Source organism: Ictalurus punctatus, chromosome 14, assembly GCF_001660625.3.
Source record: "Ictalurus punctatus breed USDA103 chromosome 14, Coco_2.0, whole genome shotgun sequence".
Lineage (NCBI taxonomy): Eukaryota > Metazoa > Chordata > Actinopteri > Siluriformes > Ictaluridae > Ictalurus > Ictalurus punctatus.
Window position 1 is genome coordinate 19641342 of NC_030429.2, and position 72089 is coordinate 19713430.

At 37.7% G+C, this 72089-nt stretch overlaps 2 protein-coding genes across 6 annotated transcripts; both read left to right on the forward strand.

The window, feature by feature from the left end:
- The first annotated feature begins 9618 nt into the window (after window positions 1-9618).
- Window positions 9619-16785, forward strand: yaf2 (YY1 associated factor 2). Of its 2 annotated transcripts, XM_017485412.3 has the most exons (4): window positions 9622-9751; window positions 10012-10137; window positions 13682-13834; window positions 14218-16785. In XM_017485412.3, exons 1-4 carry the CDS (start codon window positions 9726-9728, stop codon window positions 14471-14473), a joined length of 561 nt encoding a protein of 186 aa, XP_017340901.1. In that variant the 5' UTR covers window positions 9622-9725; the 3' UTR covers window positions 14474-16785. The 2 variants fall into 2 exon arrangements, with proteins under 2 accessions (XP_053541557.1, XP_017340901.1); XM_053685582.1 differs by lacking the exon at window positions 10012-10137 and having other exon boundaries at window positions 9619-9751.
- Window positions 16786-16838: 53 nt separating this feature from the next.
- gxylt1a (glucoside xylosyltransferase 1a) lies at window positions 16839-44493 on the forward strand. Of its 4 annotated transcripts, XM_053685581.1 has the most exons (9): window positions 16839-17133; window positions 17912-18028; window positions 18272-18458; window positions 19768-19899; window positions 20715-20966; window positions 21446-21569; window positions 22556-22728; window positions 29361-29542; window positions 43369-44493. In XM_053685581.1, exons 1-8 carry the CDS (start codon window positions 16994-16996, stop codon window positions 29520-29522), a joined length of 1287 nt encoding a protein of 428 aa, XP_053541556.1. In that variant the 5' UTR covers window positions 16839-16993; the 3' UTR covers window positions 29523-29542; window positions 43369-44493. The 4 variants fall into 4 exon arrangements, with proteins under 4 accessions (XP_053541556.1, XP_017340898.1, XP_017340899.1 ...); XM_017485409.3 differs by lacking the exon at window positions 43369-44493 and having other exon boundaries at window positions 29361-32655; XM_017485410.3 differs by lacking the exon at window positions 43369-44493 and having other exon boundaries at window positions 17936-18028; window positions 29361-32655.
- The last annotated feature ends 27596 nt before the right edge of the window (window positions 44494-72089 follow it).

Genomic DNA, 72089 nt, shown 5'->3' on the forward strand with positions numbered 1-72089 from the left:
TATATGTTGCTGTTATAATTTAATAACCCATTCCTGTTATCATCATTAATGTAGGAGAATGACCATACCATGATAATGGGGATTGATAATGCATCTTTGTCAGTTTTTGTGCCCACTGTTTAAACCATCATTCCCAGCTAGACCACCACTGTATATGTACAGATTTGGTTGGTTTAGCTAAAAATGGTCAGATTTATAATCATTAAAATATTGTGATTCACCTGAGCGGTCCTTTCACAGGCCGTCTGTAGTACAAATGTGGACCCATCTGCATTACAAAACAGAAATGGTGTACACAGGGTATAACAATTCATTACAACTGTAGAAATTAATTTATGATTAATATTTATTACAAATGTAGTACAACCCCAATTCTGAAAAAAGTTGGAACAGTATGGAAAATGCTAATAGAAACAAAGAGGAGTGATTTGTAAATGTACTTTGACTTGTATTTAAACAAGAAACGTACAAAGACAAGGTATTTGATGTTTAACCTAATCAACTGCATAGTTTTTTGAAGGTAAACATTTATTTTGAAATTGATGCATGCAACATGTTGCAGAAAAGTTGGGACAGGGGCAATTTAGGACTAATAGCAATGTGACAAGTTGAAATAAGAAGGTGATGTGAAACAGGTGAGGCAATCATCTAATCATAGAATAAAAGGAGCCTCCAAAAAAGGACTAGTCCTTCAAGAGTAAGGATGGGTCGAGGCTCGCCAATCTGCCAACAGATGCGTCAGCGAATAATCCAACACTTTGAGAACAACATTCCCCAAAGACAAATCGGTAGGATTTGGGCATTTCACCTTCTACAGTGCACAATATAATTAAAAGATTCAAGGAATCCGGTCAAATCTCGGTGCATAAAGGGCAAGGCCGAAAACCACTTCTGAATGCGAGCGAGTGATCTCCGATCCCTCAGATGCCACTGTCTTAAAAACCGTCATGAGTCTGTAATGGAGATCCTGATATGGGCTCGGGAATACTTTGGTAAACCTTTGTCAGTCAACACCATTCGCCTCTGCAAGTTAAGGCTTTACTATGCAAAGCAGAAATCATACATCAACACTGTCCAGAAGCACCGCCGACTTCTCTGAGCTCGGTCTCATCTGAGATGGACAGTAGCACAGTGGAATCGTGTTTTGTGGTCCAACGAGTCGACATTTCAAATAGTTTTTGGACAAAACAGCCACCGTGCTCTCCGGGCCAAAGAGGAAAAGGACCATCCAAGCTGTTATCAGCATCAGGTCCAAAAGCCAGCGTCTGTCATGGTATGGGGGTGTGTCAGTGCCCATGGCATGGGTAACTTGCACATCTCTGAGGGCATCATTAATGCAGAAAGATATGTACATATTTTAGAGTAACACATGCTGCGATCCAGAGCAGGACAACGCCAAACCACATTCTGCCCGGATTATGCATGGTTGAATAAGCAGAGAGTGCGGGTACTAGCATGGCCTGCCTGCAGACCTGACCTGTCTCCTATTGAGAATGTGTGGCGCATTATGAAGCGCAAAATAAGGCATTGAAGGCCCTGTACAATTGCCCAGCTGAAGAAATGCATAATGAATGAAATGGAGAAAATTCCGCTTGCTAAACTTAACCAACTGGTGTCTTCACTCAGCGCCAAAACGCTTAATAAGTGTTATTAAAAGAAAAGGTGATGTTACACGGTAGTAAACAGTCGACTGTCCCAACTTTTTTGGAGTGTGTTGCAGTCATCAGATATAAAATGAGTGTATATTTTCAAAAATAAATTAAATTCACAAAGTAAAACATCAAATAATGTGTTAATAATGTGTTTTCAATATAATACAGGGTGAACTGAATTTTCAAATGACTCTTTCTTGGATTTTTTTTTTTTTGCATTTTCCATACTGTCCCAACTTTACGGAATTAGGCTTGTAGAATAACAGGGGGTCCCAAAAGTCTCCATACATAGGAAAAATGTACACTGTTTATCAAAATGTCTTCCAAAATTGTTCATCTACAGTGCATCTGGAAAGTATTCACAGCGCTTCACTTTCCCCACATTTTGTTATGTTACAGCCTTATTCCAAAATGGATTAAATTCATTATTTTCCTCAAAATTCTACAAACAATACCCCATAATGACAACGTGAAAGAAGTTTGTTTGAAATCTTTGCAAATTTATTAAAAATAAAAAACAACAAAAAAAGCACCGTGCTTAATTTGTAAATCTGCAGGTCCCGGAAAAATAGTTGGGAAGTGATCCAGCAGGTCAGGAGGCACGTGAAAGGTCACGGCCCTTGAACTTAGACATTTAAAAGTACTTCCAGTATCTCATGTAGGCAACGATATTCAATGCTGATAGGTAGGCCTATGTAATTGATCACACTGGTACATCGATGTAAAGCATAACGAACATAACAGTGAGTACTCTCAGTACAAATGGAAACATTTATGGATTGCACATTCTATCAGCTTATGTGCCGTGACCTCAGTTAGCTACAAAACACATTTGCCCAAAGACAAAGTACGTTTCATACAGTAAGCGTACTTACAATAAACATTACCTGCCCAACATAATCAAGAAAAAAATCGTCTTGCCTTAGACAAAATATTCCATAAAGCCATCATGTCAGTGTCTCACTACTCTTCCCTGTGTCCCTTACGTATCCATGAGCACACAAATGGCTCCGTATTGAACTCTATAAGCAGTGGACGCATGATGTTCAAAAACATCACAGACAAGATGGTGAGGATGAGAAGGGATACACGCTGCGAGCTACAAATGAGATTAATTTTGGAGAAACCCTGCTCGCACGCCACTTGAGATCGATATGGTGTTCACAGTAGCCAACAATTGCTTCAGTCCTTCTGGAACTTTTTGTCTATTTGAGTCCTCCCATAGATCCCGAACGACTGTACGTGGGCTGTTAACTGTATATAATTCAGGGCAGTTGATCTCACTTTCAAAGCCATGTGCAGGTTGACAACATTTAGCCTCATAAGCGGTTCTAAAACCTTCCACAATCAGGCTAGCGTTATCAGCGCTAGTCGTGGGAACAGTCACGACGAACCTGCTGCCACTTGCTCTCTAGGACTCTTGCCTTTTTGGTATGTTGTTTGTATTCTTAAAAAATTCTGGTAATGATAACTGCCTTCTTTTCGCACTCTATAAACACATGCTACGTAACAGTAGGCTTTGCTTCGTGACAACGGATTCAGGTGTACTTTGAACTTGAAATGATTACATTATGTGAAAGAGGCTATTGATTGGCTGTTAGCAATATTTGACCATTTCTATTGCCGTTTTTATTGATCTGTTTAACTTTTGGTGAATTAAAAACTAAAACTATTTGTTTTGTTAATATTGCTGAGGGGAGACTTTGTCCAGCTGCAGAGGTGCCGGATCCACATAAAAACGTTCCGGAACGCAGGTGTGCTATATTTTAGAGGTGCAGATTTTAGTCTAAAGAGGTAAATATTGGAGTGTGTTAGAAGGGGAAAATCTTGGTAGGGTTGTGGCTGTTCAAGACCTGAGACATTCCTGCTGTGCACAACATTCCAGTTATTGAGAATAATCCATCAACGGAATTAACCTAATCCTATTCATGAGTCATAGCTTGCATTAAAATGTTATGAAAGATGTCTTGCTGTTTTGTAAGTCGCTTCACTTCTTTCTCCACCACAGAAAACCCTCTCTCTATGATATGCTCTCTGATCTGCACCATATCCATGTCTACCATGAATGTGGTCGTAGTCACTCCCTCGATTATGGTCTTTATCTGGAGAGTCAGAGACAGGTCTTCACTCCATTGTATACATCAGTCTCTGATATAAAAAAAAACCCGACAACAACAACAACAACAACAACAACAAACAAAAGAACAACAACAACAACAACAACAACAACAGAGAGTGGCACTGTATTAAAATCTAAATGGCAGCTCAGAAGTAAATTACAGCTAAGGAGAGTATATTGTCAAGTGTATTTATTTATTAATTTAATGTACTTGTAATTCTTTTTGAACAAAATGGAACAGACGTGACTGTGATACAAAAACAATAATCAAATCATATGACTAACCATAAAATGAGTGCTATAATTCATCAAATCAGGATAGGTTCAAACATCCAGCATTGCCTTAACTTGGCAAAAAACTCACTATGGCTGAAAGAAAAACCTCTGTCCTGACCTGGTTATAGTCCATAGTAGGGATGCATCAATACCAGAACTGATATCAGGTACTGGTTCAATTTCATGCTCATTTATTAATACTCATTACTGTGTTCTGTGAAAATATCAGGAGAGGTCAATCCAGCATCCTGCTACAATACAAATAACCTGATAAAACCTCTTATGGTGCTTAAACAATATATTTAATAGACGGCAGCCAACCTGAGTGCTCAGAGCATTAATAAGTGTGGTCATTAAACATGAATGCAAGGTATGCACACAAAGCTATTTTAGAGCATGCAGAGAAACTGTCTCGAGTGAGAGCACTTCAGTTCTGCAAGCTTGGCAGGGTCTAGACATTGCCTGTGAGTCGAGATGCAATTCCCACCACCATCATTTTTAATGACCACATACTGTTTTGAAAGCTCAGGTTGACTGCCCTCACACTCTCTATTAAAGATTTAAACACTGCTTAAATGCCATAACATAAAAAGACAAGTTCATTGCTAGTAACCTTTTGCACCAACAAACACCCAACCATCCATCCATTTTCCATACTGCTTATCCTACACAGGGTCGTGGAGGAGCCTATCTCTGGGAACTCATGGGACACCCTGGACGGGGTGCCATCCCATTGCATGGCACAATCGCACACACAGACAAAGTGTAAATGTCAATCAGCCTACAGTGCATGTCTTTGGGCTGGGGCGAGGCGGGGTGCCTGGAGGAGAGGAGATCATGCAAGCTCTGCGCACACAAGGTGGAGGCAGGATTCGAGCCCCCAGCCCCAGAGGTGGGAGGCAAATGTGCTAACCACTAAGCCACCATGCATCCCTAGTCTATACAGTCAATATATAACTATTCATCTTGGGATACCTTGAGATAAACCAAGACAATTAAAGTCCCCATGAAGTGCCTTGAAATGCACAGCGTTTTTCCATGTGTTGATGTAATGTAACACCAATAGCGTTTAGCTTACCTCACAGCCGGGGCTGACAGTTAACAACATGGACATGAGCCCAAGCAATAAAGTGAATGAATTCAAGCCATTTCCTTCTTAAACAACGTACAGATGGAAAACTGAATAAAACGTGCGTTCTAACCGCCAAACATACATTTACGACCCATGCTTGCTGACATGTTTTCCCTTGCTCACCAACGGCAAATTCAGCCAGGTGATTTTTTTTTATGACACTTCAGATTCTAGAGAGCATTTGATTGGACAGAAAATCTGATAAAAACCTAACGTGCAGAATGATGTCATTAAAATTGTTGATCCGTATTGGTGGTAGAGAGTGGCTGTACATTTTGAATGCATATATCTTCTAAAGGCGAGCACACTAGCTAATAAATAACCTTAAAGCTAACATATTCATACTAAAAGCCACAAAACGTACATTTTGATTTCATGGGGACTTTAAGACTGATGACAGAACACCTTAAGCCTTACAATAAAGTGGTCACGTATTGCATGAAAGCCCCAGAGACTTTCATTTGTGTATGGTTAGACAATAGGTGCATGCTCGAAGCCAAACTTCATTTGATTATCATTAGCACATCTTCAGCACAATTTAAATGATGATAAGCATGTGTTAATTACTAAATTTAATAGGCATGCACCAATTCTATTCCTATACAGTACCAAATCTCTGAGAATTAGCTGAAACCTGATACATGATCCAATACTTTCTTCTGTAAAGTAACTGAGCCAACTCTCTTAAAGCATCCACTGGTAAATTATGCAAAGCTATTTACGGCTACCATCACCTCTGATACTGATTCCCAGTATTTGATTTGTACATACTTAATACTTGGTTTTACAATACACCACAAATTAATATACTAAAAGCATTGCTTGCTGGTGTAACTTACAGCTCTTTTCATAAATTGTTCTTCATGAAGATCCACGGTGGTGTAATCTTGTTTGTCTGCCACTGCAAACAAATAAAGTGTTTTTCATTTACAACATGTTGGAGTGAACTACCTAATAAATAAGTATAGATATTTATAGCTAAAGAAAAACTAAACTGCAGTATGTATAAGTTCTAATGTTATTACTTGAGTCATAGAACTTTGAAGGCTGTTTGTTTACATAATTCACATAACTGTGTGTATTAATAGGAGAAAGCAATATTAATATTTAATAACTACAAATGCATTAATAATTACACACATTGATCACTCCAGTCATATTTCAGACAAAAACTTCTGTAAATAGTGGAAACACTAGTTTCCAACCTGGACATGCAAAGTAGTTCAACCATGTCTTAGAATAGTGGATTAGTACATAAATTTGCTCTGCGTTTTCATTATTTCTGGAAAAGGTAGCAGTTGTAGTATACCTACTGTACTTGATGTGACAGGGGAACATTGCTAATGAAGCTACAATGACATTTAACAGGAGATATAACTTTCAGATTTTGCTGCTCCTAAAAACAAAAGAGTAAGGGCCTCTTTCCAAATCATTTTTCGGAAATGTTCAATGTCGTATTATTGAGAAAGCCAACATAGAAGTAGTGGAGACAACAAGGTTATTGAACTCAGAAAGCCATGCAACTATACAGCAGAGACTCAGCACAGCTAGTTAGTGATTGACAAGATAAAAAGCACAGAGGCGTTTTCGGCGGTATTTACTGTAGCTTGAAAGTTGAAGTTTTGGAACTTGATCTGTTTGACGCAGAGTATTCAGATGAAAAGGTGAGAGAGCTGGGCAGACTAAAAGACTAAAGCGCTGCTGCATCACTCTTTTTAGGTAGAGATGAGGCAAGGGCTAAAAGACAAAGTTCATTAAAATAAAGTTCTTGGGCATCAAGATCAAATGCATTGCACAAACATTAGGAATAACCAATGCAAAAAAAAAAAAAAAAAAAAAAAGCAAGATACCACTGGTGTACTGAGCAGCACCGAATGGGACGGCCAAGTAAAAACAATCACCAACAACCTCTACAGGGAAGGGGTGATGGTATCAGAATCTACCGTTCATACAATAATACAGAGATGAGCCATAAATGTTCTGGAACCAAGATTAACATTTTAATTTCATGGCAAGTTATATACTTTGTAGAATTGTGTATCTGACAAATAAAAATCTTGAATCTTAACCTCTACCAAAGTAATGGAAAGGCCTAAGTGTGGAGAAAGAAAGGATCTGCTCATGATCCAAAAGCTTATCTGTGAAACATGGTGGCGGTAGTGTCATGGCTGCTTCTGGAACAGGCTCACTAATCTGTGAACTGGGTGGCTGTGGTTCAGGCAGTAGAGCGGGTTGTCAACTAGTTGTAGGGTTAGCGGTTTGATTTCCGGCCCACGTCTCCACATGCCAAAGTGTCCTTGGGCAAGACGCTGAAACCCGAGTTGCTCCCGATGGCAGGCTACTACCTTGCATGACGCCACTGGTGTGTGTGTATGTGTGTGTGAGAATGGGTGGATGAGTAACAGCGTAAAGTGCTTTGTAGAAATGCTAAGGTTAAAAATAGTGCTATACAAGTGCAGACCATTTACCATTTAATCTTTATTGATGACGTAACTAATGATTGTAGAAGGAGATTGCAATTCAGAAGTTTACAGGAACATTTTCTCTGTTCCTTTTGTTTGTTTTAGAGGTTTTACACTGGTCAAGTCAATCTGCAGACCTTAACCCAATTGAGCATTCATTTCAGCTGAAGAGGAGACATGCCATTCCAATAGTTTCGGAAGGGGACTGTAGATGTGGATGTAAGTAATTTAGGGTGGATTTATCCTTGAAATGTTTGTATGTGACATATCAAGATTTATATTGAATAATGTCCTAATAACCCTGATATTATTTCTTAACATGTAATGAGCATTAGATAGTGTTATGATTTGCAAGCAAAATTTACAATTGAGAAAAAAATAGAGCAGGGCTTCTTGACAGTGATCTGTCATACATCACTACATGACTTTGTTGAAATATCTTTGTGTATAAGAGGATATTGAAGTGTTACACAGGTGATATGGGTGAAATGGAACCCAAAAAAACTCACCTTGCATTAAGCAACTGAGCTGAGCTTCTGATAGCAGATGATCTAAAGGGCGAGTAATACAGAGCAGATTTCACAACTGCACCTGACTTATCATTGGCAAGTAAAACACTAATAGTTTGAGGTTTTAATTAAAAAAAATAAATAAAAATAATAATAATAATAATAAAAAAAAGCATTTTGTGTAATTTTTTTCTTCACGTGCACACTGTCGCCATCTATAGGACAAAAGAAGTGCCTATTTTCTAAACTTGGGCTTTTTTTTTTTTTTTTTCCAATGTTGCCAAATATGAACAAATATGACTGCAAGATCACTCACAGCAACACAGTGGACAGAAAAAACCGTAGCAACGTCATGTATAAACTCAACTATTTACGTGCCACGTGTTTACACTTTGTGACAGTCAACTTGCTCAAATCAAATGACCCATTTAATTTTGTTTAAATCATAATTTACTTCTTTGGCCTCATGATATGTTTAAGACAATACACTACACATACAAATGACTATTCTTTTCACGTCAGTCTTTTTCTTTTTTCCCCCTTTTTCTTTCTTTCTTTTTTTGATAAATTTCCTCTAACATAACATGTCTTTTCTTAAAGTGTAGTAATAAAATCTCAAATCAGTGTTTATTTCACTGTTTTCCCCCCACTCACTACCACTGCTTTATCTGAAAATTATTTATACTGAATGCCACTTTAATAGGAGCACGTGTACCCCTGCTCATTCATGCAATTATCCAATCTGCACAATGCATAAAAAAATACAGATACAAGTCAAGAGCTTCTGTTAAAGATCACAACAAATATCAGAATAGGAACATGCGATCTCAATGACTTTGACCATGGCATGGTTGTTGCCTCAAGGTTGGATGGTTTGTGCATTCTGACATGCTTTTCTGCTCACCATGTATGTAAAGAGTGTTTATTTACATTACCATAGCCTTCCTGTCAGCATGAACATGGTAGGCAGATTGGCATGTCCAAAGTGTCTGTAGTGTATGAATGGGTGTGGTACTGTGTATGTGAGTGTGTACCCTACAATGGACTGGCACCCTGTCCAGGGTGTATCCCGCCTTGTGCCCCATGCTCCCTGGGATAGGCTCCAGGTTTCCCCGCGACCCTGGGAAAGGATAAGCAGTATAGAAGCTGGATGGATGGACATAGGCATATTTAATTACCTGAAGGCTACTTTGCTTAAATACATTTAAATGTAGATAGATAGATAGAATCAGCAATCACCTGGAAACATTCAACGTTAGCATTTTAAACACAAACATTTTCTGCTCCAAACAACTTTGCACACTTTTAAACACATCAACTATACACAATTAATATCATATACTGAGTACTTATATATGACAGCAGGATTGTGGATCTCACATATTTCTACAGTTTCCATTATTTCACTCGCCACTCTTTCCCTAACTAACCGCAGCCTGCCTCCTGATTGGCTCGTGCTCACACCACGTGACCGACTTCCGCCTGGAGTTTTCGCGACAGCTGGAGAGCGGTTGTGCCGCGGGAGTATCAGGGTCGGATTTCTGTACACTTTAATTATTGCTACATCCTTTTAAAATGGGCGATAAGAAGAGTCCGACCAGGTAAACGAGCAGCCCGTGAGCAGCGCTGTGAAAACCAGGGCCCTGTAGCTTGTTTGTAACTCAGCGTTAGACGCGGGGCGCTCACACATAATCGTACATGGCGGATAGCTTGTTTTGTTTCAACAACCATTAGCGGCATAAACAGGCGATGTTGCTCCGCGGGTTGCGCAGCTGTGGCGGGTACTGGCCTGACACATGTCTCTGTTGTGTGTGAATCTGTGAAAACCGTATTCCCTTGTGTCTTTGTGTTTTGTTTGAAGGCCAAAGAGGCACTGCAAGCCGCCGTCAGACGAAGGCTGCTGGGACTGTAGCGTCTGCACTTTCAGGAACACCGCCGAGGCGTTCAAGTGCATGATGTGCGACGTTAGGAAGGGCACATCCACACGGTAAGAGCCCCACCGTCCAGCTCGCATCACGACTCCGTTTTATGTAGATTTATATCATTATAAAGCGATCTCGAGTGCGCTAAAGTCTTTATATATTACTATAGTGAATACTATTAGGTTAAACGGCGGTGCAGCGGGTAGCGTCGTCGTCTAACCGGTTGTCCTCGAGTCCTCGTGCGTTTCCTCCCGGTTTTCCCCCAAAAACATTCCGGTAGCTGCACCGGATACTTTTAAACTGACCCTAGTTGTGTGCGCGCACGCGCGCTGTGCCTTGTGATAAGACTTGCGCCCCATCCAAGATGTATGGCGTTCCCAGCTCGCGCGCCCAGAATTCCTAGAACTTCAGTGTTACCAACTCTTTTCAGAGGAAAGAGGCTAGAGCACGCGCAGCAAGGGAAAAAAAAGGCTCCAGGTGGCTGACGTCACGCCGACTAATTTGCATACCGACTTATTCGTCCTGATGGTTGGCCTATCAAATCAAATTTTCACATCTGATAATGCAGTTAGGATAGAATAAAGTCTTATCTGAATAGAAAGTGATGGAGGATAATTTTATTTAGGTTAGGGGTTTGAATCTCGTCTTCACGCTGCGTGCACGGAGTTTGCATGTTCTCTCTGTGCTTTGGTGGTTTCCTGCAGGTACTCCGGGTTCGTCCCCTAGTCCATGCGTTGTGGTCTGTAGTGTGTCAGTGTGTGTGTGCGCGATTGTGCCCTGCGATAGGTTGATACCCCGTGCAGGCATTGTGCCCTGAGTTCCCTGAGATAGGCTCCAGGCTCCCGCGCCACTCTGTGTAGGATAAGCGGTATGGAAAACGGATGGATGGATGGAATAGCTGGATAAATATAATGTATTCCTTATAGAAAGAAGTCATCTTTGGTCATGGCACCACAAACTGAACTGTTACGCGTTTACAAACGATTACGCTTTCTGTCAAGACAAAAAAATTAAGCAGTGGTAGTGAGTAGTCGTGAAAGCCGAGTAGTCACGAAGAAAACGTGGGTATAGATGGAATAATTTGCTTTTATTACTTGTAAATATCACCAATGATTAAATGAAGTGTGAGAGTGGGACAAACAATGGTAATCAAGGATTGGTTGTTGGGAATTAGTGGTGATTAGTGATTGGTCATTGTGGACCATGGTGATCAGTGATTGGTCGACAAGCGCAACTCGTAGTCAACTCACAGTCTTTACATACTGGTGGTGAGTGAATTGAACCTGTGAGCTGGAGAGCCATATCGAGTGCAGAACAGTCACTAACATGCTCAAAAATTTGTCACTAGACTCTTTATTTTATATATATATATATATATATATATATATATATATATATATATATATATATATATATATATATATATATATATCATATATATATATATATATATATATATATATATCATATATATATATATATATATATATCATATATATCTTTACTTATTTATTTAATGAAAGTTGTTAAATAGGTCAATGAAGTCACCAAATGTAGCAACACGGTGTCTAAGTTGGCAACACTGCTCTGGGTTCATCAGGATAAAGCAGTTACAGAAGAGGAAAGACTGAAGGAAGGAATATTAGCATTAGATGTCAAAAAAACCTTGTCAGGACTGGATGTATAGGAGGAAGCTGTATAAGTAATATGAATGAATAATAATAATAATAGAAATACCACACCAAGCCACAACAAATTGTCACTAGGCTACTTTCAGATTACAAGCTTTTTTGCACTTTTCATAATTTTTTTTTGCTCAGATTAGATCTATCTTGACTGATAACATTCATAACCGCAAGTGACCCATATCTGTCTTTAATATGTTTATGATCATTGGCTTAACGTAACTGTAGACGCTGAATACTGAACAGTCTGGTTGAAGGCTACACTGACAGATTGTGTTTGATGCCTGTCCTATGAAAATTGTTTAAAACTTTACTTTAACTTTTACTATGTCTAAATGTTACATTGACTAAGTTTACATGTGCATCAAATTCCGTTTAAGGTCTACATTCGGGTTGTAGCCATATACGATGCTAATATGCGTACGGGCATCTGATTATTCCTGTATACATGGTTGTTGTAAGTACAGCATGCCTGAGTTTCCATTCTTAAACACCTAGCCTACAGATAAGCATCTGTTAGCACCCACAATTCCTTGTGGTCTGAGCATGTGCATATATCTCCTTTCAGTGGATTTTCTGAATAAGGTGTTTACATGGAACAAATTTCCAATGAAAACCAGCATATTCCATCGGTGGGAGTCAGAATTGTGGGAATCAGAATATTGTCTTAATCTCAATTGAGAAATTGTATTGTGGCGTTTACACAGATTATCGTAATATTGATGTACATGTAAACGTAGTCATTGTTCAACGGTATCTGTCACCTAGGTACCAACTTAATCCATGCAGATTTTCCCTCGTTAGCTTTATCTTTTGAATAACATGCACTGGAATGCTGGTTTTATGGCATAAAAGTGACTTAGGATCATTATGCAATATTACTTGTATAGTGGAGAAAAAACAACAACAAATAAAACATGATCTGAATAGTGCATTAGCATGTAGGTTTCAGATATGGTGCCATATTCACAAAAATCTTCTCTTACCACTCTGATCTCTAAGTGGCAGCTCATAACTGCACTAACTTTCCTCACAAAGTGTTTGGGTGGTTTATTCAATTAGTTTGGATGACTGTAGGTATCATTGAATTTCATGATAAATGATCATTTTATATGCGAAAACAAATACCTACTCCCTGTAAAGTATACATGCTTGCTTTACTGCCACCTTAAAAATGCTTGGCATGTTTTGAATGAATTACAGTACAAGAGCATTTACATTATATTTAAATTACACTATGTAATTAGATATAAAGTAAAGCAAGTCTACAGTAACCATGTCTTTGTAGTTAGTGAACACCTAAAAGACACCGATTGAATTAAGGCAGTGTATGGTCTGAAAAGAGCTTTTACTGAGCATTTAATTACATTAGTCTCAGCACATCTACACTGTATAACTGCATTTTACTTTGGCTAAGTAGCAGCGAGTTGTAAAAACTCTACTGCATAGCTTCTAACTGCATCCGCCCTCATAACGTCACAATCGTTGTAGTCCACTGGCCACCGAAAGGGCACCGTTTTGAAAGCCTATTGCCATGGAATACTTAAAATATTTTGAACCATGATAACTCGACTCACGTGTTGCCAGCATCAGCCATTTCATAAAGTGCTCTGTAGTATCTTCAGTTGTCGTAGCTTTAAGATCCGTTTCTAGCACTAAAATGCTTTGTGAACTCCTTTAAAAGTAGGACACACACCCATTTTAAAAGAAGTTTTCCCAAATCAGCCAGTTAATAGTTACTTTTTGGACCTTGGCCTTTTGTATTACCGGTAGCAGAGATCAGCTTAGTAAGATCCCAGCATTTGAGGTTTCGGGATTTGGAATACAACCCCTTGCTTAGTGCTGACCACTAATGACCCCATTAGTCCTGACTTTACACTCTCCATGATGTCATCATCATTATTCATCCAACACCCTCTTCCAGGAAACCTCGTGCCGTTTCACAGCTTGTGGCTCAGCAAGTACCTCCGCAGTTTGCTTCACCCACACAACCGAAAAAAGAGAAGAAGGAAAAGACAGAGAAGGACAAAAACGACAGGGAGCCAGCAATGAAAAAGAACAGCCACAAAAAGATGAGGTAGGGGATTACGATTGGGCCCAGGCCCTGCAGTGTTTGAAATATAGCATGGAATCAGTATACGATTGTTTTGTTCAGAGAATGATGTAGAAAATGTTTAATCTTGTATTTAATATGAATGCCAAAATGTTAAATCATACTAGATTCGATCACACAACTTCATTCCTTTTTCCAGCAGTCAGTTTACAGGAATTTTCAGGAGTACTTTGATTTTAATTAATTGTAATGGAAAATGGCTTCAAGTTTTCCATCTTATTAAAATATCCTCCACGATTGCAAAACTTGACTGGTTTAGAACTTTGTATTGCTTTCCATCCCCTGTTTGATTAATTTATATAATATAATATAATATAATATATAATTTTTTTTTTTGCTGTCAACAGGCCAAGGTTAAAAAATGTTGACCGAAGCAGTGCACAGCACTTGGAAGTCACAGTGGGAGACCTGACAGTCATCATCACAGACTTTAAGGAGAAAGCAAAGCCCTTATCCTCCTCCACAAGCTCATCCTCCTCCACAGCCACGTCAGCAGACCTGCGTAGCCAAAGTGGATCCAGCTCGGATAACACTGAGAGAGCAGTCTCCAGGTCGTCATCTCCTCGGGGTGAAGGCTCATCAGTCAACGGAGAAGCACACTAGCCTCTGATAAGCCCATTGTTTTACTGAAGGTCAAAGATTTTCCCGCACATATCCCCACTCCTTTTTTGACTGGATTGGATGGGGCTTGGAGCACCCCCACCCCCCCCCTCCCCACAAACAGTCACTGCACTAAGATCATTGGAAGGTCTCGATTGAGTAGCAAGAAGTTATAATACTGCCCATGTAAAGCATCCATCAGTGTGATTTAGGAATATATTGTTTTTAGCGACTGTTTGTTCTTATTAACAGCTCGTCCTTTCTAAACTCATGGAACAACTTGCTGGCTCAAAGACAGTTACCAATGTGTGTTCTGGAAGAAGAGAACGTACCAAGTGGTACTTTCCAAGTTCTATCTCACCTGACTGCTATTTTAAAAAAAAAAAAAAAAAGAAAGAAACTTGATGAGATGGAGGGTCAGTGGTCTTAGATCCAGGAAAACACAAACATGGGGACTGAGTTTGAGATCCACAAATAGAGTATATGGGCATAATATTGTGATGTTCAAAATTGTTGGTATTGTTCATTCTTTAATGAGGAATATTTTGGTATGAGTATTTGGTAAGTTTACAGTACATAAATGTGAAGAGATTTAAGTAGGGATGCATCAACACTGATGCTGGTATTGTGGAACGATTCGATACCATGCTCATTTACTCAGACGCCATTAAAAAATGCTCCAATATCAGCATTCAGTACTATGTGATACTATATGATGGAAGCCTAGAGTACCTTGCCATGCTAATGAACAGACAATACGAAAAGAATGTTATCTGGACTTATTTCATGATTGATGCTCAACACAAATGGTGGTGGTGTGCAAAAATATCAAACCAGCATCTTCCTTCAGTAACCTGATAAAACGTTGCGTCGTTTAAGCAGGGTGCAAGCGTACCCGACTTTTGTGCACAGAGCAGTATCAGCAAGTGTGATCATTAATAATAACTACAAGGAACAATGGATTACACGCACACAAAGATACTCGCACGCCTGGAGCAGTGACGCGAGCATGCAGAGGAACTGATACACATGAGAGCACTTCAGTTCTGCGAGCACTGAGACATGAACACTTTCTTTCCCCTCGCTCGACGGGTTTTACACTTTGCTCGCGAGTCAAGGCACAACTCAGGGCAACGTGCCTTTATTTTTAATGCTCACTCTGGCTGATACCAGTCTGCGTGCTCAGGTTGGGGCCCCCTCTATACTTAAGATACTTAAACATAAAACTCGGCACAATAAGTTAATTTCCGGCAGCAACTAATATGAACAGAACTAACAATCCGTGATGTCTCTGATTGATTAATACCAAGTAGGTTACTCATTTTGATTTTGATATCGGTATCACCACGGGTACCAAAAATACGTATATTATCCGGGGGAGGAAAAAAATAAATGGTATTGATGCATCCCTAGTTTTAAAATAATGGCCTGTGGTTAGAAATGATTGAACACAGTACCTGGAGTTGTTTCCATGTTTTGAGAAAGTTCTTCGCTAGTTACTTTATCGGATATTACAGTCAGAGTTTTTGTTTATATATATATATATATATATATATATATATATATATATATATATATATATATATATATATATATATATATATATATATATAGTGTTATACCGCTTCTCACTTTACTACACTGCACATGTGTGGTCTGTGTTCAGTCATATAAAAGGTCCTAATATAAACCGAGAACTCCTACACAGGGGTTACTGTTGTTGATCAGCTTGTAAACCTTAAAGCAGTAAGGGGTTTTCCACGATTGTGTTCTGTGTGTCAGTCATCAGCATGTGTCTTTTTAAACTACAGTTATAAATAGATCTATAAACCAGGTGTGCATCCTAGCATTCATGCTGGATGTAATGAATGGTGCTGCAAAGGGTTGGAGTGTCCCTTTTGTTTTTATATTCACTGCACTGTGTCGTCGTCCCGCCCCCCCGGTCATTTTAATCATGTTCCCCCAAAACTCACACTTTTGCAATATGAACTTAAAAGCAATTATTTTTTTTTAAAATTTAGATAATAATATTGTTTAGAGTGGTTGATAAGAAACTGTAGATCTATTTTCCATGTTTCTTGTGTCTGTAAGGACAGAAGCAGTTTGAATTTTCAATTTGAGTGCTTTAGATTATTTTTTTTTCCCCCTCAAGAAAAAGCCATGTTTGTCATAAAGGATTAAGTATATGAGGATCCTTTATACATTTCGCATAAAGGATTTTTATAAAGAATCAGGTGATTAAATATTTACTGTGGTTCTTCTCGGTTAAGGTTTATAATGCGTTTCCAAATAAAAAGCAAAAATATTCTAAAGTATTCCAGGCATGGTGTGTGTGTGTGTGTGTTAGTATTTTTTTATTTGTGGAAGTTGTGCTAATCCTCTAGCGGTGGCTGTGCTGAAGGAGGCCTAGCTCCAGTAGGAAAACCCGAGCTGGAGATGTTCAGAGCCCTTCACTCTGTGCTCAGCTCCACGTTTCAGAGCCGTCAACCATGACGTGACTTCCAATCTCACGGTTTCTAGAAAATGCGTCGACACCTTCGTCTTGTGTCCGTGTGTGTGATATCGGTGTTCGTGTCGGGGCTGTACGTGTTCGAGCAACTCGCGTCCTCTCTGGAGACCGACGCCAGTGCAGGAGGCCTCAGCCCGCCTCACCCCCAGCACAGGTAGCGCTAGCTAGCTAGCAACAAACTATAACCTAGCTAAATATATATCTGCTCTTGCTGTTAGCATATGTCAGTCGTAGAAAGTGTCGGAAATAAAAGCTGGTTCTGAGTATCTATATATTTATATATTTTTACAGAACTTGTCTAGTAATAGTTAGCTAGCTAGCCTACCTAGTATCTAACATGCTAAGCTAGTTCTTCGGTTATTTAGCTGGTATGCTGCATGTAATTATTACCTAAATAATATACTTTAACGATGCTAAGCAGTATCTGTAGTTTGGGCGAGGTTTAAAAGTGCACACAGATAGCTACTTAACACAGCAAATGAAATTTAGACAAGGCATTAAGGTGTCTGGCCAACAATATTACACTTACAGAGATTAATGTACATTTTAAAGCAAATGTGCAAAATCCTGTGTATTATTGCTGTTCAGTAATAATTGTAGTCATTATAGCGTGACTACGTTGTGAACACCATGATTACTGAGATAGTTATGTCACCATACTTTCCAAGCCAAGCTTGTATTTGCATTTGTGTTTCGAAGATAGTGAGTGTGTGGGCTGTCAGTTAGATCTGGAGCAGATCTGTCACCATGAATGGCTTTGCTTTGCACATTAACGGACTCGTGAGAAGAAACGAGTGTCCTCCAGGAAAGCTCTGGAGAAATGTGTGTGGTGCACACCAAGTTCATCTTCTCGGTGATTAGATGATGAATCGGATGTGTTCGGTGAGGTATAGCACTAAACTCTGACGTGCTCTACGTCACGCCTGATGTAGAGCCTATTTTTCTCGTTCTGTCAGGTGTAAGTCAATGTCTGTCACACACTGGAATCCCTATTGGAGACTGCCCCGTGATGTTTGTGGAAAGAACTGCTTTATGGAGTCGGCTCGTAGGTAGGATGGGTTGACTTGAACATTGGTTGTGAGTTCAGATTATAGCCATCAAAGTTAGATTGACGTTTGTTTGAACTCTTATCCAGGCATCATGTTTCTCTCTCTTGTCCTTCCCCATCAGTGCTAAGCATCTTACCTGAAAGGCATGGCCCTTGAGCTTCTCTTCAACCTGTGTTTTATCTCACCATCTCTAATTAGATCTAATTAATCTCACCAGCTCGTCGGTGTTGTGCTCCTCTGCAGGTATGCTGTGGATAAAACATTGTCCGAGGTGGACAGAGCTGAGCCGGTCAGGTTGGCAGTGGTGGCCTGTGGGCCCAGGCTGGAGGAGACTCTCACCATGCTGAAGTCTGCGGTTCTCTTTAGTCACAGAACTCTCCACTTTCACATCTTTGCTGAGGACGAACTCCATGCTGGCTTCCGAGATGCTGTGAGTTCAGTGCTTACATTTCTCTCAAGGTGCTTTTGTGGTTCTTAGACTAGAGGTCAAGTGATGGTGGATTTTACCTAAGTCTGGCGGTACCTACCTGCCTTAATAAACCGATGGTTTTAAAAATTGATCCTGAATGAAAACATAACGCTCAAAGTAAACATTGCCGAACTTTATTACAAACATAAACAGTGCTGACTCTACCATGAAAATAAATCTGAATGTCTATTAACTATTAATAAATATTAAAGTAAGTAAAAGATATACATTCAAACGGAACCAGAGTAACACTCCAAATTACGCATAAAGTTATTGACATCCAAAATGAATCAAAAAACACTTTGAATAACACAACAAAATGTGTCAGTGATGGTTTAATTTCGCGTCTAGAGGCCGCTCTTGGACTGTGTAATTGAATTCAATTCAATTTCATTTCTGTGGCGCTTTTTACAATGGACATTGTCTCAAACAGCTTTAAAGAGACATATAAACACGGGACACAGATTTTAAATGTGTGAATTTATCCCTATTGAGCAAACCGTTGGCAAGGAAAAACTCCCTAAGATAAAACTACCAGATCTTTGAATGTCACACCTAGTGTGAAATGCTGACGTGCACATCCAAACTATGACATTTCGATCAGGGCTACGGTATTTGTGGTCATTGAGGCAAATTAACCCACCGTGGATAGTGCTTATTTTGATAATGATTTATCCCAAATTATTGATTACAGAATGTTTTGGAAAGCAAAACTCATCCACAGTTATTTCGTTCATTGTTATCTTTCTCAAAACTTACATCCATTATGTTATGAGTCAAAAAGACTTCCACAGTTTAAATACACACAAAAACAGCTTAAAACAGCTTAAAACAGTAAACCTTTGTGTCTCAGACAAGCCATAAGAAGAAATATTTGCATATAAGTTAATGATCTTAAAAGAGGAAAGTCAAAAAATTTCAAAGAGATATTAACCAGTGTTTCAGACATGAAATGTGCAAATGGGTCAAACTGATCCATAACATAATAGGAGGATTAAAAAGAAAAGTATGTGCAAGTATGTTCGAAGTCATAAGTACCAAAATATAAACCCTGGTTAGTCTTCAACTACAAAAAGTTTTTCTTTGAAGTGTCTCTGAAAAGTTCATGACTGCCACCGTAGTTGTACATCTTTTACTGTCATTGGACCGTAAGACTTTTTATGATCTAGATATAAATTGGCAAAAGAGGGGAGGGAAAAAAAATCTTAATTTGCTTTGTTCAAGGATGTGTTAATGATTCAGTGTTGTCACCGTGTCTATCCTTTGCCAGTTGGAGTCGTGGCCAGGCAGCTTCCGTTCTAAATTTAACTACACTACCTACCCCATCACCTTCCCCAGTGACAATGCCAAGGAATGGAAGAAACTGTTTAAACCCTGTGCTTCCCAGAGACTTTTCCTGCCTGTGAGTATATTTTGGTGATTTGGGCATGGACCCAGACATCATTCGTTCATTCCAATCAGTCTGCTTGAGGACAACAAACACATACAGATCAGGTTCACCTTGGCACATGTCTGCTGAATAAAGGTCCGTTCACACGTACAACGATTTTATCGCTGCAAGTCGCCAGTCGCTGTACTATGAAGTCCCCAGTAGGCGTTCCTGCTACTGGTTGCCATAGTAACATTTATCAGTGGGTGGTGCAACTCGCATTCCTCTTTGGACATCAAACCAGTTTTCTTGCCGCTAAAATGAAACATTCTGAAGGCAGAGCGTTTGTATATATACACTACACCGGTGAATTTTCTATACATCATATCCTACCAGATGAAGGAGAAGCAGCGTGTGCTCTTTGCCATTGCTGTCATCTATCGGCGGTGAAAGCGCAAGCGCCGGACTCTGTCAGACTCGCAGGCAGCATGGTAGATCACATCCGCTCTACTGTCTTCACTCTCATTGGTAGTCGCTGCACCAAATCGCTCCAAATTTGCATAAAGTTAAACTATTCTCATCTTTGTCTTATCGCTGGACACGCCCACATCTAGTCGCCAATGGTCACTGTCGCTCATGTCGCCAGCCCTCATTGAAAATGAACGATCTCCGGTTGCTTTGTCGCTGCGAGCGAGTGTACCTTTAAGCAGACAGATTAAGCAGCTTATTTGAATGGCTTGTATTCCTAAAAAAAAAAAAAAAAAAAAAAAAATATTGGTGAAAAGTGGTTTGAGGTCAGCAGTTGAACATTGCTGGTGGTGTTTGTTTGTTTGTTTGTTTTTTATTAGCTGATCCTAACCGAGGTGGATTCTCTGCTGTACGTGGACACCGACATCCTGTTCCTGCATCCAGTAGAGCAGATCTGGAACTTTCTCTCCCAGTTTAACAGCACTCACATGGCAGCCATGGCGCCTGAGCACGAGGAACCGAGAATCGCCTGGTATAACCGTTTTGCACGGCACCCATATTATGGCAAGACCGGTGTCAACTCTGGAGTCATGCTTATGAATATGACGCGCATCAGAGCCAAACGATTCAAGGTAGAGAAGAGAGTTTGTATGTTTTGTGTGTGTGGTTGTATTCGGTCATTTGTAAACGACATTAAAGAAGCCAGTTTTGTGTTTTACGACACATCTAAGATGAGAACAAGGATTTTAATGCTGGGCCAGCAGAGGTCACTGTTATTCTGCTAGTCATATTGTCAGATTTCCTCCCCGTTGAAAGTGTTTCATCATGCTGTCCTTCTTTAAACAGGAAGAAGCAATATTCATTTCACACATGTAGTCATATCAGTGTCAATTCAGCCAGAAGCCCATATAATAATGATGAAAAGAAAGTAAAAGCTGTTTTATTATTTTGTTTGCTTGTGATGCTCATCAAATCATCCACATGTTAATCAATATCAGGAAAACTACTCAACGTAATTAGGTCACAGTTTTGGAGTAAGTGCTGTTTACTATGACGTTGTTTTTGAAAACGCACAGATGAAGTTTTATTTCCGCATTGTTTGATATGACAGAACGATATGACAACAGTTCACCTGAGATGGGCGGACTTGCTTATGCCACTACTACAGAAATACAAGCTCAACATTACATGGGGGGACCAAGACCTCCTCAACATCATATTCCACTACAATCCAGGTACATCGTCACATGGCTATACACTATACATTAGACCTCTGTGTATAGCCATGTAGTACAGCTTAAACCTTGAACTCGACACAAGTTGCTGCTATTGAATTATGTAATTTAAAGATGTAGTTTACATAATGTTAATCACAGGTCATAAGTTTACATATGCCTTGCAGAGTCTGCAAAATGTTCAAATAAGTTTTTGTCTTCTGGGAAACATGTCAATATTTTATGTATCTTCTGAAGGACAGTACTAAATGGGGAAAAAAAAGATCTTTAAACAAAATAACTATTTGCACTGATTATGCTGTTTAAAGCATTTACAGCCCCTGGCTCTTAACATATCGTGTTGCCTTACTGAGAATCAGTGAATGTTTGCACCTTATTGTAATAGTCATGTACGAGTCCCTCGGTCGTCCTAAATGTGAAAATATGGATTTCAAAATCATAGCCAGTGTTGGAAAGGGGTCAAATATGCAGAAGATGCTGGAAAACTAAAGAATGTGCAGGACCAGGAGGATTTTTCTGAAGAACAGTGGGCAATTTAAATGCTCAGGACAAACAAGGGACTCATCACACCGCATAAACACAGTTGTTGATCATCCAGGTAACAACACACAGTATTAATAATCAAGGGTATTTAACTTTGCTTGTAGACTATATGTAAACATTTGTTATGAGAAATAGCTTATTCAGGGCAGCACTAATTAAAAAACAACATGCAATTTTTATGAGCGCTCTTATTTAAAATTTTGCAGATTCTGCAAGGGGTATTTAAACTTATGACCTAAACTGTATCTGTCTCTAGTAGTTTCAAACTGCCAGTCTTAAGCAGATTATTGATTTCCAAATTATTGTAACCAGATGTGTATATACTACTAGATGGCAAAAACATGAATGCAGCTTTCCGCAGGCAATGCTTTAATAGCACCTGCCACCGTAGGACAGATGTATAAACATGCACGTCTTTTGACTACTGATTAAATGCCCCACAGAAAGCCTGTTTGTGTTCCCGTGCCATTGGAACTACCGGCCAGACCACTGCATCTACGGCAGCAACTGCGCTGCTGCTGAGCATCATGGTGTTTACGTTCTCCATGGCAATCGAGGTGTTTACCATGATGACAAACAGCCTGCATTCCGAGCCATTTATGAAGCCATTCAGAAAGTAAGCTCTTGCTTAAAAAAAATCTGGTTAAACCATACAAACAGTGTTATGAAAAAAAAAACCCAACGTGTGGATTCTTACGTAGTTGTGCTGTTTAATAACATGGGTGCGACACATCATGCTTTTTCATTATCCACCATGCACGCTTTCATCAAAGCAGGATAAAATCTAATTAAATGTGGTTAATTTGTGAAAGGCCATATTGAAGTTCCTTCAGGCGAATGCTTGCACCAGCCTGGCTCGCTGTCTTGTTCTGCACAACGGAAGCACAGTATGGGCTGAGAAATGAAGGGATCGGAAATTGCTCCTGCAAATATTTTTCAGATAGAACACCTGTGCTTATAGCCCTGTGGGCTTTTTGTTGGTCTGCCCCATCAACTCGACATTATCATTTCTTCCTGTTTCCACCCCAACCCTTTCAACTCAACCGTGTGTTTAAACTATACAAGGTTTTTGCAAATTCATGAACAAATTCATATTGCTGTCTGAAATAAAGCATCTCTTTACTCTCATAATTCCCTATGAGGAGAGGTCTTGTCAGGACTAAGTTCAGCTGCATGGTTTGGAATTTGTGTGGTGTAGTGATTTCTGAATACTTCTAAACTTGAACATTTGTGTGGTTACATGCCCAGGTTCAGAGGATTTGCTTCGGAATGAGTGGGAGCGTTTGCTCTGTAGCTGAGGGTTAGAAATCAATAGCTCTGTTAACGTAGACTGCCAGCGCCATCGTGTTCTGGACTTAATCTCTGTCGGCCTCATCAGGGTCAACGATCGCTCCTAATGCGCTAATCTTTAAAGCCAACGCTCCCTTCTTCCTTTCTCCATTCCTTCTCTTCCTCAGCACATCCCTCCCTCATTTGTCAGGGTTTTGAGGTTTGGTTAGTCACTTGTTTCTCCCTTTCTCTTGTATTGAGTGGTCAATTCTTTGTTCATTTTGTCAGCAGAAGGAGAGAGAGAAAGAGTGTGTGTCTGTGTCTCTCGTCATTATGGCCAGGTAAGACCTCTTTGCCCTTGACGGAGGAGGAAGCATTTTGGACCATTAGCTAAATGAGGTTTGTCATTAGTCGAAGCCCATGATTCAGCTAATTGCTTTGTGTATGGCAGGTCAAACCCACATTCACTGTTTGGCCATGCAGAGCATCTACAACAAAAGAAAGAATGAATATTGCAGTCAAGTTTGGGAGTAGCTTTAAAATAGCCATGATATTGTAACCTATTGTCTGTCACAGTTGTTTTGGTCCAGTTACTTGCTTCCACCAAATCTGCTCCCCTTTTCTACTTCCTTGTCTCAGAGCGCACAAGGCCTCAGGCTTGTCATGATAGCATGTACTCCCTGTAGACACACTCACAGAGACAGGAGTTCAGTTGGCAGTAAAAGACCCCACCGTTGCTGTGCCAAACCTCACATAAGCACCATAAAATCTTTAGTGCCAGTGTTTTGTTTGGGACTAGGAGAAAGCAAAGCAGCATCCAACAGCTCCACCCTTCCGATAAAAATCAATAAGAGACAGTAAACTCAGCTTCATCAAGGTATGATGTGTGCCCTATCATTGATAATAAAAAAAAAAAAAATTGCACGTTTTAGTGCTCTCATACAAAACCAAAGCAAATGAGGCCCCATAAAAAAGGTTGTTGTGTTTTATTTACTCTGCAGATTATAAAAGTACCCTTTCTTATTCATGAAAAAAAAAGATTAAAGAGGTGTGTGTATATATAGAAAATAGAGAGGAATGCAATGGGTATCACCTTGAGTTATAAAGCCTTATTTTTACTTATTTTTACGGCCCGAACTGGAGGAATCTGGATGGAAAACACCTACAAAGCCCTGTGCTATTGTAAATGGTTTCTCATTGTAAAAAATCTATTAAAAAAAAAAACAATATCTATTTAAGAAACAATGTTGTCAGAAGACAAAATTTAATAACAGCTTTACCTTTTGTCTTTTTGTTGTTTCATGACAGGTTTTTCGTTGTAGTTTTATACAACTGATGATTGATTGCTTGTAATTAGTTCTCCAGTGATGATCCCAGTGTACTGCATGGATTGTATTGTAAATGTGAAAACAAGTCTTTCAAAATGCTGGGACTGATCTACTATCTGTACATATCTATGATAAAGTTTAATTTTTAAATTAGACACAATAAGACATTAACAACAATAGCGACTAATAAAATAGAACAATTATAATAATAAATGTTACGTGAATGTGGTCTCTATCGTTAAAATATTTATTGTACTGTACTCCCCCTTCTTCTTCTTCATTCTTCTTCTATGCTGGACAAGGGCAAGGGATGACCAACAGACAAAGGGATGATTCCCGGGCAGGACCACATGAGATTTCATCATGTTACACAGAGCGGCAATTTAAATTATGAATGTTTACTGTATTTCTGGAATTTTCCATTTAACTGTCTTGGACCTTGGTTTCACTAACTGAACCAGCCGATATGGGGGTTTTACTGTGTGTGTGTATATATTCTGTATACTGTAACGGAGCTCAGGTCGTCGCTACTCGTGTAGCTTGTTCCCAAACACCTCCTTCACAGTGCAGACCCTTGCCAAGCCACACCCCACCTTCTACGTCTCCACTACCAGCACCTGATTAATAGTCCTCACTCTTACAGCAGTGAGGACGAGTGCCACAGGCTGATTGTCTCCATGCCACGGTGCATTGACGCAGTAATTTGTACAAAAGGAGCCCAGACCAAGTATTGAGTGCATAAATTAATATTCTTTTCAGAAGGTCGATATTTCTGTATTATAAATTATTTATTCTAATATTTTGAGATACTGGATTTTTGATTTCCATGAGGTAAGCCGTAATCATCAAGATTAAAATAAAAAAAGGCTTGAAATATTTCACTTTGTATAATGACTCTAGAATATAAGAAAGTTACACTTTTTAAATTAAATTATGGAACAAAATGAACTTTTCCACTATATATATATATATATATATATATATATATATATATATATATATATATATATATATATATATATATATATATATATATATATATATATATAGAGAGAGAGAGAGAGAGAGAGAGAGAGAGAGAGATGTACCTGTATAACTTCATACAGTGGTGCTTAAAAGTTTTTAACCCTTTTAGAATTTCCTATTAAAAGTAGACAAGAACCCATAAACAAATGAGACAAAAATATTATACTTGGTCATTTATTTATTGAAGAAAATGATCCAATATTACATACAGTGAGGGGAAAAAAGTATTTGATCCCCTGCTGATTTTGTACGTTTGCCCACTGACAAAGAAATGATCATTCTATAATTTTAATGGTAGATTTATTTGAACAGTGAGAGACAGAATAACAACAAGAAAATCCAGAAAAACGCATGTCAAAAATGTTAAGTTGATTTGCATTTTAATGAGGGAAATAAGTATTTGACCCCTCTGCAAAACATGACTTAGTACTTGGTGGCAAAACCCTTGTTGGCAATCACAGAGGTCAGACGTTTCTTGTAGTTGGCCACCAGGTTTGCACACATCTCAGGAGGTATTTTGTCCCACTCCTCTTTGCAGATCTTCTCCAAGTTATTAAGGTTTCGAGGCTAACGTTTGGCAACTCGAACCTTCAGCTCCCTCCATAGATTTTCTATGGGATTAAGGTCTGGCCTAGCCACTCCAGGACCTTAATGTGCTTCTTCTTGAGCCACTCCTTTGTTGCCTGGGCCGTGTGTTTTGGGTCATTGTCATGCTGGAATACCCATCCACGACCCATTTTCAATGCCCTGGCTGAGGGAAGGAGGTTCTCACCCAAGATTTGACGGTACATGGCCCCGTCCATCGGCCCTTTGATGCGGTGAAGTTGTCCTGTCCCCTTAGCAGAACACCACCCCCAAAGCATAATGTTTCCACCTCCATGTTTGACGGTGGGGATGGTGTTCTTGGGGTCATAGGCAGCATTCCTCCTCCTCCAAACACGGCGAGTTGAGTTGATGCCAAAGAGCTCCATTTTGGTCTCATCTGACCACAACACTTTCACCCAGTTGTCCTCTGAATCCTTCAGATGTTCATTGGCAAACTTCAGATGGGCATGTATATGTGCTTTCTTGAGCAGGGGGGCCAGGGGGCACTGCAGGATTTCAGTCCTACACGGCGTAGTGTGTTACCAATTGTTTTCTTGGTGACTATGGTCCCAGCTGCTTTGAGATCATTGACAAGATCCTCCCGTGTAGTTCTGGGCTGATTCCTCACTGTTCTCATGATCATTGCAACTCCACGAGGTGAGATCTTGCATGGAGCCCCAGGCCGAGGGAGATTGACAGTTCTTTTGTGTTTCTTCCATTTGCGAATAATCGCACCAACTGTTGTCACCTTCTCACTGCTTGGCAATGGTCTTGTAGCCCATTCCAGACTTGTGTAGGTCTACAATCTTGTCCCTGACATACTTGGAGAGCTCTTTGGTCTTGGCCATGGTGGAGAGTTTGGAATCTGATTGATTGATTGCTTCTGTGGACAGGTGTCTTTTATACAGGTAACAAGCTGAGATTAGGAGCTCTCCCTCTCCCTTTAAGCCTGTGCTCCTAATCTCAGCACCTGACACCTGGGAGCCAGAAATCTTTCTGATTGAGAGGGGGTCAAATACTTATTTCCCTCATTAAAATGCAAATCAATTTATAACATTTTTGACATGCGTTTTTCTGGACTTTCTTGTTGTTATTCTGTCTCTCACTGTTCAAATAAACCTACCATTAAAATTATAGACTGATCATTTCTTTGTCAGCGGGCAAACGTACAAAATCAGCAGGGGATCAAATACTTCTTTCCCTCACTGTATCTGTGAGAGGCAAAAGTATGTGAAGCTTTGCTTTCAGTATCTGATGTGACTCCCTTGTGCAGCAATAATTGCAACTAAACGTTTCCGGTAACTGTTGATCAGTACTGCACATCGGCTTGGAGGAATTTTTGCCCGTTCCTCAGTACAGAACAGCTTCAACTCTGGGATGTTGATGGGTTTATTGAAGATAAACGTTTATTTTGAAATTGATGCATGCAACACGTTCCAAAAAAGTTGTGACGGGGCAATTTAGGACTAATTGCGATGTGACAAGTTGAAATAAGAAGGTGATGTGAAACAGGTGAGGCAATCGTCCAATCATAGTATATAAGGAGCCTCCAAAAAAGGCCTCGTCCCTCAAGAGCAAGGATGGGTCGAGGCTCGCCAATCTGCCAACAGATGCGTCAGTGAATAATCCAACACTTTGAGAACAACATTCCCCAAAGACTAATCGGTAGGATTTGGGGCATTTCACCTTCTACACAGCACGATATAATTAAAAGATTCAAGGAATCTGGTCAAATCTCGGTGCGTAAAGGGCAAGGCCGAAAACCACTTCTGAATGCGTGTGATCTCCGATCCCTCAGACGTCACTGTCTTAAAAACCGTCATGAGTCTGTAATGGAGGTCCTGACATGGGCTCAAAAATACTTTTCTAAACCTTTGTCACTCAACACCATTCGCCGCTGCATCCACAGATGCAAGTTAAGGCTTTACTATGCAAAGCAGAAATCATACATCAAGCACCGCCGACTTCTCTGGGCCCAGTCTCATCTGAGATAGACAGTAGCACATTGGAATTGTGTTTTGTGGTCCGACGAGTCAACATTTCAAATAGTTTTTGGACAAAACAGCTGCCGTGTTCTCTGGGCCAAAGAGGAAAAGGACCATCCAAGCTGTAATCAGCATCAGGTCCAAAAGCCAGCGTCTGTCATGGTATGGGGGTGTCTCAGTGCTCATGGCATGGGTAACTTGCACATCTGTGAGGGCATCATTAATGAAGAAAGATATGTACACATTTTGGAGGAACACATGCTGCGATCCAGAGCAGGACAACGCCAAACCACATTCTGCCCAGATTACAAGCGCATGGTCACGTAAGCAGAGAGTGCGGGTACTAGCATGGCCTGCTTGCTGTCCTGACCTGTCTCCCATTGAGAATGTGTGGCACATTATGAAGCAGTGAAAGCCCAGTACAGTTGTGCAGCTGAAGAAATGCATAATGGATAAAGGGGAGAAAATTCTACTTGCTAAACTTAACCAAATGGTGTCTTCACTCAGCATCCAAACGCTTAATTGTTAAGTGTTATCAAAAGAAAAGTTGATGTTACACAGTGGTACACTGTCGACTGTCCCAACTTTTGTGGAGTGTGTTTCAGTCCTCAGATTTGAAAAGAGTGTATATTTTCAAAAATAAATTCACAAAATAAAACATCAAATAATGTGTTAATAATGGATTTTCATTATAGTACAAAGTGATTTGAATTTTCAAATGACTCTTTTTATTAGATTTTTTTTTTTTACATTTTCCATACTGTCACACCTTTTTCAGAATTGGGGTTATAGAAAGTTCTAAAGAGTTCACAAACTTTCAATCACCACTGTATTATTCCTATGGTTAATGAATAATTCATAGTAGGTACTGAATTCTGTTCTTTAAGAGGAATAACTGAATAATAAGCTGGTAATGGGGCTAAATGCTAGTTTTGTGGTGTAATGGGGACAGGTAAAACAGGTTTTGCACTGTGCTTTGTAGTCATAGTGTAGAATCATTTTATGCACTATTTTATTTATTTATTTAAATGTTGTTGTTTTTTTCTTTTTTGCAGTACCCATTTGGAGAAGATGCAGTCAGTTTCCTACTTAAACCTTTAGAGGAAAAACTAAAGACTACCATGCATACATACTGTGGAAGATCCAGTCACCTTTTCACTAAGAAATTACAGGAGAGCATAAGAAAACTTCAGAATGATAATCACAATGCAAGATGATCTCATCCAGCTCAACCCAAGTGAGTTTGTTTCATCCACACTGTTGCTAAGAAGACGTGAACAGTGGTTCAAATCAGGTCGTGGTGATAGTCCTGTATGAGTGAACTGGCGGTTGAAATGAGGCACTGAATTCACTTTTATATCTCCTCACTAAAGTCCTGTTTCCTTTTTGTCTTTAATCATCAGCTAATGATGTTTAAGTGTGTTGGTACTGCAGGCTGTGAATATTGTTATGAGTAATATTAGGAAACATGGAATTCCTAGTAAAATTTCATCACCTAAACATTAAGCCTTATTTCTTTCCAGGGATAGTTAAATAAATTGTGTCTGCCGATTTGAGTTCAGTTTTATTATTAAGAATGTTATTGTAAGATTGCTGGGTTTTAGGATTGGAAAATGAGCCTTTATGTAAATGAGCAACAATGTTTTAAACTACTCAATGGCTTTAAAAGGTACGGACGATGGCGTACATGTCAGTTAAGCCTACTAACTTACAGAAATGAGATCACAACCTTGAAGACAAGGAATCACTCAGTACGTTTACATGGACAACAATAATCCAATATTAATTGTTAATATTAAGACGATACTCTGATTAAGAAACTAGCATGTAAAAAGCAATTTTTAATTACCTTAATCCGATTAAGGTCATACTCGAAGTAAACACAAATTGAATTAAGACGTGGAGTATTCCTGTTTTAGTCACATTATTGACGTGTATTACAGACACGTACACACCTTAATCACACTATTAACATCGTGTGGGAGTTTTCACAGCATTTTGCGACAGGACACGTACACACGGCAGTCCTCAACCATTTTACGGCAAACAATAGAGCATGCTGCGTCCGAAACCGCGTACTTACTTACTATAGGCCTATAGTAGGCGAAATACATGTATCTCGGCTACTATATAGACGGTAAGTATGCCTTTTGGGACTCGGCCCACGGCTTCAAGCAGTCGTCTATTAGCATGTATAGCATAACAATTAACTGCACTTGAACGTTCGTAAAAATGAAAAATAAAAACACCCAAAACTGTATATGGTACCATAACGAAGACGAACTGTATGTTGATACGTGAAATTCTGGAGGGAACGTCGGACGGCGTGACGTGGGGACGTAATTACGTGTGCCGTTAATCCATCTATGTTCTATAACATGTAAAACGGGAACATGAAAGGAGTATTCTAAAAGCGACTCGTAAACACCTTAATCACAATATTGTCTTATTCAGAATAAGCTCAATAATTAGATTACCACTGTCCATGTAGGGCAATTAGAAACCAAGTATTCACTTGTATTCACTTTAATAAAGTGTCACAACTTTATTTGAAGGTTTTCAGTGTTATGCAACACCTTGTTATGATTTCATGTTTTAACACATGACATATCATCAAGGGATTGACCAAATCTTGCAAAATTGCTTAATTATATACATAAATACACACTACAGGTATTTAAAACCATATAATGTTGTTCTCCCAAGTAAGATTATTAGGGGTCCAAGTGCGAAAAGCCCTATTGTTTTTGTGAAGATTTTTATTTTAATTCTCGCTAAATGAGATTGTAAGAAAAAACACCAAATTTGGCAGATAGGTATTCTACCACTACTCCAAAAGTGGGAGAAAGCATTGGCCTGGTGGTGGCGGCGCTATAATGTAGTGTTTAATGTTTTCTCCTGAACAGGGGAGTATCATCAATTCATCAATTTAATGTTTATGAACATAGGCAGTTCACTATAATCTTAAAACAATTGAGGGGTGATCATAAAAGGGCAAAGGTTTTTTCTGTTTTTTATTTTATTTTATTTTTATTTTCTTAAACCTGTTCTGCTTAAGCGAACAGTATCAGGCTGGGTCTTTTGATGAGAGTGGGTTCATTAGATCCCAGAATATTTAGGTCTAATATTCTGTTCAACAGAATATTAGACCTACAGGTTTTTAGCTTTGATCAGACCAACCAGGATTTTGCGATCGCAGAAATTAACGCAAAATCAAGCAAACTCCGCAATATTCAGATTTTTTTTCAATATTTGATTTTTCAAAATTACTGCAGATTTTCTGTAGATTTGGGCCAAGACGCATCATGTGGCATCATCACAATGCGTATTCAACCGAAACTCGCTTCAGTTCATATGCGCTGAACATGACTACAGCTAAAAGGTCTCAAAACAATTTTGTGCAATTGCAATTTTGCCAATTCAAGTAGTTTTCTGAGAAAAAAAAAAAAAAAAGCACAAAAATGTAAAATTTTGAAAAAGCCACAGCAAAATGAAGCAAAAACTGTTTCAGTCCTGTATGGACTGTTTGATTATTGAATTTTGATGGTTTTAACAATGTTTTGTTTTTCATTCACACTTTGCTGAATGTTTAATATAACATTTCAAATCGTTACACTTCAAATATTTTGAATATTCAACACTATGTTCCCTTGGACTTAAAGTCTCATGTGGCATTGTTTACACTTCATAACAATGAATAATACATAAAAGTGCTTACATTACTCAGTAAGTCACCCAGCAGCTTTATAAAATGATTTCTTAAAATTAAATACGTACTTTGTTGATAAAAGTTCCTGAAATGTGTTCCAGGTTATTTTCAAGCACAAGACATATGTTAGAAAAGGAAGGGATATTTGCAGGTTGTGTTAAGGCATTGTTTACAGAACTAAAGGAGCTACAGAAATATCTCCGATTTAGTCTGAAGTCGAAACTTCATTTTAGATTCACTACTGGGCCTGTAAAGGACGTCACAGACTAGTTATAATCAAAACCAAACCATCTCTTAAGCATTTGCTTTGTATACTCCCTTCTACATTAAATATTGAGAGATGATCCAGAGTACGTACTGATCATACAGCAGAACTTGGACATTTTGTTAACATCCACATCCAACATACCTGCTGAATGAATAACTGTCATTTGTGTGTCATTTTGCTGTACGAGACATCCCCATAATATTAGAAAGAATAATTTTATGAATGTAGAAAATATTTTCTATGCTTTGATTTAGTCATTTAATGTGATCATGAATATTGTTTATTAATGTTAATAGTGGTACCTTTTGCTGAATGTAAATGTTTGAATGATGCAGTATATTTTTTTGTAATAAACATTGCACTTCTAATTCTTTTCCAGTCTTCTGGGTTTTAAAGTGATTAGTGTGGGTGGAAAAAACTTCTCCACCGAAAGTTCATTGCAAATGACAAACTGTGATTTAGAACAAAATACATGAGGTTCTTAGACATGCTCGTTTAGTACCATCCATCAGGTTGCACTTCACTTCATATATTAACTATATAGTAGGATATTTGGATGAAAAATGTACAGCAAATGTAGATGCAAGTTCATCCGAAGTGTTGTATTGCATCTCTGGTGTGTCACCCCGCCGACTCTCCGAGCAGGAAAGGATTAATTCTGCTCCTGCTTTTTGAGTGAAAATATCTCCTACCCAAAGCCTTATTCATTTAACACAGCTTTTAGTTTCACAGGAGGTCTCAATTACAATAAGCTTTTCTCTAATTATCAGCTTTCTCCCTCCTCTCTGAAACGCAGTGGGCTGCTAAGGGCAAGCATAAACGCTAAATACCCCCCCAGCTTTACTGGTCCGAAATGGGTCCATGCCAAAGAGGGGATTTTCATCTCTTTCCTAAAGTAATTATACAAATGCAGAGGGCAGATAAACCGGAATAATTAGAATACCTTGAAGTCAAAGCACTTAGCAAGATGATTTCCTCAGAATATCCGCTTCCGATGTGAAATAATGACGTGTTGGGTGATCTATTGGAGCTCTGGTTTAAGGGCTCGTTCGATTTCATTTTATGTGACACTGCCCATAGGATAGTCGTCTTAACACTTGTGTGTAACGCCAATTGCAATGGCCCTTCGAGGCAGACTGGAGAATAAATCAATGGAAGATAAATGACCCAGTTCATTGAAAATCCAGCTGGAGATGGAGTACTAGATGAGTTGCTTTAGGAAGAAAATGGCTGATTGAGGATGTTTTTGTAATGTGCTTTCTGTGCCACACTTTGATTCTTACAGAATGGGTAAACCGTGAACACGCAGGATTCCCCATGTGTCAAATCAAAGTCAATTAAACAGGTATTTAAATGTTCACATAACCTCTTAGTTCACATAATTGAGTTAATTTGAAAATAATTTACCTTCGCGTGGTGTGTTTCATAGAATCATGAAACGGTACCGATTGAAATAAAGTCGGATGTCCTGTACACGGTGGTTGAAAAGAATCATGCTGGTCCCAGCAGGAACTGAACAGGACCGCATATAGTGAGGACATTGAAAGTCTGAGATTTGTTTTTCATTTCAACCTGTAAATAAACAGAACGTTTTGAATTAAAATTTTGGAAAAATGTATAACAAATGTTATGAAGAGTACAGTGAAAGAATATTCAAGAATCTGTAGTATTTCTAGGTCACTATTCAAAAGAAAGGAATTTTGTGATCTTGACAAGAATATGTTAATTCTTTGAACAAAGGGTCAGATTTTTCTGAAGTATTATACCTTCCACTGAAGCATGTGCTCAGACTTGTGGAGAGAAAGTGGTAAAGAAAAGTGGGTCATACCACTGTATATTTTTATGGAAGCTCATAGTCTTGTTACTAGTTTATCAGTACCTCAAACTGGACAAAAATTGTGGAGTGGTGATCAGTTATGGATACAAGTAGCCATTATCAACCAGCTATATGAACAGAGAAAATACTATTCAAAATGCATAAACAAAACAGGCATATACACTATGACCAAAAGTATTTGGACACCTGAGCATAACACCTATACATTCTTATTGAACATCCAATTCCAGATTTAGTCCTGCTTTGCTGTTATAATAACCTTCAATCTTCTCGGAAGGCTTTCCACTAGAGTTTGGAGCGTGGCTGTGGGGATTTTCTTCCTTCAGCCACACGAGCATTAGTAACTTCAGTCTCTAATGTTCAGTGAGGAAGCCTGGGGTGCAGTCAGTGTTCCAGTTCATCCCAAAGGTGTTCGGTGGAGTTGAGGTCAGGGCTCTGTGCACGGCACTCGAGTTCATCCACTCCAACGTTGGCTAACCATGTCTTCATGGAGCTCACGCTGTGCACAGGCACGTCGTCATACTGGAACATGTTTGGGCCTCTTAGTTCCAGTGAAGGGAAACTGTAATGCCACAACATACTGTAGAGAGACATTCTAGACAATTGTGTATTTCCAACTTTGTGGCAACAGTTTGGAGAAGGTCCACATATGGGCATAATGGTCAGGTGTCCACATACTTTTGGCCATATAGTGTAGCTTATTTTACTTATGAAAATATATACAGTGCTGTTTCTTGATTATGTCCTAGTGCTTGATAATTTCATGTCCTGCACCTATTGCTTCAATCTCAGTGAAACTCGGGCAGTAAAATACAACAAAATATTCATTTTCAGCGACTGAATTTTAAATATTCTTTTCTCTGCCATATAGTGCACTACGTAGATACTAAAACACCACTCTGTTCTTACCCTACATAGTGAGCATATATAGCAATTAGGAAGTGATTTAGGATTGAGCCTTGAAGATGGTTGATTTCATGTTTTATGTAATAGTAGGATTTGTCGTAATGTAAAAGAAGTAAAAGCAAGTAAATAGATACAGTATGAGAAGGATAAAACACAACAGGGAATGTTGTTGTAGGAAAATAATAAATGACACCAGCTAATCAAGGTGGTGTCCTGTTGGCAGAGTTACAACAGATCCTGGAGTGTATTATTCCTTTTATACCACAGCACTGTCTCAGCGATTACCAGTTTCAGTTTATTAATGGATGGCTTCATTAAAAAATCATGCTTTTTAACCATTTATAGTTACATTTAATATTGTTCCATTACCAGCATCATGTTTTTCAAAAAAACAACACAGTTTATCATGTTACAGAGAAATTGGAAGGTGCACAATCCTATTTCCAGAAGGCTTATTGACTGTTTCAAGGTGCAGCTTCACTGCATCCATGATAAGAAGTTTTTTTTTTTTTTATTAGACTCTGAACTACTTAGATAAAGCGTTCTCCATATAAGTCCCTGTGAAGAAGCTGTTTCTTTAGAGATCATGTCTCATGCGTTAATATATACCTGTGATTTCAATTACCGGCACTTCTGTCCGAGCTGAAAATAATAGAAAATTAATCGACACTTTCTGACCAATGAGATTTGAGAATTCAGCGCTGCTGTGGTACAATCAGTTGTCTGCATTGTTCTTTTAGCTCCACCCCTGTGTTTTTATTCAATACTCTTGCTAAATGTTTGCACTGGTAATTCAGCACATTTTTCACTCTTCTGTGGGGGGGGGCACAACCAAAAAATAAATAAATAAATAAATATACCCCACCACACTATTCTAGTCTGGTTGTCACTTTGATGACTGAGCTGTAACTGGGGAAAAGAGGAATGGAAGTGGAAGCTAACCTGTTCCACAGATAGAGAGCGATTTATTTTCTACCGCCTCTCCTTGTAGCTGTCCTGTCAGCTAAATAACAGATTTGTTTGCTTTTATTGCTGAAGCAAGTATAATTGTGCTGAAACTTTAAAAGAGGAGAGACAAGCGATGACTGTGTATCTTAATAAAGAAGGTGCCAACTTCCTGTATCTTGCTGTCATCTTGTTGTATCTGACGTGCAGTGATCACAACTAATACAGGAGATGCACTTTATCAAAACGTTACTCGGAGCAAACACGACACAATCTGTTCCCATGGACAATATTATGAAGTCCATGACACTTCATTAGCTTTAATGTGGGTAACATCTGTTACTTTATTTGCATGACAGTGAATAGAAAGCTGCTCACTGATTGTGGAGTGCTAAATTACTCATTTATTTAAGTCAATACTTGCGGCTCAATCCTTGATGTGCTTTCTTTCACTAAGTGCTAGCAAAATAGTCAGGAGGCATGAGTGTTCAGAGTGTTAGTGTCTTCACTGAGACTTTGCTTAGTGTTTTGTTGCCTTTGCCTATATGCCCTGCCTTTCTTTGACAGTAATGTGCAACACAACAGGAAAATAAGAGACATGTTTAACGTTGAGGTTTATGATTCAATTGTAGCGAAAATGTCAGCCTGATTCATCATCCAAAACATTTAAGTAATGTTTTCTCTATTATCCGGCACCAGAAGAGTATCAATCATTTAAATTGACCTTTTGTCTTTTATGTGGAGAACGGTTCTGTGTGAAGTGGACCAGTCCCGAAGGCCTGGAGCCACTGTCAGAAATCAATGGGACACTCAAATATTTCCAGACAATACTGGTCATCATGATTCAATATTTGCCCTCATATTTATTATTTTTCTACAGCAGTGATAAATATCCCATTGAATTTTGAGGAAGATTTATGAATCTAGGATTCTAATTATAGATGACAGGAATATTTGTCCTCAGTTAAAAAAAGAAAGAAAAAAAACCACAAGTTATTACCATGCCTCATATAGGGATAATAGCTAAAATATGTCTAATTCAATTTTTGTGCTCTTTTTCCTAGTATTTGTTCTAAAAGTAAAATATACCACTACTGGCTGAGTTGCATGAAAGCTTACTGTAGCCAAAAGTATGTGAACACCTGACTATCACACCCATATACAGGCCTTCCTGAAACTGTTGCCATAAAGTTTGAAGCACACAGTTGAATTTGATGTCCTGGTGTGCTGTAGCATCACATTTTCTGTTCACTGGAACTAAGAAACCCAAACATGTTTCAGCGCGACAATACCCCTGTGCACAAAGCGAGCTCCATGAAGACATTGTTTGCCAAGGTTGGAGTGGAAGAACTTACGTGTCCTGCAAAGAACCCTGACTTCAACTCCACTGAAAACCTTTGCGATTTATTGGAATGCCGACTGCACCCCAGACCTCCTCATCCAACACTCCTCACTGACCTCTTGTGGCTGAATGAGCACAAATCCCCACAACCACGCTTCAAAATCTCATGGAAAGCCTTCCCAGAAGAGTGGAGGTTATTATTACAACAAATGGGGACTAAATCTGGAATGAGATACTGAACAATCACATATGGGTATGAAAGTCAGGTGTCCACAAACCTTTGGCCATATAGTGTAGTTGAAGGTTGTTTTCACACTTGCAGTCATTTGAGCCTAGAGTTTGGTACAATTGGGGAAGTACGAACATTGATTTCAAGCCAAGGAGATCAAAATACCTTGTCGTCTTGAAACAGTGGTCTTGGGTTTGCTTTTAGTTAAGCATGAGGTGCGGAAGCAATCTGCACTTTGCGCTGCATGCAGAATAACCTGATTGGTTCAATTTGTCATGTTACTTCCTGTTTCAGGTTTTGTGATGTTGCGGAAAGGTTATTATGGTCATTGACATATAAATATTTCAAAGTACTGTAGAACTAGTTCACCTTTGCAAAACAAAACAAAAAAAGCCTTTCACGTCTTGTACCTGGGTTGAAAAGCTAAAAAACTGATACAGGTACAGCTCATTCTTTTGCAGGTACTTCTGCACAATGACATGCTTCCAAAAAGTGCTTCACCACTTGTGTGTTGGTAGCAACAGATGAACCTAGTGCAACAGATTCATTACCTAGTAATGAATCCCATTTTGCAAACAAAAGGGATGTATAGAATTGTGCAATCGAGCAACGGTTGGGAAAAAATTCTTCTAATGAGCCTCTCCAACAAAACAAACCCAGAATCTGTCCTGGGTGTGGACTCCAGTGCTCGGACCAAGTGTGAAAACTACATAGGTTACCAAAATGGGTACTGGGAGGAAACTACTCTCTACTTGCATGGTTTTTTTTTTGCATTTAGTTGAACACACTTTTTTTTTTCTGCAGGAGAGGATTTCTCCCAAGTATGACTTTGGCTGTAGCCCAAATGTCTGTTGGATTAGTTGAGAACCACGGTGCCAAGGACATCTGGCACTTTTGGCAGGAGAATTGTGAGTGTTAAGGGTCTGTTTATTGCCCTATTGCCTGGGATCCTGGTGACACAATAACACAGTGACCCCATTACTAATGGCACACACACTGGCACCAGCAGAACTATGTTGTCCAAATAACTCCACCAAACTCCACAACTGGAAAGTTATCAGCTTGCTTGGGGATATCTATAACACGGTTGGGCTAAAAGTACATCCAGGAGAGAAGGGGGAACAATCTGTACAAGTTAGCACTTTGAAAAATCTGTGAAGATTCAAATTAGAAAATCACTTTTCAGAGAGATGGTAACTGAGCTGGATGGAGAGCTCTATCTCTAGAAGTATATTCAGTTATATATCTGCAAGAAGGCCGGTCAACATAAGCATAAAGAAATTCTTCACTAGGATCAAATCCCATACCTGAAAATGCAAGAATTTCTGTCTGTATTTACCAGCATTACAAAATGTTATTAACTACATTCATCTAACTCATTATAATGTGACTTTTTCCTAATAACTATGAAGAACTGAATTAATTTGTTCAAAATAGTATCCATTTTGATGTAATGCCATTATGAGTAGTTTGTATTTTGGTCTTTGGTATTATTAGTGGAGAAGTAGAAATGACATTTATGGTTGAATAAAGGGTTCAGTTGCAGCTACATAATGAACACCTGAACAACTTCAGGTCGAAAGTCATCCCAAAAGCTCAGGATGCATTTAATCGTTTCATTTGTGATTAAGCTCCAAATTAATCTGTTAGTTTTGAGTAGAAAAAATTGGATTCCTTATCAGCTTCTGAGCAGTGTTTTTAAATATGAAGCATGTCACATCATAATAGATTGTGAGGCCAAGCTAAGAAACCAGTTAATTAAAATAAATGAACGATCCAGTGCTTTATGGTGTTGTGCAGATAAACGTATAACTGTGGAAACCTACACTGTGGAAAAGGCAGTCTATTTTGTCATAAATTTTGTTGTATAAATTAATTTTATCTTCTGCTTTGTTACTGTGTCAGTAGAAAATAACAATTTGTAGGTTTATATATATATATATATATATATATATATATATATATATATATATATATATATATATTGTGTGTTTTAGAAGATAAAATAAATTTATACAATAAAATAGAGTGCCTTGTCCACAGTATAGGTTTTCGCTTTTCAGATAAAAAAAAACATAATGGAGGTTGTTATGAATTATCTGCAGAAACAGAAGCAAATGTGACAGCCAAAGTCTCAAGAAAATATGGTGGGTTCTTCAAGATACGTGACAAAAAAAAAAAAAAAACTTACCATCTGAATTCCTTATAAATTTGCAGAACGTTGTTCCTAAAAGAATTGATGCTGTTTTATAGGCAAAGGGTGTTCATGGCAAATGCTGACTTCATTTAGGTTTTAAAAAAAAAAAAAAAAAAAAAACGAAAAACATTTAATGCTCTTTATAGTCAAGCTTTTATATGTAGAAACATTTCATTTCATTTAATTATTTTTGGAGTCATGTTCGTATTCTTTTGCATAATTCTGTATATTTGCAATATGGGAACCTGACTATTGTGCCTTAACATAAACTAATTAAAAGACATGACTGCAAATTGCCAGGCCAGGCTTCTTAAAAAACAAAACAAAACGAAAAAAAGCTGAGTAAACTGATTGAAATGATAAAAAAAAAAAAAAGTTAAGAGTTTGTTATAGGTTAATCACAGAATGCAAATTTATATATAAAGGCTGCATTACAGACTTAGTCCACTTTTGCTGCTATAACAGCCTCCACTCTTCTGGGGATTTTCCCATTCAGCCACAAGAACATTGGTGATGTCGGATGAGGAGGTCTGGTACACAGTCGGCGTTCCAGTTCATTCCCAAGAGGTTTAGTGCAGTTAATGTCAGGCCTCTGTGCAGGCTATTGAAGTTCTTCCACTTCAACCTTGGAAAACCTTGTCTTCATGGACCTCACTTTGTACTCATGGGAAAGTGTAATGCTACAGCATACAAAGACATTCTAGACAATTGTGTGCTTCCAACTTTGTGGCAACAGTTTGAACAAAGCTCACATATGGGTGTGATGATCAGGTGTCCACAAACCTTTGGCACTATAGTTTAGAACTGTTAAGCGTTGCCCCAGAAGGACAACTAAAGGACCTTTAATGGTTTTATATATTACCTTAAAGAAAAATTTTATGATCGTGCTGCATTGACTCTTAATTTTTTTCTCAATTTCCTTTTAAGGGTTTTAATTGTTTTCCAGTAAACATGACAGGTACTGGAACATGATGAATGAGGATGAATGTTAATTTACTTTGTGTGAAGGACATTCCAGAGAAGCACCTGGAGGTCTGCGTGTGTTTCAATTTCCAGCATTAAGGCAAATAATCGAGTTGTAAATAAATGCAACTTTAGTTCTATGTGACATTAGAAGCTGAAAATAGACTTCAGGCACAGCGCAAAATGTAATACAGACTTTGAATAACATTTCTCATGCATTTCTACCAGTTAAAATACTGTACTGACAAAATTGTAAGTGATTTTATCTTGGTGTGCTTTGAAGATATATTCAGTTTCTTAAATGGCCATGGAGAAATAAACCACATCAGTGTCAGCTTATTAAATGTTTAACAAACTAATTGCTTTTCTTTTCTTTTTAATGAACCTACAATACACTGATTAATCAGCATGTACATGGCATTCACTGTCGTATCAGCTAGCGGTTACAGGAATTTAGAGATGAGGTTACATGTCCATAGCTACTTCCGATAACAGTTATGCAAATCAAGCAGCCAAGACCATGTAACATCTGATGAGATGCCTTGTAGCAGAGATTGAGAGCACACTAAACCACCTCAGGAACATCATTTGTCATGTGTCCTTTTCATTTCAGAAACACTCCATAACTAATTTTGCTGCACAACCCCTCCACCACCTCCTCTCCCTTCAGCTCGTTGGCATCATTAGCATTATTTATGCATGCTCTAGGACATGGCCTCATTTGGTTGCAAGATATAGCGAGACAGTGAAAAAACAGGTCACGTGCTGCACTTTTCAGCATAATGGTATATTTTCCAGTGAGAAAAAAAGAAAGAAAGACTGTAACCAAAAACAAAATTCCCTGTCAACTGCTCAGAGTAGTCACTAATGTTACATCATGGTAGTATTTGGCTATGATCAGTTTTTCCATCTTCTGATTCTCTGAACCTAAATCATAAGACTTAAAGATAAGTTTAATTGGTGGTTTAATCATTTGTATTAGTATGTCTGTTGGTCAGGATTCAGTGGATCAAAAATGACACACAACTCATGAAGAATGAAGATTCTTGCTTTGAAGTTATTCGAAGTCTAAATGTTGCCACATCACTGAAGTAACGGAATTTGAAAACGAATTTTAGGTGATTTAAGTGATCCTACAGCGGCCTCTTGACAGAACAAACCCAATGTGTGTCACTCTACACCGGGATCTAATTTGCGGAGCACTATTGATTTCTCGGCTTTCCTCTCTCCCCCTAATTGAAGCTCGGAGTGAATTCAAACCATGAAAAGGGAAATCTATTCATGCACCAAGAGACTGGGCAAATAAGTAGAAGCACGGCAGCCCAAAAGTAACCGAATGCTTAGGTTCCCCTGACAGTGAAGATCTCCTGCTTTAATTGAAAGCTCATCACCTGTGATGGACAGAATTTAAAGCTCCAGCCGCCATGGAGGAAAATCGATGCCGCTGGAAAAGGTGCCACGAGTTGCATTTGGCGTAGCGGCAGTAAATATTGAATCGAATTTGTAAGTGCATTGTACATAATTAACCTGTTAGTTTACTGAGACAGTCGTTTGTAATACACAGGAGGATAGTGGTGTTGATGACTGTTTAAAATGACTCACATGTGCGTAAGAAGCTCTGTGGGTACAGGGGTAATATAGAGTAGTATACAATAGATTAAGAAACTGTCCACACAAACCTCTGTTTAAATTGCAGGTTTTTGTGATGAAACCAAGATCAATCATGTCAGATCTTTTTCCACCTTAAAGTGATATCGCAAACAGCAAAATCCAAGTCATTTAACAAATAGAAATGTTTTAGAAAAAAAAAAGAGATATACACCTGTCATACACCGGGGGCAGTGGTGGCTTGGTGGTTAAGGCTCTGGGTTAGTGATCGGAAGGTTGGAGGTTCAAGCTGGGGGTCCTAGTTGCCACCGTTGGGCAATTGAGCAAGGCCCTTAACCCTCTCTGCTCCTTTGGCACTGTATCATGGTTGACCCTGCACTCTGACCCCAGCATCCTAACATGCTGGGGTATGTGAAGAAAATTATTTCACTGTACATATGTATGTGTGATTAATAAAGACTCATTATCAATGAACTGATTCTGATTAACCCCAAATAATTGGCCGTAAGGTTTTCTTCATCTTCCTTTCATCCAACTGCTGAAGCCATGGCCCACGAAGGCCTTACAAAGCATATACAGGATCTCACTGCTGAGCAGTCTTGATCAGCAGGGGCGTACAAACGATTTTTCAAAACACTAGATGTACCCTGGAATACCTTGAAGGCCATTCTCAAAAGTAGATAAAATAGGGCATTACAATGACTTTACCAAGAACAGGACCTTGAAGCAATGATGCATATAAACTCTATTGTTATGAAAAGACAAGTGAAATTAAACTATTCATCTTTTTAGTCTTCAATAGCAATTTTATATTGCTTTAGCATTTACCGTTCATAGTCCAATATACTAGCTAATGAAATGAGCTCGGTGCTTATCTATCTGTAACCAGAATAGTAAATAAAAGTAAACATTTCCATCTGTGTGTGTGTTCGTGTGCCTGTGTGGGAGTGGGAGTGCAAAGCTTATGTTCCATGTGTGCACCATCTATTGTTGCTCTGCTGTCTCGGTTTTATTCTAATTAAAGTTGGACAATGGGAACTGTGCTCTCTTTTACAACAGATAAGTTCAGAAGGCCAAGCCGTCCACCTCACTGTTATGAATAGCGCACAATAATGGAGCTCGTCAGAGGAAGCAGTAACGAGAGAGGTCCGGACTGTTTGCAGTATGGTAAATGGGTTCACTTACACTTCTCATGCATATTCAATAAGGCTTTGACGGAAGGTTTAAATAAACATGATGCAATTACTTTAGGGAAAACCACAATATACTGAATATTGTATGGATTTCAATAATGAATGAGTAAAATCTTGTTTTTTATAAAGTACTTTTTTCACATAATGTATTTGTAAAAAAATTAAATAATAATAATAAATAAATCAGTGCTACTTGTTTTGATCTTCCATGTGTGAACTTTAAGCTCTGATTATTCTGTGGTGTTTGGGTCTCTTCTTTAATAGGCAAAGCTTTTTTCTGTAAATGCACTGTAGCATAAAAGAGCTCTGATGAATAAAAGGATTAAAATACCTTGCAGTTGCACTCAGCCTATAATAAAAACCATTTCGGAGCAATGATCCACGTTATTATAGATTATTTTATGGCCATAATAATTTAGGCTTATTACCCAAGTTTTTTTTTTTTTTTTTAAGGAAAGAATATTATACCAAAATTAAGTGTTCAAAAATTAACTGTTGAAATAATTCAAAGTTATAAATAAAATCATTCCATGTGCAGAGATGAAATAATGTTTGTTTATGGCATTAATGTAAAACAGGGTCAGCCAAAAATGTTTTACAACTTAAAAAATGTATACATTAATCAGAGGGCATATGAAAATCTTTATCGCATGACTAAATATCAGGTGTATCAGGTGTTTCATTCTTGCTCTCATTTCACATAATATTTCGGTGGGGGGCGGCTCTTAGTTCACTCACTAAGAGAGGGCAGTGGTGGCTTGATGGTTAAGGCTCTGGCTTACTGATCAGAAGGTTGGGGGTTCAAGCCCCAGCACTGCCAGGCTGCCACTGTTGGGCCCTTGAGCAAGGCCCTTAACCCTCTCTGCTCCAAGGGTGCTGCATCATGGCTGACCCTGACTCTGACCCCAGCATCCTAACATGCTGGGGTATGTGAAGAAAAGAATTTCACTGTACTGTAATGTATATGTGACCAATAAATAAATACTCTTTATCATTATTTTCCTTGTTTTAAATCTTTGCATTTTTCATCTTGTTTCTTTAAATATTCTAAGCAATGGTACAGATAAACATTCTTTACTGAGCGAAGTCACAGTGGATTCCACAGACTTTTCGAGGATGTCAATGCGTGTCAGTAACTCCACAATAGAAAATATTTTGGATCGCAGTTTGAATGTTTATGATTTGACAGTGCACATTCAAATTTCCCAATCAAAAGCTTCTGAGATCAAATTCCTCATTCATTGAGGCTTTATTAATCATAACTTCCTCCCTGATAGATCTGTAAACAAACCTCATCATGCTCGTTATTAAATGAATACATTTTCTCTTGAACTGTAATGGTGTGATGAATGCTATTCTTCCAAAATAAATTTCTGTAGTTGATGTTTTTATGATGGTGTTTTAGAACAATGTCTAAAATATCTCCCATAGGTGTTTAGATCTGGTGTCTGAAGACCATAGCTTAAGATGTATATCATTTTCATATTCATCAAACCATTCACTGAGCACTTGTTCCCTGTAGATGGGGGCAGGGTCATGCTGTAAGAGACCAATGTTTCATTATAGGATTAGGGGTGTAAAATACTTGAGTCATTGTACTTTGTTACTATAAATATTATTTTTTGACATATTTAAACTTTACTTGAGCATTATTGCAATTTAATACTTGTATATTTCAGTACATTTCCAAGAAAGATCTCACTGTTATTTACTTTACTCCTTGCATTTTTATTTAGACCTTCAAAGTACTTATTACAAATCGTGAAGGTCTCAGCTATAGGCTATACATAAATAGAATGAGCTCAGGGTAGCATTTAAATCATTTCAGTTTCGCATCCAGTCAATTTCATCAAGTTAGAACTAACTATCAAGGATCATGCAAATTCATCATCTGCAGTGACCTTCTTATGCCACACAGTCTGGTTAACGCTAGCGCCTTCTGTGTGCATTTGAAGATGGATGAGACATGAGACTGCAGTGTGTAAACTAATACTCATATCACATGTGGGGTCTTTACCTCCTTAACTTAAAAAGCATGTTGAGGTAAGTTTTGCTAATTTGATAACAACTGACTCCATTTACTGACTGCTGATTATGCATTAACTAAGCTAAAATCTGATTTCTTTGTTCATGCCGGGTTAGTCTAGCATCTATTCCAGTAGCTAACACAAACTGGCTAAGTCAAAGTCAAGCTAGTGGTAAATATTGCTTATTTACATGATATTTTATTTGGGATTAATTCATCAGCAAACTATGTAGCATTTGTCATGTACATGACCAGCAAACTTACAGAGATTGAACGTTTGCAGGCAAAACAGCATAGATGTTTTAAAATGAAAATCATTACCAGTTTTAGATAAGTAATAAGAGTTCCAAATATTTACTTTTTAATACTTGAGTATATTTAAAAATAGCAACTTTTTTTTTTTTTTTTAATTAGACTTGAGTACTATTCTGGCTGGATACTTCCACTTTCAATTGAGTACGATTTTAAAAAAAAAAAAAAAATATATATATATATATATATATATATATATATATATATATATATATATATATATATATATATATATATATATACTTTCACTTAAGTATAATGTTTAAGTATAATATTTCCAACCCTGTATAGGATAAAGGTGATCAGTCAGAAGAACTTTTTATTGATTTGCAGTAACACTTCCATCTAAGAGGACAAGCGGACCCAGAATCATTACAGTAAAATAGCCCTTATAGCTTAACAGAGCCACTAGTTTTTCCTTTAACTTGTCACCTATCTGTATATTTTAAAGATTACCTCTTAAAAGCAACCCCACAATATCATCTCAGCTAACCTGAAGGTTTTCATCAATTCTGATCTGGACCCTCTGGTGCATTTGGAAAGAAACTGAAAAATCACCCACTGTTTTTTTCTATTACCCATTTCATACACAATGTTTTTTCTTTGTGACATTTCATTAGATTGATCCAAGTGAATCTAATATCATATGATATTAAGTCTGGTTCAGCTTTAAACCTACATTTCCTCATTCAGTACCCCATGAGAAATCATGAATACATGCTTGTGCCTTAAAGTCCCCTAAGACATCGTATCCAAGGGTTACAAAACATCCAGCATTGTTGGAATGGTTGGCTATTTAAACACTGACCCCTTCAGGGATCTGCAATAGGCAGAATCAAAGCCATGACTGTAAAAACCGTCCACTGAGAATTTCACAGGCATGTGAAGCATCTTGCTGGAGTCATTGGTTGTAGTAGTCCATTGAGAGTCTGAGACGAGTGTTTCTGTGACTATAGGCGTACAATTCTACACTTACCTTTGCATTAGTAATAGCCATCTGTTACTTTTTCCTCCCTTTTATCAAGGGAAATCAGTAATATATTCCACACCTACTCATTTCATCCAGAACAGGAAAGCAATGGACAGGAAATGAATGAACCACCATTCAGCATACATTCATGGAAAGCAGAGATTTATTTGATGGCTAGACATTCAACAAAAAAAGCCTTTGTGCATCATATCAGCAGAATAAATGCAGAATTCATGGAGGCGAAACCCTTGTGAAGAGCCAAAACGATGTCTCTTTATGCATTGTAAGTAACATCAGGAGGATTAGGGCATATCATGGAAGATTTTTATTTTTTCAAACACTTTTAAGCATGTGAATATGAGATAATACCCATCATAAAGTCTCAGTTCAGGTTTAAATAGGACAGTAAGAAATTTAATATTGATGAAACAGTATTAAAGTCATGCATACAATTGCATGGAAGCCATGTATAAAATGTCTATGCAGAGATTTGAATAATTCTGTTTCATGAATGTTAAATGTATATAAATATTATAGTTTTGTTGAGTTCAGAGCTTCTTAATAAAGGCTATAAGGCATTGAGGAACTTCTTATTTCAGTCATAAACAGTTATGGAATGGTATAACATGGTGTTACAAGAACAAAATGGAATAATAAACAATTGAAACACTGCACTGCGATGGACTGGCACCACATCCAGGGCGTCCCCAGCCTTGTGCCCCATGCTCTGTTGGAAAGGCTACAGGTTCCCTGCGTCCCAGAAAGGATAAGCGGTACAGAAAATGTATGGATGGATGAAACACTTCATGCTGTTATTGGAAAATAATCATCTTAACTTCTCTTAACTCTTAGTTCTGTGCTGCTATGAGCTAGAAAGTGTGATTGACCGCAGAGTGTTCAAGCGCCTGGAGAGTCTAAATGAACACATACACTGACACATGCTGTTCACAGAGACTTCCAGTTTATTTCGTCTAGAACAGGAGTATTTTATACACATAGATAAAAGCATTGCGTAGGTGGATTTCTACTTGTGCAGGGGCTAGACAGATTTAGACAAAACACAGCACACTACAAAAATAAATCTTTTTTTAAGATATAGAAAATACATGTGTCAACTATAATAAAGGATGACAGTTGATCAGCTTATTCAAAGAGGTAATCAAATGAATACATTCATCATAGGTATTTGATAGTACAGAGACACACAAACAGAAACTATAACCCAGTATTCCACGTATCTAAGGTGTCTTAATAGCAGTTCATAATATAAGAGAGTACATGATATAAGAGGATTCTTCCCTTCACTCCTTAAATCTCTTACTCTATTCATCTTATAGTTAATAAGACACAAAAACACAGAGAAACTGCAAAATGCCTCTGTTCTGAATACTCAAGCATTGCATAAAACTTATTCCTGATTACAAAGCGTTGACAATGGTGACTCCTTCCATAAACGTTAAATAAACATGTCCTTATAGAAAGCTTCACTATATTAACGAGCAAACATTTTCCTTTGTTATAACTGCACATTTTTAAAATCCATTTTTCAGTAGCCTTAGATGAAGTGGCGCGTCCATCATACAAGTCCCTGTGAATGAGCTGTTACTGTAGAAACGATAGCATATTAGAACACACACATATTCATATAAACCTGTGATTTGCCTTGCAGCCTGCACTACTCTCAGAGCTGCGCCTATTAATGTTTGCTAAATGCATTTAATAAACATTTATGCCTTTTAAAAAATATTGAAATCTCATTTTAATCTCTCATATTATTCTCCTGTCTTTTTTTTAGTTTCATTTTAATCTCTCATATTATTCTCTTGTCTTTCTTTTTAAGTTTATTTTTAATCTCACATATTATTCTGCTGTCTTTTTCAGTCAAACATTTTGCATTCAATTACACATGCAAATGCTGATAATGATTGACTACATTCAAAATATATCCGTTTTTTGTATTTATAATAAAATCCGAATCATACGCGTCCTCAAAGTCTGCAGGCTAATTAATCCCTGACTGCTGTGTAAACAATACACACTCCAGTAGAAGATTGATCACTTGTCTGTGTGGCTATACACAATTATTGTTATATGACCTGTGTAGTTAGAGTTTGTATCTAAAGCACTAGGAAGAAAACAAATCAATAACGGATATGTCAGCTTGCTATATGGCTTAATGAATCAAGCCAATAATATTGGAAAACAATGTTATTTAGAGATAAAAAAGAAAAGAAAAGAAAAGAAAAAGGGTTCTAGGGAGTAACTCAAGTGTGCTTTAGTAATTAATGCAGAGACTGTGCATGGAAGAACAGATTATTATTCAAGGACATATAAAACTTTTATTAACTCAAACATTGTGGGCCAGTCTGCAGTTTTTTATCAGCTCTTTTATATTTTACTGTATTTTACTACTTAGTTATTTGAGCGAAGATAGTCATCAAGTCAGTCTCTTTCCTTTTGCATAATATTACCAACAATCTTGAAGATTCTAGTAGATTCTAATAGCACCTCATTATGTGAACAGGACACTATAAATGGCAACATCTTGTGAATTCATTCATTCATTAATTAATTCATTAATTCATTCATTATTTCATTCATTTATTCCTCTTCAGTAAGCTTTATTCTGGTTAGGGTCATGATGAAAATGAAGCCTGTCCTTGGAACACTGGGCCAAAAGCAGAAATACATCTTGAATTGGATGAAACAGGGCAAATATCAGTAAGGTGTTAATTCTAATAAAAATCGAATCATATTTAAATTCAGTTCATGCATCACTACATTAATAACAAAATACAAAGTGGGTTTTGTGAATTGATTTTGACATTGTGCTTATCACAGGAATCTCATATAGATGCCTGTGTATAAAATTATTGATCAGCCCTCCATTAGGTTTTAATAAAGATTTTTGAACATGTTTTGTTGGGCAGTCTGACAAGCAGGTGTTAGGATATTGTTTATTATAACCACAAAATATCTCTTACAAATTTATAATAATTCTGGCTACTTCATTACTTTTTTGGTTACCTGTGGAATCTGTATAAGCCTTTAATATTTATTTATATCGATGCCACCTCTGAGTATTTACTGGAGAATCAGGGACTTCTCTATATACATACGCTCCTCGGTAGACCTTCTGTCCACAAAGTGAAAAGAGCAAACATACGGTTGCTTTGGTGGTTTCTCTAGACTCAAAGCTTTTAACCAAATATGAAGAGTTTCTTCATTTTTAGGAGGTGGCTGGAGATTCTATGGTGTCGCACATCCGCATTCAGCTCTAGTGCGTGGTCAAAACACACCTGCTATAAGAAACTTTTTGTTTAGTTATTAAGGAAACTCCTAACTGCACAAATCATGAAAATTGTCTGGGAGTCCATAACTATTAACATTAACTATGAGACATTAATTGGTGTCGATAGATGCTGTGATGATGTAAGCTAGCCACATAAAATAACCAGAAATGTCAAACTAGAAGACTTACACACAAACCTTCAGACAGACTGAGTGCATTTGAATGTGGAAAAACCAGGTGGATATGCTGTCATATGGTATTGCCTTGATTTGATTCGTGTTTTATTTCTGTATTTTTTTTTACTCAGTATTTATTGCTGGTTTTAATGTCTTGCTCTCTATATCTGTAAGCCATGGTGCTATGGAAACAGTTGAATGTTCCTTAAGGGACCATCACACCCATATGTGGATCTTCTGCAAACTGTTGCTACAAAGCTGGAAGCACACAATTGTACAGAATGTGTTTGTATGCTGTAACATTACAATTTCCCTTCACTGGAACTAAGAGACCCAAACCTGTTCCAGCATGACAGTACCCCTGTGTAAAAAGTGAGCTTCATGAAGACAAGGTTTGCCAAGGTTGGAGTGGAAGAACTCAAGTGTCCTGCACAGAGCCCTGACCTCAACCCCACTGAACACCTTTGGGATGAACCACCTTTGTGAAGATTGATATCAGCACCTGAAGTCACTAATGCACTTGTGGCTGAATAGGAACAAATCAGAGCCATGCTCCAAAATCTAGTGAAAGGCTTACTATAACAGCAAACAGGGACTAAATCTGGAATGGGATGTTCAAAAAGAATGTATGGGTGTCATGGTCAGGCGTCCACAATCTCCAAAAATCCAAGAAGCTTTATGTCTATTATGTCCAAATAATAGGACATATTTTTGTCCTATTATGGGTAGTCAAACTACCCGTAACCTCCCTGCCCACACAATCGCATGTTGAATGAGCTTGTGTACATATATATCTGCAGTGCCTAGAAGATTATCACAAATATGTAAAATGCTTGGTATCATCGCTTAAAAGGTGGGAATCGATGGTCTCAACAATATAACATCTATGTATATAGTTGCAGATCCTTATATAAAATGATTCCAATATGATGTTAGCATAAAATGTACAATTAAATACAGCTATAAGTGAAAATAAAATGAAACATAGGAGGAAAGTTTTAGAAAATGTAGTCTAGAATGGTGTGCAGCACTTTATATGATTACAAAATAATTGAGAAAACTGTATGGCATCAGGAATAATGCTTGGCATTTGGAAAACAGATATGGAGCAATTACTTTTTCTAAAGTAGTATATAAATATATATGTATATATATATATATATATATATATATATATATATATATATATATATATATATATATATAGATAGATAGATAGATAGATATAGATATATATATAGATATACATGTGAAGACAAAGGAGTACATAAGTATTTATAAGAATAATTTAAACTGATGGTGAAAGATCATAGCATTTCTTAAGGCTGGTGCATTTGATTTGAGTCTGATTTATAGTCATTTCATCTGCAGTTACACTGTGGTGGTGAACTCTTCTCATGAATAAAATCATTTACTGTTATAAGCCTATTTTGACCTCACACTGACAGTAAGAATAGAGGAGAAAATCACTGCTCTGTGCAGACATGAGTCAAATGCTCATATTGATTAGGAAAGTAATTACTGCCAACCTACAAAAGCTATACTAATGAGCAGCATTTTAAAGCAGGCAAACAAATCATTATAAACAAAAGCACCACTAAAGAATTCTACAGGCTCTTCACCACTACTGAGAAACTGCCACTGTTAACTACTGTTTTTAATGGTTTGGTGGAGAGATGGCACTGGTTTCATTGACGTCTTCATCAGATGTCAAGTGAAGCATTGGCTTAATTCACCAAGTACAGAGAAAACACAATACAGAAAAAAAGAGTCACACGTGTATTTGGATTTTATGTGGTATGAATTGTATATTTTTTGGATGAAGTTAGAAGCTACCTAAAAAAATGTAAGTGAGTTAAGCATCTGTTCTACTGAGAGGAACTGACTACAGGCAATAAGCAACCTGTTTATGATGTGAATCCTTTTTAAAAGATATGCAAAACAGACAGAAGTAGCTCCTGCGCTCAGTCTCAGACTCCAGACGACACGTTTTTGCATGGCATTTCAAAGTTGAACATCTTTTCAAAGTGTTCCACAACTTGGTAATTGGAGCACTTTCACAGTCTGATCTCTCGAGATCTTCACTCCCATGGATCTTCTAACAGAAAATCTTTTTATTTTTACAGGAACCAGGAAACATACATTTCTCCTCACATGGTTCTCACTTGTTCTTTTTCTCATATTTTCAATTCAATTTAATTTTATTTGTATAGCGTTTTTAACAATAGACATTGTCTCAAAGCAGCTTTACAGAAATGTATAAACACGGGATACAGATTTTAAGTGTGTGAATTTATCCCTATCGAGCAAACCGGTGGCGACGATGGTGAGGAAAAACTCCCTGAGATGATAAGAGGAAGAAACCTTGAGAGGAACCAGACTCAGAAGGGAACCCGTCCTCATCTGGGTAACAATTCTCTTTTTGGTTTACTTTTAAAACAGTCGTAATTCTTTATTTGGAGAAAATGCGATGTGCACAGACAGTGTGGTTGAGGTTGCATTTGAGGCACTTTCCGTCAGCAAAATGCAGTAGTACTATTTACTGTAATCCCACCTTGCAGTTTGCCATCTGTAGTGCCTGTGTGCTTTTTATCTTGAGTGACTGTTAAATACTGACAGTTTATGAAGACTGTAAGAAAAACAACAGGAATGATATTGTGTTAAGTTTTAAGTTACTGTGGCACTGGGCACCAAAAATCATTAAAAAAAAAAAAAGACTTGTATCTACATGATTTTATGCATTATGCTGCTGGCTCATGATTAGTATACTATACAGTGCATCCGGAAAGTATTCACAGCGCTTCACTTTTCCCGCATTTTGTTATGTTACATCCTTATTCCAAAATGGATTAAATTCATTATTTTCCTCAAAATTCTACAAACAATACCCCATAATGACAACGTGAAAGAAGTTTGTTTGAAATCTTTGCAAATTTATTAAAAATAAAAAACAAGAAAAAGCACATGTACATAAGTATTCACAGCCTTTGCCATGACACTCAAAATTGAGCTCAGGTGCATCCTGTTTCCACTGATCATCTTTGAGATGTTTCTACAACTTGATTGGAGTCCACCTGTGGTAAATTCAGTTGATTGGACATGATTTGGAAAGGCACACACCTGTCTATATAAGGTCCCACAGTTAACAATGCATGTCAGAGCACAAAGCCATGAAGTCCAAGGAATTGTCTGTAGACCTCCGAGACAGGACTGTATCGAGGCACAGATCTGGGGAAGGGTACAGAAACATTTCTGCAGCATTGAAGGTCCCAAAGAGCACAGTGGCCTCCATCATCCGTAAATGGAAGAAGTCTGGAACACTGTATGCACTGTATATACAGTATACAATATTCAGTTAATGTTCACATCACATCTGAATGGGAAAAATATGATCTCCATGACTTGTGACTTGAATCTCATGGGATTTTCAAGCACAACAGTCTTTAGAGTTTAAACAGAAACCAAAAAACATTCACTGAGCACAGTTCTGCTTATGGAAGCACCTTGTTAATGAGAGAGGAAAGGGGAGTGGCCAGACCCCTACGGCAACTCAAATAATCACTGCTCTTGACAACCATATTGAACAGAAAAGCATCTCGGCATGTGCTACATGATGAACCCTTCAGGCAGATGGGGTACAGCAGCAGAAGACCACATCAGGTTCCAGTCCTTTCAGCCAAGGACAGGAATATGAGGCTACAGTGGTCACAGGCTCACCAAAACTGGACAGTTGAGGATTAGAAAAACATTGCTTGGTCTGATGAATCTCGATTTCTGCTGTCACAGAATCTGGTCAGAATTTTGCGCCAATAGCATGAACCCATGTACCCAACCTGCCCTGTGTCAACAATTCAGGCTAGAGGTGTTAATGTAATGATGTGGGGAATGTTTTCTTGGCACACACGGGCCGCTTAATTCCAATTTAGCATCATTTAAATGGCACAATCTATCTAAGTATTGTTACTGACCATGTGTCTCCCTTTATGTCCACAATTTACCCATCTCATAATGGTTATTTAAATCACTAAAAATATGTACAAATACTATGGATACTTACAAAATGTATATGCATACGTAAAGAAGAAAGTATGCAGCATTTCATTACACATGTTTCTGTTCTAATGGTTTCATCCAAAAACTACTACTGAGTAGTTCATTGGTCAAACCTAAGGTTTTTACTATTCCTTATATGTCAGTTTGAGCATCAGAATCATTCTGAAAGGCTTAATTCATTCAATCATGTACAAATTTGCCCTGGTCAGAGTCATGGCCGTCTCACAAATCAAGGCAGGCAATTTCCTGGGGCCCCACATACTGAAAGGGCCCCTGAGGGCTGATCATTTGAATAATCAGAAATTTTCATCTTAAAACAATGTGCAGCAACATCTCAACAACCCATATCTTGTTTGAAAACTCGTTTATGCTCCTGCGCCACCCGTTCACACTTGAGTCAAATTTCAATTCCTGAAAATGAATCTGAAAAAATGAACCTATCTGGCAACCAGAAGAGCAAGGGAAAATGAGAGGAGGAGGAAAAGAGGAACCAGGACAGTTGTAAGTGATGGTGATAATGATGAATGAAAAATAAGGATAATTTAAGACAAACAAACCCAGATCTAGTTGTCCAATTTTGGTTTTATTTCACTTTATTCTAAGATGAATTATTGCTAATAGTTAGCTAGGGTTAGCATGTTTTGAGTAGTGTTAGCAGATCTTAATATGGGGTGAAATTGGTACTGAGAATGATGAGCACAGCACTGACGGCACCGCTTGGCAAGTACCAGTACTGTTACGGGGTTAAGGGACACAGTTTTGAGACCATGTTCAACAATTATAGGGTAGCCCCTTTCTTTATTCATTTCTCTACGTTCTTATGATTGTTCTCAATAATGAAATGAAGTCTTCGAAATACGCATCTACTGCGATTCCTCCATGTAAGTAAAGGGTCACAACATTATCTCTGGGTAACATGAAGACTATGTATACTTACATCTTTAAGTATGTATACTTGAAACCCAAATATGCATTCTAAAATTTTAAGTATGCATGCCAAAAGTATGCATACTTAAAAATATGTTTTTGGCATGTTTAGAAGAATGGGCCAAAATCACACCTGAATACTGTGGCCTTACCTACTTATACGTAGAATTGTTTAAGCATAGAAGCATGAAAATACAAATCATTAAATATGTGTACAAATACTAAACAATAAATATGCTAAATAAGTATGCATGTTAAAAAACTGTTGGATACAAACTAAGTATGGATACTTATAAAATTATATGCATACTTACTAGAACAAACATACATACTAGAATTTTAAGTATACATACTTAAAATTCTAGTATGCATGCCAAAATTTAAGTATGCATACTTAAAAATTATTTTGCAGGAAAGTATGCAAAATAGATATACTCAAAATCCAGTATGTTTTCAAATTTCAATTTATTTATGTCTGTAAGTCTAGGGGTTAAAGTAATATTTAGGACACGGGGAAGCTCTACTTCTTTCATGGTTGCCAATAACATGGGGAACTGTACTGTTCACTGCATGTTTTAATAACATTTTTAAAAATGGGGGTTGGGGTTTATGATACCCCCTGAAGAACTTCAGAACAAAATGTAGGGGGTGGTCTTGAAATTTTCACATACTACTAAGTTTTATTACTGAAAAATAGTTTGCATTGCTCAGTCTATCTGGAATTTTTTTTTTTTTTTTTTTTTTAATCTAAATATAGTTGTATCTCAAGCATAAATTTCCTGCACAGTGCATCAAAATGAAATGTTTATGGTGAAATGATTAAGATGAAGTTTACTTATTGTCTTCAGGTCACTTCTAGCCTTGAGTGTGAATGAAGCAAGATGATAAAATACTGTTATTTAAAATAGCACATGACTTAATGCAGTGACGTTTTCACATATAAATAACAGAGGCCACTGGTGATGTCATGAGTACAGCAAAATCACAACTCGGGTTTTGCAGTTGATTCAGTAGCAATGCAGGAAACGTAGCCTATATATTCATATATTCATATATTCGATTGGCCTGAGTAGATGGTGAGCAGAGTCCACCTATTTGTGGATTTGTGTGCACTCTTGATGCTAAAAATGTTTAAAAATTCACAAATACATGCAGCAATCCACAAATGCACAGGACACGATGATGAATGTTTTGGATGAGAGTTGTGTTTGTGACATAAAAACATATTTGTCCCAAGCATTTATTTCACCACATAATCTAGGTTCACCCCTTCTTATTTCCAGCATAATATTGTGTCATGTTGCGAAATCACAAGTTGCCTCAAACTGAACACGGTCATGGTTTCAGTATTCTTCAATGGCTTGCCAGGTCACCACATCTAAATCCACCTTTGAGACATGGTAGAACAGGAGATTTGCAGCATAAATGTGCAGCTAACAAACCTGAAGTCAACATGGACCAGAATCTCAAAGGAATGTCTCCAACACCTGGTATAATCCATGCCATGAAGAACTGAAGCTGTGCTGGGAGTTATCCTGGTCAGGGTTGTGGTGGATCTGGAGCAACACTTGGAGTGAGGTGGGAATACACCCTGGACACGGATTTATTGCAGGGCATAATGAACACATTCACACCTAGGGACAATTTAGCCTAGGCAGAACCCAGAAGAAACCAATATGGACATAGCGAGAACATGAAAAACTCTGCACAGACAGTAACCTGAGGTCCAAATCAAACCGGTGACCCTTAAGCTGCAAGGCTTCAACGCATGTGATAAATAAATATGATCACCCACAAAGTCAAGGTTACATACAGCTCTAGCGGATTTACTTGTAATCCTACAAAACAACAAATGATCAAACAAATACATGAATAGATTCTTAAAATTTTTGGGTGACCCACCAAGATGACGACACCCAGCTTGCTGCTTCCCCATCCGCTTCCGCTTGACATGAGGCTCTGTTTAAAATGTTTGATCATGGCTCATCATTATCCAGTTCCAACAACCTAATAACAACATGCAGGTTATTATGCTAAAGTGTTGTTGCCTAAGGACACTGCAGAGGGAAGAGATGAGCCGAATGCTCCATTTGCATTTAGATTATATGTTCACTATGGAATCTGGGCTTTGCAATGTTCCTGTGTCCAGTCCTATCAACTTATAAATAGATTTACTCATGTCTTCTGCCAGGGCTTTTATGAAAACTCATAAGAGAATGTGAAATCTGGTGACATTCAAGTTGCAGGCAGCCATTCATATATGAGAATCCAAAAAAAAATTCATCTGGGTTTTCCCAGATGAACTCAATGAAAAGAGGATTATATTGTAGATGGCATTGGATTGGCACACCACATGACCCTGGTAAATAAGTAGAGAGATGTTTCTATGCAAATCCTAATAATTCATACAGTCAATATAAACAGATTTGTATAAAACCTAAAAGTATGCTTCTCCTCATTATTTTCTACAAATGTACTCTGAATCTCGCATTGCTGAAATTCACCCCTTGTATGCAATACACTGCAAAGAAATGACTAATTTGTGTTTTGCTCATTTGATAACACTGGTGTCTATGATAGATTCCCTATAATGACTGATGATCCTCATTTGTTTTGTATTGTTTGCTACATGTATATTGATTAAAGTGATGGGAGGGTTGTTTTGTCTGTGCCAGTTCATTTTAACTCATTAGAGGAGGTACATCTATAATCTTCCAAATGATAGAAATGCACTTTTTAAGAATATGAAGGTTGCAAGAATTGCAAACTCTTCTTTGATGAATAAACGTGTGTCATGGCTCTCGATCACAGCAGCATTCCTGGACTATTTGTGTAATTGTAACAGTGATGCACAAACCCATTTAAACAATACAAATGTTCATTGGAGCTAGAGGTGCTACACTGACTCCACTTCATGTAGGCAAGAGTGTGACAAATCCCATTAACTGCATTAATAACAACAAAGTTGGTGGGGAAAAATCAATTATAGCAGTTTTTTAATTACTGATAAACAGACAAGCCCCACCTGGGCTGGGATCAGTATAAGATGCTTGCTTGGGAAAACTACAAAATTCCTATTCTTCTTTTAATTGAGAATCTGTACCAATATGCTGGAAATGTTGTTTCATTAAACTAAATTAGTGGAGTGACTGATTGCCACTACCACAATGAATGTGAATGGACTCCTGTCTAGTAGTGATCAGAATTGGACATGTTTCACACGGCAACAGACTGCAAAGCTACTCTAAATTAATCAAGGCTTGCCTCTTATATTTGTTGTATTGATGAAGGTCGGGAGATCAATCAAGATAAGAGGACCTGGACATTCATTCTCATTTACCTCAGGCAGTTTTTTTTCACAGCATCAAAGAGATTTGTGAGGATTGGGCCATCTGTGTGCCTAGGCAATATTCCCAGTTCCACCGCTTTGGGCTTGATGAAAAGTCACAGCTACTCGCAGCTAACACAATGACATAGAGGCAATATGAAATCCCAAGTAGGCTGGGTTTTGGGTAGGACCAACACAAGAAGCAGTTAGCTGTGCTGCTGAAGTTATAGCATTACTCACATGATTGTGAGGAGGATTAACAGGACTTTATAGCACAAAATCAATAATTGCACATTTATTTGCAGGACTACTTACATAGAGTTAGCTGATGACTTGCACGTGATTTCCAAAGGAAATCCAAAAAAATTCCAAAAAAAAAAAAAAAATTAATAAAAAATGGTTTACATGTATGCTTTTAATGACTGTGGCAAGATCAGAGCTCAAAGAGACTCCCAAGAGATTAAAAACAAAACTTACCCCACCCTCACACACTCACACAATAATAATAATTACATAATTCTGATCATTCTAATTAGAGATGATGTATCACACCAAGAGCATTGCTCAAAATACAGCGTGAATGCAAGGGTGTAAACATGACTGTGTGTTCTGTTCTTGAGGATTTTCACAGGCTTTCATTGAATGAATGCTTTTGCCACAAGAGGTGTGGGCATGTGGCGAATACCAAATACAAGCCAAGTATTGTGGTAATTCATTCGGTCATCCATCTTCAGTAACCTCTTGATCTTGGTCAGGGTCATGGAAGATCTGGAGTCTATCTTGGGAACACGGGGTACGAGGCGAGAATACATCCTGGATGGGACGCCAGCCCATCGCAAGGCACCATGCACACACACACACACACACACACACACATTTACAACCCCAATTCCAATAATGTTGGGACGCTGTGTTAAATATAAATAAAAACAGAACGCAAATGCTTTGCAAATCTCATAAACCCGTATGTTATCCACAATAGAACATAGAAAACATATCAAATGTTTAAACTGAGGAAATGTACCATTTTAAGAAAAAAAAAAGAGGTAATTTTGAATGTGATGGCCACAACAAATCTATAAAAAAAAAAAAAAAGTTGGGACGGGGGCAACAGAAGGCTGGAAATGTAAGTGTTACTAAAAAGAAACAGCTGGAGGAGCATTTTGCAACTAATTAGGTTAACTGGCAACAGATCCGTAACATGATTTGGAATAAAAGGAGTCAGAGTTTATTATTTTGAATAATTGAAAATTATTTACTGAGTAATAATTTCAAGAAATATTCATATGATTAAGTAAATAGCTTTATTGTTTCTTAAAATGGCTTCCACATAATTAACACCTCAAGTTGCTTCTATTTACACACTCAATCCACCTTTGTGAACTCGTTTTCTTAAAATAATAATAATAATAATAAAACAAAACTGCATTCTGTCTGTAAATCAGTCCTGCCTTTCTATGTGGGTGTTTGAAGGTTTGTACATTTTTACACATGCACATCTTAATAAATGAAGGCTGGTATAAGGATCCTGTTGTATCTCTAATATATTGTTATAGTTAATGCTGCTATGTGATCATATACCACCTGCTCTTTCCTCTTTCCACGATCCTATCACAGGAAGCCATGAGCGAATTCCGGTGAGTTGTGATTATAACACTAAGGTGCACAAACCTCACTGAATCACTGGAAGCAGATTTGCAAAAAAACAACAACAACAACACTGTTTTCAATGAAGACATTTTTCAGAAATGACCATTAAGATGATGCCTTATGGCCAACACTCATGAAAGACTTTTTTCTTTCCATTTTAGAGTCAGAACAGCTGTGGTACAGAAAAGCACCTCTTGCTCTCTTTCTCTTTCTCTCTCAGCTCTGTCACAGAGATGATAGCTCCTCTTGTTGGATCTCAGTGGGCTCATTATAGCATGCTCTCTATTGTTCCTGCTTATTCTTCATTTGGAATTAATCTAGAGCTGGAGGACAGGCAGTGAGGGTATAGGCAGACCCTGCTTAGAGGGTTTTGAATATTTCTGTTTCATTTTCAGTCATCATATAGCCAGTTCAGCAAGGGCAGGTAATGTGATAATGGCAGTGGGATGTGCTTTCTATGTCTGATTGATGCTGGTAGTGTAGTGTACCTCAGAAAAAAAGATTTGCAACTCATATTATATTTTATTGATGGATTTTTAGACCAGCAGCAGTTTATTTAAATGACACACACTGAACAGTACATAAATAACAACACCCTATACATTATGAAGGACACGATTTCTTTGGAATGCTGACTTGTCATGTTTTTAAACCTTTTCTAGCAGCGCATGACTAAGTTTTAATCTTTCTCAAGACTATTCAATCAGAAATAATTGGCCAATAAATCTACGGGATTAAGAGGACTCACTTCAGCAGTGGATTTTAGATGTCATATTATATGCCCTGTAGATCAATATACAGAACGTGTAGAAATGTGATGTATGTGAATATGAGTTTCTGCATACAGAGTAGCTGATAGTCATTGGCTTGGGTGTATCTGTTCATTATCCAAACTGATTGAACACAGTCGGAACACTGCTTGATTTAAAAATGGAGGAAAGAACAACAAATATGAGCAGGTCTATTAAATTATATCACAGCAAGCCCTGTATTTTAAGGCATGAGTCTATGTATTAGGGATGTAACCAAATATGAGTTATTCAGAATGAAAAAGAAAAAGATAATGTATTCTAAATGGATACAAATACAGATTAATAATAATAATAATAATAATAATAATAATAATAATAATAATAATAATAATAATAATAATAATAATCCTCCATCTATTTTCTGTACTGCTTATTTCTACACAGGGTCGCGTGGGAGCCTGGACACCCTGGATGAGGTGCCAACCCATTGGAGGGCACAATTGCACACACATTTACACACTATGGGCAATGTGAAAATGACGATCAGCCTACAATGCATGTCTTTGGACCGGAGAGGAAACTGGAGTAATCGGAGGAAACCCCCGGAACACAGGGAGAATATGCAACATAAAAAGGGAACACGGGGCGGTGGCGGAAATAGAACCCCAACCCCTGAGGTGCAAGGGCAAACATGCTAACCACTATAATAATAATAATAATAATAATAATAATAATAATAATAATAATAATAATAATAATTGCACTGGGATCCTGTGGAAAAGAAACACGTGAACGGGAGGTTTTTACTTTTATGTGGGCTCGAGCAAGTGGTTAGGTATGAAGCTTACAGGACTACAGAAAAGACTACATTCATTGTCATGAATTGTGGTACTTGTGGTCACTGCCTGGTCACAGTAGTTTAATATTGAATAGAAAATAGAGTTTAATATTGAATAGAAAATATTGAGAAAAAGCACAAACAAAAATGTGTGGAAAAGGTTCAGTCCCACACAATCTTTAGTTGAGAACAATTCTGAACTCGAGGGATGTAGTGGAGGCTACTGTCAAAGCCAGAATTTACAGAGCATGTTGACAGTGATGGCATTTTTCCCTAGTGAAAAAAATGGGAGAAAAAAATCCTTCCTGGTCACACCCATTCTGGTTTAAATTCGAATACAGATACAGGAATTTGGAGCACTAAACAGATTCAGCTACAGATAGTGTCAATGTATTACATGTGTAGTGTATGCCGATCAGCCATAACATTAAAACCACAGACAAGTGAATTGAATAACATTGATTATCTTGTTACAGTGGCAATTGTCAAGGGGTGGGATATATTAGGCAGCAAGTGAACAGTCAGTTCTCAATGTTAATGTGTTGGAAGCAAGAAAAATGGGCAAGCATAAGGATCTGAGCGACTTTGATAAAGGCCAAATTGTGATGACAAGACGACTGTGTTAGAGCACCTCCAAAACTGCAGGTCTTGTGGGCTGTTCCTGGTATGCAGTAGTTAGTACCTACTAAAAGTGGTCCAAGAAAGGACAACTGGTGAACCAGTGACATGGTCATGGGCTTTCAAGGCTTATAGATGGTCGTGGGGAGCAAAAGGCTAGCTCGTCTGGTCCGATCAAACAGAAGAGCGACTGTAGCACAAATTGCTGAAAAGGTTAATGCTGGCTAAGAACTGGACCATGAAACAATGGAAGAAGGTGACCTGATCTGATTAATCACGTTTTCTTTTACATCATGTGGACAGCTGGGTGTGTGTGTGTGGCTTACCTTGGGAAGAGATGGCACCAGAATGCACAATGGGAAGAAGGCAAGCCAGCACAGGCAGTGTGATGCTCTGGGCAATGTTCTGCTGGGAAACCTTGGCTCCTGGCACTCATGTGACTGGGCAATGGTAGCTCAGTGGTTAAGATGTTGGCCAAATGCCATAAACTTTATAAAAAGCAGGTGGTTTTAATGTTATGTTATATAAGGCTATATCTAGCATTTTTTTGTGTAATACAATGCTTAATTTAGCCATATCCCACTACACTAGGGAAGTGTATTGACATGAGCTAGTCTCTGAAGTAGAGGAATCTCACTGCACTAAACCACAACTACATGCTGCAGCAAAAGTCTGAATAACAACAGCTGTTTTGATTCTGGGTTTGACTGATGAGGAGTAAAGGGACTTTAAATCTTGTGTATTCTAATACTTGACTGCGTGACGGAAAAACGCATGACAAAAAAAGTCTATGGGGGAATCAGTGGTGCAAATTAACCCAATCCCAGCAAAGGGAATAAGTGGGACAACAAGAGTCAAGTGATGCTTTGGCGCCCAGAAATCTGCTGCTGTGACATTTCTGTTCTGTCAGATTAATAATGAAGGAGATTACAGGCACCTCGAAGGGCAACACACAAGCAAGACAAAACACAGGAAGATAATTAAAAGAGCAACGATGACAGTGACATGTCAAATAATGCTGGTACCCCAGACACTTGGGCAGGCACTAATATTTGATAGGCCTTCATCAAAGTACACAGTGAGGAGTCTCAAGTCACATGGCCTGCTTGTACACAGACTACAGAAGATGCATATGTCACCATACACATAGATTTTAATGAGCTTTGTTATGGCAACCTCCCACTGAGACCTTGAGCAAAGTGCACAACTATTAATATATCACTCAATGACCTACATTACCTGTGAATTCATCCCCCTTTGACCCTGGTGTCTGGCATATAAGGGATAAGTATTGCCTAGAGGTTTGTAACGAATGATGTCTTTATTCTTTGTTTTATCCCAGATGATTTAGGTCTGTAAAAGCACTTGCTTTAATAGCCTGCTTGTTAGATTGGCCTAAAAGAAGCTTCTTGGTATTCCTCAAAAGAGCTATGCTATTATCATGTGGTGATCTTGATTGCATTGAACATGGTGCTTATTAATGGGTAAGGGATATACCAATACAACACTACAGTAAGTAGATGCATCTGGCTTGATGCTAGCCTGAGATGTTGGCTCAGAATCTGGTCCACTGCTCGAATCAGATCTAATGCTGTGAACGTGTGTAATGTTGATTGACAACACAGATTTAGCACATGAACACATGACACCACACCTCCATGCCTCTGAGGTTTGCATATTTTATAGCATCAATTCAGTTAGTGTCAATTACTATGCACTGCAGACCCCAGAAAACCAGCAGTGGATATATACACACACAGTACTGTGCAATAGTCCTAGGCATGTGCAAAGAAATGCTGTAGAACAAATATATTAAAATAGTTTCAAATTTTAACATCCACATATGTATGTATATATTTGTATATGTGTGTGTATATAACTTTTTTGAAACAAAGTTTTTTTTTTAGTTTTGTATGAAGGGTTTGTAAAGATACATTATACCAGACACATACAGCACTGAGAATAGTCTGACAAATAGTCTAGGGAGAAATCAGAAATCAGAATAATGGGTTTTGTTAAATTACACTAATGATCTCAAGTGATTTTGGAGGTGGGATATGTATTATTTACATTTACATTTATTCATTTAGCAGATGCTTTTATCCAAAGTGACTTACAAATGAGAAAATACAAGCAAAGCGATGTCAAGCAGAGAACAATACAAGTAGTGCTACCATACAAGATCTATTAATTGAGTTCCAGAAGAAATATATTTTCCTAAAAACAACACAAATTTGTTCACTATGTATGAACGGGTTGAATTAAAATGTTAAAATGTTATTGTTTTTTTTTCTTTCTTATCTGTTTGTTTTTTTGTGCAATCTTGAAACCAAATGATAGGTGAGTGAAGTGTATTTATTTATTTATTTGTTTGTTTGTTTATTTATTTTTACAGACTACAGCCACTCCATTCAGGTTAAAAATTTATTTCAGTAAACATATCTCTTTCTGCCTGAGGCACTTGACTTTAAACAAAGCTAACGCTCACAACCACCCAGTTAGAGGAAACTCCTGAAGCTGTCAGTAACTAGTGTATTAACCAGTGTGTTTTTGCACTCCCACGGTGCTATCCAATAGAGTACACACACACACACACACACACACACACACACACACACACACACACACACACACACACACACACACACACACACACACACAGAGAGTGAGAGAGAGAGAGAGAGAGAGAGCGACAGACAGAAAGACAGACATACTGAGCCTCTCTCTGTGACTTCTTTTTGAGATGTAAATCTCTCAGGACTAATCTTCCAGCACGCATGCTGGTTTCTGCATGTTAATGCCGACTGATCTAAAGATTATGCATGGAGATATCAGCCATCATGACTGCGTTTTAGAAAGTCATGAGAGATGTTTGTTTTCCTCGCCTGCTCATATCACTATACAGAGCAATATGAGTGATTTGTTTAGTAAAGCAGATCTGTGTTACAGCATGACAGTTATGCTAGTGTGGATGCTTAGAAATTTCACACTGAGCATCAACATCCACTAAGCAGGTTTATTGTAATATAAGGACTTTAATATGTATGATTTGCTTTTGCTGGACCCCAAAATTAAATATCCATATGAAAATATTATACATACTGTATGCACACATGATAGGCAAATAATAATCGTTTCTATAGCCATAGAGCTCAATTTGAACTGGACTACTGTTGCCATGGCAATACTGCAAAAATGATAATTTAGGTTCAAAAGAGGTCAAATGGTTGAGTGCCCCCACACTCACATCAACCACGGAGATAAAAACCCTGATAAAACTAAGATAGTTACATATGTCATTATTTATATTTCTTTTATTACTTTTTTTTAAACAAAGGTTGCAGCCATGACCTTTCTGCCATTTTATTTCCTGACAACACAACCTGGCCATCATGAATGTATGTGGAGTGCATACATTCTTAGAAAAAAGGTTTTTAACGGTTCTTTAAAAGATTTAAGGGCTCTTAGCTTCCTAGTGGGGTTTTACTGGGAAACCATTTCTGTTAGATTATACCGTATGCAAATCAAACCTGAAAGGGTTTCACCGGTGGGACAACTGAAGAATCTGAATAGTTTTGATTGATTCAAATGAATAAGCTGGGATTCTCAGAAACTTTATCACACAGTCACTCAAAGGAATCATTGAGCTGCATTTCAAAGTCACTGTGGTCATTCACCTCCATCAGTTACAGATCTAAATGCTTGGTTCTCTGTACTTCATTTGGACCCTTCCGCAGAAATCCACAGATTATTATGAGCAACTATTAATGGGAATTACGGCTCACTGAGTCAGAGCAATTGGCTGGACTCATCAACAAGAGTTGACTCTTTCGGATCATGGACGGCTCCTTGTAAGTTTTTTCAAAAGTTATTGGATTTTGCCTAGCTGCTAATTGACTAATTTATTTAATTGTTCAGTAATATATTAATCCTTAAATTTGATTAACAAAATAATATTATTCTTTACATTGTATTTCTTATTTATTTTAGATAACTGTGACTACATTTACATTCCGTTTAAGGGCTATATTCGGGTTGCAGCCATATTCTGAATATGATGTTTATATGCGTACAGGCATTGAAATATTCCTGTATACATGGTTGTTGTAAGAACACCCGAGTTGTCATTCCTAAATACCTAGCCTACAGCTAAGCATCTGTTAGCACCCACAATTCCTTGCGCATACATCTCCTTTCAGTGGATTGTCTGAATAAGGTGTTTACATGGAACACATTTCTGATTAAAACAGGCATATTCCAGGTTTGAGACTCAGAATTTGGGGAATCAGTATATTGTCTTATTCTGAATCGGGCAATCGTATTGCGGCGTTTACACAACTCAGTACTAATTAGAATACTGCCAAATTCTGATTAATATCAGAATATTGATGTGGATATAAATGTAGTCTGTGAAACCAGCTAGATGATACATACTTTCAAATTCAATTTAATCTGTATAGCACTTTTAACAATAGACATTGTCATAAAGCAGCGGTACAGAACTCTGCATGTAGATTTAGATCATTAATGAGCCTTTAAGTGCCAAGGAAAAGCTCTGTGAAGCAGCCTTGAGAGGAAACACATATGTGCACTGGTAAATACAGCAAGCATTTATATGATAATATTATTGTGCTGCTGTCTTTGTGCTGAACGTTTATAAAAAATTATAGTTTTTTATAATATATATATAATAGTCAGCAAATGAGGCCATGTTTTTCATTAACAAGAAAATACTCACCTGCTATTCAGCATGTTTGTTTAATAGCCAGGAGTCCTGGTGGGTGTATGAGTTTATGAAAGAAGAGAGAAGCAGTGCAGAACTGATGGGGAAAGTGTACGGTACTCAGTCCATCAATCCATTTCCTGTACTGCTTATCTTACACAGGATCACTGTGAGCCTGGAGCCTCAACCAGGGGACTCAGGGCATAAGGTAGGGGACACTCTGGACGGGGTGCCAAAACATCACAAGGCACAATTACACACACATTCACACACCCATTCACACACTACAGACAATTTAGCGATGCCAATCAGCCTACAATGCATGTCTTTGGACTTTTAGAGGAAACAGGAGTACCCGGAGGAAACCCCCGAAGCACAGGGAGAACATGCAAACTCTGCAAACCCTGGAGGTGTGAGGCAAACATGCTAACCAGTATACATTAATACAAATATATGCTCGCACAATACAAAATAATGATGAATTTTCAGTAAAATTGTCACAGGATCTATTACAACTCTTCAAACATACGACTCGGGTCCCAACCTTCATGTAAAATAGTTGACACAGAGTCGATTCATTCACAAATGAGACATCGCTACGAGAAACAAAGAATCCATTTGAAAATGTCCAAATTGGTGTAATTTCAAATGTTTTGGAAAACCACTACAACATACAGTAAACTTCACTACTGCAGCATGCAATGCTTTTTAGGAGTATAACAATCAGCAAAGGAGGCCATGTTTTTCGTTAACAAGAAAATACTACCATGCTATTCAGCATGTTTGTTTAATAGGCAAGTCTCCTGGTGGGTGTATGAGTTTATGAAAGAAGACAGAAGCAGTGCAGGACTGATAGGTAAAGTGTAGCGGAGTCCTATTACAATATACAGATCAGCCATCTTATTCTAAAAGAATATGGAAATCCTACTGACGGAAATGAAAGATCTCAACAATGTCTAGTTGGGTTATAAGGTGTGCAGTAATAAACGTGGCTGTGCTGTATCACCCAGAAATCTTTCACCAGTCAAAATACTACTGGTGCTCTGGATTTGTGGCTTTGGAAAGTTTAAACGTTAGCATTTGTTTGCAATCCAAATCATTAAAAAAAAAAAAAAAAGAGCACCTTAAAATGGAAAACAGTGACATCTGCCTGGATGAATATTACCCTTGGTCTTTATAGAAGCAAACACAATAATATCAACATGATTTCTCCTATGGAAATATAAACTATTTGATATGTCTCATACAGACAGGTATAAAACATATACATACTGATTTCACTTAATTTACACAAATACTGATCAGAAGTGTCCTCACTGTCATTACTTACTCTGATAAAATCAGTAATAATGTTTAGTAGACAGTGAATGTATATTATCTGAGACCATTATTGAATGTCAAATATCTGGGTTAGACTCATATTACTATAAAATAATATTGACAGATTTTTCACCACCATCTGTTATATATACATTTATTTTTATACTTAATATATAGATATTTGTATGTGTAGCTTTAGGCCAGAATCTTTAAACAGCACTGCAAAAAACAAACAAACAAACAAAAAACAAAAAATTATAGCACTATATGGTCTATTAGTAGGATGACATTTTGTGCTGTAGTATTACAATTTCCTGTCACTGGAACTAAGAGGCCCAAACATGTTCCAGCATGACGATGCTCCTGTGCACATAGCGAGCTCCATGAAGACAGGGTTTGTCAGTGTTGGAATGGAGGATCTTGAGTGTCCTGCACAGAGCCCTGACCTCAACTCCACTGAACACCTTTGGGATGAATTGAAACACAGGCCTCATCCAGACCTCCTCACCTGATGTCAGTGCCTGACCTCACTAATGCTCTTGTAGCTGAATGAGCACAAATCCCCACAGCCATGCTCCAAAATCTAGTGGAAAGCCTTCCCAGAATAGTGGAGCTTATTAAGGATGGACCAACTCCTTATAAATGCCCATGGTTTTGAAATGGGACGCTCAACAAGCACATACGTTGGGCTTTGATGATCAGATGTCTACATACTATAGGGCCATATACTCTATTCTGGCCATATATTGAGTCTTGAATTAAGTCAAATTTATATATTATTTCCTATTATTAGCTTGCAGTAAACCAAATATAAGATTACTAAGCCTAATTTCAGATATTTGCATCAGATACATATTGGCAGTGTGTATTTGAACACTGAGAAAGAAAGAAGTAAAATGTTCTGCCAATGTAATATCCAGTAATCTTTTAATGAGAAATATTATAGGTTTTCATTATTTATTTATTTATTTAGTTAGTTAGTTATTCATTCATTATATATTTTTTGTAGTGAGTCACTGTAGTATCACTCCAGATTAACGTTCTGTTCCAGGATATTTTATGATCTGCCTAGGAAACAATGATGCAATTAGCATGTGTCAATATTGCTACAGAATTTGGTTCAATCAAGGTTTTATGATTTGTCAAATACACATTTAAAATGGCAAAAACAAGAGAACATGTTTCAAGAGCTTCAAACATTTTTCAAGAACTTCAAATGTCCTGGAGCAATACAGTAAAAGTGAATGTAACAAATAGTAGTAGTACTAAATAGTAGTAGTAGTAGTAAATAGTAACAAATATGTAACAAAACCAGGCAGCTTAAATGTTATTAAAACTACAACTAAAATCAGTTTTAAATAATGTTTTGATCCCACAGGATCTCTACTGTATTATTATACCATAGAGCTGAAAATAAAAAGGGTAAAAAGGGTAAAAAGGGTAAAGGGTTATAGGGTCATTTAAAGGCATTGATGATTCAATTTCCAACTTTAGGTACCTTGCCCTAAGAAGCAAAAACAACAACAACAACAACCAACTATATTGTCTAAAGTATTTCAAAGCATGTCAGACATATTGGCAACCTTTATAGAAAGAAGCAAAAATAAGCATATTACATGAATACCTAACAAGGAGTGATATTCTTCAGCATAGACATATGGTCATGCTTTATAATATTTTGGGAATAAAGTGTTTTTCCATATATAAGTTCAACAATTCTTAAGTTGTACTTTTGTATCTGGCGCTTGTTGAAGATTTTGAACTACATACTGTACATAACATTACAACCTCTCTTATAATCTTAGGCTTGTGCATGTCGACTGCTATCTTTAATTCAGACCACAGGTTTATAATAGGATTAAAGTCTGGAGACTGACATGGGCATTAAGAAGCACATTTTGTTCCTGTAGATATTTCTGGTTTGGATGCATGATTGAGCTCATCATTATCTTGTTGGAAAATGATGAACCTATGGCCAAGTCCTAACCTCCTGGCAGAGGCAACTAGGTTTCCAGCAAAAATATCCTAGTACTTAGCAAAATCTATGACACCAGTCTTTACAATCTTCTCCTGAACCACCATCCACAAAACAGCCCCAAAGTATGAATGATCCACCATTTTACAGTGAGTATGCAGTAGGGTGCATACCCTTTATTTTTGCCATCTGTGTGCACAGCAAAACAAACAAAAAACAAAACAAAACAAAACAAAAAAAAAACGTCAGTCTCTCCATACAGTTGTTGATTTGAAAGTGGCATTTAACACACACAAAAAAAAATCTAATCCTTGATTTTGAAACTCAAGAAAAAAAAAGAAGTTAAAATCACTCTCCTTCATTCTCATGCATCATATTCTGGTAAAGTTTAACTCTTTATTTATTTATTTATTTATTTATTTATTTATTTATCTATTTATTTATTTTTTACAGACTTTTGAACTTATTGTGGCACTAATTAATTGCATATATATATATATATATATATATATATATATATATATATATATATATATATATATATAAATACAATTTGTGTATTTTTATATTCACTATCTGAATTGTATAGGTCAACAACCACCTGTTTCTTTTGTACTGAAAACTCTTTGGTTGATAAAGGGATGGGTGATGAAGGGATTTTACATATATGCAACATCATATTTATACCGCAGTTAAAATAAGTTAAAAATGACACATGGTCCAAAGTGGAAAAATAAGTATTTTCATGTTTTATGAATGGACAAAATGAATCACTGTGAAAAAATACTTATTTTATCCAGTCATTTTCCTCTCATAAAGGGTGACAAAAGTTCTAGAGTGACTTTAACTATAATTTTGTTACCAAAATGAATTTTTTATTTAATGTACATAAGTAATTATGTTTTGAATTCTTTTATATATATATAAAAGGCATGCTGTTGCAATTTAAGAGAAGGTTAGCGGCTGTATTTAATCCAATTTTCCTAAGCTAACACATTACTGAATCATGCATTTTAAAGGCTGTGTTTAAGGGTTGGCTTCCTTTATTAGATTTTCAGTATCATAATAAATTCCTGCATTAGATCATTCTTCCACTTAGTTAAATTACTTTAATCCTATTCTGGGTCTTCTTTGGGCCACATGCCTGCTTTAAAGAAATGACAAAGTTGCTGCCAAGACATTTTCCTTCTTCATCAAGAGAAAATTCACTTCTTGTAGCTGCTGCCCTTTTGTAGTTTCCACCTTTATCTTTAGGTGTGTGGGGAACGCAGCATGCTCATGGCATGGAAAAATTCTAGGGCTGCATCGTTAATTAACTATTGTAGTGTTACTGAGTTTTTAAAACCAAACAGAAACTCAGTGTGTGTCTACTGGGGATATTTTCCTTATTCTTTTCTTTGAACCTTAGTCGTTTTAATGAGTATGTTCGGTGTCATTATTTGCACATCACCAGAGGACTTCATTTTTTTTTTTTAAATTCTTAACATGAAATAAATGCTTTTTCTTTGTGAACCAGAAATGAGTGGAGATGCTGGCTGAGCAGGTGATGGGATGTGCAGTCATTTGGATATGTTAAAAGCATGGTTTGTATTTCCTTAACATAATTGACACATAAGCATATCTATTA

Coding starts and splice junctions, on each gene's coding strand:
- gxylt1a (XM_053685581.1), top strand. CDS start 16,994: ATGCGTCGACACCTTCGTCTTGTGTCCGTGTGTGTGATATCGGTGTTC. Junction 20,967..21,445: donor TCAGAGCCAAACGATTCAAG/GTAGAGAAGAGA, acceptor TTGATATGACAG/AACGATATGACAACAGTTCA. Junction 22,729..29,360: donor TTTATGAAGCCATTCAGAAA/GTAAGCTCTTGC, acceptor TCTTTTTTGCAG/TACCCATTTGGAGAAGATGC.
- yaf2 (XM_017485412.3), top strand. CDS start 9,726: ATGGGCGATAAGAAGAGTCCGACCAG. Junction 9,752..10,011: donor GATAAGAAGAGTCCGACCAG/GTAAACGAGCAG, acceptor TTTTGTTTGAAG/GCCAAAGAGGCACTGCAAGC. Junction 10,138..13,681: donor AGGAAGGGCACATCCACACG/GTAAGAGCCCCA, acceptor ACCCTCTTCCAG/GAAACCTCGTGCCGTTTCAC.